Source organism: Oculina patagonica, chromosome 12, assembly GCF_052425735.1.
Source record: "Oculina patagonica isolate OP01 chromosome 12, crgOcupat, whole genome shotgun sequence".
In the NCBI taxonomy this organism is placed as follows: Eukaryota; Metazoa; Cnidaria; class Anthozoa; order Scleractinia; family Oculinidae; genus Oculina; species Oculina patagonica.
In genome coordinates, this window is record NC_135769.1 from 28,987,475 (window position 1) to 29,058,138 (window position 70,664).

At 38.9% G+C, this 70,664-nt stretch overlaps 6 protein-coding genes across 28 annotated transcripts in view; 2 read left to right on the forward strand and 4 right to left on the reverse strand.

Moving 5' to 3' along the window:
• Nucleotides 1-12,757: 12,757 nt before the first annotated feature.
• On the reverse strand, nt 12,758-17,652 carry LOC144632034 (cytosolic Fe-S cluster assembly factor NUBP2 homolog). Of its 23 annotated transcripts, none has more exons than XM_078490642.1 (10): nt 17,375-17,492; nt 17,006-17,096; nt 16,734-16,849; nt 15,929-16,000; nt 15,613-15,703; nt 15,300-15,413; nt 14,944-15,064; nt 14,302-14,389; nt 14,096-14,170; nt 12,758-13,916 (listed from the first exon to the last, which is right to left on the reverse strand). In XM_078490642.1, exons 1-3 carry the CDS (start codon nt 17,413-17,415, stop codon nt 16,814-16,816), a joined length of 168 nt encoding a protein of 55 aa, XP_078346768.1. In that variant the 5' UTR covers nt 17,416-17,492; the 3' UTR covers nt 12,758-13,916; nt 14,096-14,170; nt 14,302-14,389; nt 14,944-15,064; nt 15,300-15,413; nt 15,613-15,703; nt 15,929-16,000; nt 16,734-16,813. The 23 variants fall into 23 exon arrangements, with proteins under 23 accessions (XP_078346768.1, XP_078346746.1, XP_078346758.1 ...); XM_078490620.1 differs by having other exon boundaries at nt 17,375-17,473; XM_078490632.1 differs by having other exon boundaries at nt 14,944-15,004; nt 15,609-15,703; nt 17,227-17,468.
• A 10,433-nt stretch (nt 17,653-28,085) lies between these two features.
• LOC144633046 (splicing factor U2AF 50 kDa subunit-like) lies at nt 28,086-39,300 on the forward strand. Its single transcript, XM_078491818.1, has 14 exons — nt 28,086-28,276; nt 29,795-29,924; nt 30,151-30,183; nt 30,576-30,646; nt 30,991-31,124; nt 31,453-31,569; nt 31,669-31,725; nt 32,221-32,278; nt 32,647-32,750; nt 35,803-35,925; nt 36,468-36,557; nt 36,961-37,105; nt 37,474-37,577; nt 38,234-39,300. The coding sequence occupies exons 1-14, from the start codon at nt 28,168-28,170 to the stop codon at nt 38,366-38,368; spliced, it is 1,410 nt and encodes a 469-aa protein (XP_078347944.1). The 5' UTR covers nt 28,086-28,167; the 3' UTR covers nt 38,369-39,300.
• A 2,947-nt stretch (nt 39,301-42,247) lies between these two features.
• Nucleotides 42,248-45,694, reverse strand: LOC144634010 (neuropeptide FF receptor 2-like). Its single transcript, XM_078492940.1, has 4 exons — nt 45,582-45,694; nt 44,922-45,195; nt 43,361-43,618; nt 42,248-42,662 (listed from the first exon to the last, which is right to left on the reverse strand). Exons 1-4 carry the CDS (start codon nt 45,692-45,694, stop codon nt 42,312-42,314), a joined length of 996 nt encoding a protein of 331 aa, XP_078349066.1. The 3' UTR covers nt 42,248-42,311.
• Nucleotides 45,695-53,869: 8,175 nt separating this feature from the next.
• On the reverse strand, nt 53,870-58,306 carry LOC144633716 (neuropeptide FF receptor 2-like). Its single transcript, XM_078492570.1, has 6 exons — nt 58,194-58,306; nt 56,863-56,970; nt 56,288-56,429; nt 55,717-55,990; nt 55,008-55,265; nt 53,870-54,440 (listed from the first exon to the last, which is right to left on the reverse strand). The coding sequence occupies exons 3-6, from the start codon at nt 56,401-56,403 to the stop codon at nt 54,090-54,092; spliced, it is 999 nt and encodes a 332-aa protein (XP_078348696.1). The 5' UTR covers nt 56,404-56,429; nt 56,863-56,970; nt 58,194-58,306; the 3' UTR covers nt 53,870-54,089.
• Nucleotides 58,307-60,867: 2,561 nt separating this feature from the next.
• On the reverse strand, nt 60,868-63,846 carry LOC144633536 (uncharacterized). The gene has a single exon (XM_078492385.1). It carries the CDS (start codon nt 63,844-63,846, stop codon nt 60,868-60,870), a length of 2,979 nt encoding a protein of 992 aa, XP_078348511.1.
• A 5,368-nt stretch (nt 63,847-69,214) lies between these two features.
• LOC144632023 (splicing factor U2AF 65 kDa subunit-like) overlaps nt 69,215-70,664 on the forward strand; it is a 3,428-nt gene continuing 1,978 nt past the window's right edge. The window contains exons 1-3 of the mRNA XM_078490608.1: nt 69,215-69,305; nt 69,968-70,057; nt 70,461-70,605. Coding sequence (XP_078346734.1) covers nt 69,294-69,305; nt 69,968-70,057; nt 70,461-70,605 — 247 coding nt within the window. The 5' untranslated portion in view covers nt 69,215-69,293. The remainder of the gene's footprint in view (nt 69,306-69,967; nt 70,058-70,460; nt 70,606-70,664) is intronic.

Genomic DNA, 70,664 nt, shown 5'->3' on the forward strand with positions numbered 1-70,664 from the left:
GATATTTATTTGGGTATTTGTCCACTTTCCCTCCCCTCCCTCACTTCCCTCCGCAACACTTATCAACGGTCCACCCGTTACTAAGAGAAAGCCATTGATATACGGATTGTCAATGATGTTTTCACGGGTAATGCGAGATTAATTTAAATACTTGATTAAGTTCGTCCAGGTGATGCGATAAGGTTGGACTATAATTGAGTAGGGAAGAGCTTTATCGTTTTTGCGATGTAAACAAACAAAGCTGAAATCGACAGCCCGCTGTAAATAAGATAGATCAAGAATTTTTGGCTTTTTTTCGCTTTAGTGTTTTGTTTAGAAACTGACAAAGGCTTAGAAGAAAACATGCTTGTTATTCTGAAGAGGCATAAAATGAATCTGAGATGTTAAGAAATAAATCTATTCAGTCATACAGTTTGCGTTGGACATAACGTGTCACCGTCGAACGAGTATAAATATTGACCAAGAAGCTCCTAATTAACCACTTGTTCGCGTGCAAAGCAAAATGATACCTTCACCTTTGAGTTTGTAATGTCAGAATAAGGTAAAGGCCTCCAGTTGCCGAGTGTCTAAACTCAAGAAGGACAACGTTTGAGAAAAAGTAAGTTTTAATCTTTGAGATAATTTTGACTTTGCTGAAATCGACAACCTGTTGGAAATGAGCAAAATTTGCATATTGTGCGAGCGGACGAACGATTCCTATTTATGGCATTTCAGCCTTTTTTATTTATACAAACTAAAACGGCCATAAAAACCAAAAATACTCGTTTTTCGAGGATGTACAGCAAGACTCTGAGCTGCTGGATAAAATATTTCTATCTAATCACATGCGCTGGGCATAAACCGTCAAACGAGCAATCTAATGTAAATATTGCCAAAATTAGCTCTTAAAAACGTTTGTTCGCGTCCAAAGTAGAACGATACCCGGACCTTTTAATTTATTTTCTATTAGAATAGGGTTAGATCTTTGCTGTGAAGTGCATTTTACCTGTGATTTTTGTACCGCTTTGGAGATTTTAGCTTTTACTTTTGAGGAATCTGTCATGCGAGAAAACATACCGCAAACCGCGTTGTCTTTGATTTAATTAAGTTAATTTAATTTTTCATCAAATAATTCGATATTCCTTGATAAGACAAGGTAAATGCGGCTTAATGTAATGTACTATTTAAAATTTAGCGATATTTATACGTTTCGAAGAAACGCGGCTTTTAAAATCGCCTAATTTCCGCCATCGAATAACCCTGAAAAACGCTCTCAGATAGTAAAATACATTTTGTCCTGTAGCGAAGGACAGAAAAAGTTTCTGGAAAAAATTAGATCGATTTTAATCATTTCACATTAAGTCCTTTTCGGTCACAAAAAATAAAGGGAAGGTTTACTCGCGACCCGAAAGTCGCCAGACCGCTGTTAGCTGGACAGCCACTTAACAGTGGTTATTTGGCAAATGGTTTGGGTTCCAACCCTTCAACTACTATCATAGCACTACAATTGATAAAAAAGCTATGGCATCAAATAACCATAGTAGAACCTCTTGAATAATGATTTCGAACACTGACCAGCCTAGGTTCACTTAACACATTTATCACTGTAATTGTCAGGCTTTGTTAACATGGTCCTATTTAAAAACTGCCATGAATTCAAATAATTTGTACAAAAGTAGAACAAAACTGATGGAATAAATTTCCACCAGAAAACCACACGACATGTACATGTATGTACACCAACTGAACATTCAGCAAGATGCTTCATTGTGATGGTACAGACTTGATACTGACCCCGAGGTGAAACGATTTTACACCTTAACCACCTCTGGTTATTGCCACCTTTTTTAGTATTTGTATGAACAAGACTTCATCAGTGAAAGTGGTAGAGCCTTCTTTAACCTAACAACAAATTATAAAGAATCATTAGGAATGACATTCTGGTTAGATCAATGTTGTGGTTAAAAAATTTTCAAACCAATTTTTACTTTTCACTGTCTCATTTCTTAATATTATCTGAAACAAAAGAAAATAAAAATCAAAACCGGTTTGAAAAATTAAAGCCAACAAAGAGTTGAAACCACAACATCACCACTTCTGAACCTGCACATTAGGGACTTCAAGATAACTGGGAGAGCTGACCTTGAGAACAGCTGACTGGAAGTAATTTTTTACATGCAGACATTGCTCCATGTACATTGCCATCCAGTTGTTATCAAGGACGCGAGAAGTACAGTTTTGCAGTCCACTGGTTGCACTCATATATAAACTTTACACAAGAATAAAAGACCTTATGGTATCACAAAATTCATAAAAATATGCACATGTATGTACAATTGAACATGTATTTTTTAAGCACTCTACAATGCACATTTGGACATGTAGGAATTTGTACTAGACCAGCTGTAAATGTACATGTAGCAAATTTCCTACAAAGTTGATTGCATGGTAAGCTATACTCATGACCACTGGACCACAGTGGCCAGCTGCCAACTGTCAGAATGTTTAAAGTACACATTATGTTACCATTACCACTATTAATTATTTTAAGGCTAACCATAAACATGCTAACCAGAGTTTTAAAATTTAGGGCCACACAAAGTGCTGTTAAGGCCAACTGGAGTGCTATTTAGGCTACATTGTAAGTGCAATGCTATTAAGGCTAACAATAGTGCTACATGTACAGTGTAACCCCGATATAACGATATGCCAAGGGGGCAGTAAAATTATATCGCTATATCAAGGAATCGTTATATCAGGGTGCTGTCCTATACATTTTATTTTTGCCGGGACATAACATATTCATCATTATATCGGGAATATTGAAGATCGTTATATCGGAGTTCCACTGTATTGAGGTTAACCAGGTTGTTATTTCGGCTAACCTCAGTCCTATTTGGGCTTACTGCAGTGCTATTCGACTTACAGAAAAAAGCCTTTGACTGCAGGTCATTAAGTCTACATTGGATTTAAAACTTTGATTAGCTGCTAGTCATTGAGACATAAATTGAGGCTTGTACTTACATGCCACTCTTGCTATCAACCCTTTCATCTGAAAATAATAACACATCCAAACAATTTAATGTCATTTGCTGACTCAATTAGAAAGTCACTTCAGTACTGCCGACGTAACCAATTGAACATTCCATATTCAAACCCCATCGAACACCAATGGTTGATTGGGTACGGTAATTGCACATAACCGTACTAAAATTAAAATTTGGTCCATCCAACAAAATGGAATGTTTGATTACGAACTCTTGCTTGTTTGTATATTATGCAGACATTTTGTATGGTGCACTACTGCCTATGTTTTGTTGTTGTTGTTTTTTTATTTATTTATTATTTTGTTTTTACTACTGCCTATGTTGCGGTGAATGAAATGGTGCAAGTTCTGTTTAAGTAGAAAAAATGTTCTGTTTGAGTCTTATGGTGACTACAAGGCAGAAACCATTTTCTTCCCACCACTATAAAAAAGTAAACAAAAGTGCATATATCAGTATTTAACTGTTGTTTCGTTCTCTTATACAAAATATGTATAAACAAATATCAAGACACTCGGTTTAATTAGTCCTGCATGTTTTACTTATCAAGAGATGGATTCCGAACAAAGTCGAATCACATTGAGTTTGGTTGTGTTAGGTTGTGTATGATTGGTTCCCCGGGGTATCCAATCCAACAAAATCGAACCAAAAATCAATCGAACCCAATCGAACACCAATCGTTCGATTGGGTTTGGTAATCGAACAAAATCAAACATCTATTTTGCTGTGAGTCCGATTTTCGAACCAATCGAACATAATCAAACACAGTCAAACTCAATCGGGTTTGATCTAGTTCTGAATCTTTCTCTTGATAAGTAAATCACGCAGGACTAATCAAAATCAACTTTTATTGAATGGAATAAATATAAAAACGTCCAAATATCGAACTGAATGTCAATGTTTAGTAAAATATATTTGGTAGAAGAGAACAGAAGGACGGTAAAATAACTGAAATGCACTATTGTTTACATTTCTATATTAGAAGGAAGGATATGGTTTCTGCCCTGCAGTTTTTACCGTTACACTCAAACAGAAGTTGCACCATTTCATTCACTGCAACACAGGCAATCAGTGTGTTCAATATGTGAAGAATCATTATAGGGAGCTAAAACGCTGCCGCCATCAGTCTGTCTTAGCCCTCGAGGGCGGCCAAAAGGGACGTTGACAGGAGAAGAGCAGTTTCCAGCATAACAATTACATTGGAGGAAGTGCTTACTATCAACATGGATGACAAAAATAATAAGTGAACAAGTAAAATAATTTTTTTCTTAAGATCAAAATCATCGTAATAAGCAAAAAACTTGCATGCAAAATTGACTTCAGTTTCGGACGAGAACGTTGTTCAACTGCCCCAGCTGTGGCGCAGTATAAATCAATATATACGCAGTATAAACAAACAGGAGTTCGGTAATCGAACTTTTAATTGAGTTTGATTGACCAAATTTTATTGTGAGTTTGATTATGTACGATTACCGAACCCAATCGAACAATTGGTGTTTGATTGAGTTCGATTACCGAACATTCGATTGGATACCCTGGGAATAATCGAACTCACAACAAAATAGACGTTCGATTTTTTTCGACTAACAAAACCAATCGAATGAGTTTGATATGCCAGGAGTACTATATAGATAAGATTGATAAATACTGCTTAATACTTTTGGTGATAATTTTAAAGCTGTTTTAGTTTGCTTTATAATTTGCCAGTTGAAAACCTCACTGAGTTTAAACTGTTGCAAATCGGCAAAATAATAATTACTATACATACAATAACATGAATAAATAAGCCTTGCACTCTTAAATTATATAAGCTTATATTTTAAATAAAACATGTTGAACAGTCCTGTGTTGACATCTCTATATGCACACAATTTATTCTAACAATAACTTCATGTTTAAGAAGTGCTAAATTATGGCATATACTAAAACCCGAAACAACGAAACGAAACCACCGAAACGAAACCACCGAAACCACCGAAACGAGCGAAACGAAACCGCCGAAACAACCGAAACGGCCGAAACGAGCGAAACGAAACGAAATCACCGAAACAAGCAAAACTTCAAGATTTTCGCCACTTACCGTACTATACACCCCGTTTAGCCTACTATACACTCTGATTAGCCTACTATAAACCCCGGTTAGCCTACTATACACTCCTGTTAGCCTACTACACACTCCGGTTAGCCTACGTTTCACTTAGGTTAGCCTACTATGCACTCCGGTTAGCCTGTTTACGGTTAGCTCTCAATAATTGTAATGGGTTTTGCTTGTTTCGGTGATTTCGTCTCGTTTCGGTCGTTTCGGCCGTTTCGGTTGTTTCGGCGGTTTCGTTTCGGTCGTTTCGGTGGTTTCGCTCGTTTCGGTCGTTTCGTTTCGGTGGTTTCGTTTCGTTGTTTCGGGTTTTAGTACATGCCCTAAATTATACGTATGAAGTGCAAGAACAAACACGAAATTCTACATTTTGAACTTCTATTAAAATATTAAAACCAATCTCACCTAGAAGCTACATAGAGGAAATCAACCAAAACATGATTTGAACGGTCATATATAAGCTTACCTTGGAAAGAAACTTTTTTGAGCAAAAACTCTATTTTTAATAACTCCACATAGGGTTAATACAAAATTTGACAGAGGGATGATTGACGACACATTGCCATTTCCATGATGGTGACAAAACAAGTGTTCAGAAGTAATCAAGCCATTATGTCCATTGAAATAAACAAGTTGATCTTGACGCTTTCAATAAAGTTCCACATAGTTCATGTTGAAGTCAAACTTGGCTGGAACACAGTTAACTTTGCAGTTAGCTACAGTTATTGATGACTCTGCTAAGAGTAGTTCAAGACCAGTGTGTAATTATTCCATGGGGTAAAAAGCCATCATGTCTGACCACGTTTGTAAAGAGGAAACTGCTTGTACCAGCCACCATCCCTGCTATCACGTCTGCGTCTACTTGGATCTTGCTCGCATCTTTCTTCTTTTGCGCTTCAGTCTTCGCATACGCTTTTTCCTCCACTTGTCTCTCATGTTGTTGTCCTCTAGTTCACTTTGAACATGGAGGACGAAACAGGCGTATGGCTTTGAACATGGCTAAAACAGGCGTATTGATTGGAGATCCGGTGAAAGAAGGCTCCATGCAGCTAATTTGGAAGTTATAAGGTCTTAAAGAGAGGAAAATTGCCCTTTTTAGCGAGATAAAAGGCCTCTCAATGATCGATCTTCGAACCGTTGAACCGAGCGCCAAAAAGTTCCAGAGAGGACGCCGGGATTAATTTTCGTTCGCGCCGGTGCTTCTCGGCCTTACCTCTCGACCAGGTCAAACACGGCAAACGACCAATTTTACCGCCGTTCGCGTGCAAAATTTCCTTGTCTATAATATAAAGAAAACCAAAACGCATGTCTCGAAAAATATATAAGCCAAACTGTTGGACGCTAGCGTTTTCCCCCCACTGCTCCAGATTGTTTAAAATATTGTTAGACGAAGTCATAGTCGCCTTCGTTTTCTGCATCAAAAGGTTTTTATTTATAATCTGTTTACTTTTTGACATTAGTAAAAGATTTGTAACTAAGAGCTTTTGTAATGAGTTATGTTAAAACTGATATCAGTCGCTTAATTTCGTCTTGCGCTTCGTTCATCTAGATAATTAGTAAATAATAAAAACCCATTCAGGCGGTTGCATATTGGAGGATAATGCCCTTGGCTGAAAAAATAAACAGTTGACTAAGCTTCAAAGGCAACTGTGAAATTTTGAGGATAATCTTTCAGGCAAGGAGTATTATCCTCCAGCAAGCCGGAAGGGGAAATATTTATTTTATACTTTCTTAAATCCCTCCGATTTCTTCTTCGTCGTTTGATTTCGTACCACGTGATGCGTTCTGTCTAACTAATGAATGCACGCGAAAGTTATTTGGTGGGTTACAACATGCATGAATTAAAAGCTCATGTTCACATGTTTTCAAACAGCCCCCTTTGTCAATTTCCAGGGTATTTACATGTTTCCAAACAGGCCCCCTTTGTCGATTTCCAGGGTATTTACATGTTTCCAAACAGGCCCCCTTTGTCGATTTCCAGGGTATTTACATGTTTCCAAACAGGCCCCCTTTGTCAATTTCCATGTTTTTTACATGTTTCCAAACAGGCCCCCTTTGTCGATTTCCAGGGTATTTACATGTTTCCAAACAGGCCCCCTTTGTCGATTTCCATGGTATTTACATGTTTCCAAACAGGCCCCCTTTGTCAATTTCCATGTTTTTTACATGTTTCCAAACAGGCCCCCTTTGTCGATTTCCAGAGTATTTACATGTTTCCAAACAGGCCCCCTTTGTCAATTGCCATGTTTTTTACATGTTTCCAAACAGGCCCCCTTTGTCAATTTCCATGGTTTTTACATGTTTCCAAACAGGCCCCCTTTGTCAATTTCCATGGTTTTTACATGTTTCCAACCAGGCCCCCTTTGTCAATTTCCATGGTTTTTACATGTTTCCAAACAGGCCCCCTTTGTCAATTTCCATGGTTTTTACATGTTTCCGAACGGCGCCCCTTTGTCAATTTTCCATGTTCTTTACATGATTTAGTAAAGAAATTTACATGTTTTTTACAAAGAAAGAAACTGTAAAAGTGGTTAATACATTTGACATGTTTTTTACATGTTCTTACAATTAGCGTTGTAATAAAGGACCATGTAAATCACTTTTTACAATACATTTACATGATCCGTTGAAGACTGTAAATTTCATGTAAATTTTGTTTTACAAAACTCCAACATGTAAATTTTAATTTACAAAGAATGTAAATAAGATTTACATTTTGTAAATTGTAATTTACATGTGCATGTAAATTTTCAACTTTTCCAGTGCTCAGGTTCAGTGATTTGCTAAGAAATGGTCGTTCACTGGTGAAAACTGCACAAATCCACACCGATGACTTTCCTCGACAACTTCAGATCAAATTCAGTAAAAATACACTTGCCCCTCTTTCGTATTTCAAAAAGCCAATAAAACGAGGGATTACCTGGCCTATTTTATTTTGATAAAAATAAGATCATGAAGATACTTATTTTAACTATAGCAATTGTCGGCCTATTTGTTAAATCGATAAAAATATCAGTTTTGCCGTCTTATTTAAGTTTTACCAATTCACTTCTCAGGTGAGGATTATTGAGGAATGGTTAAATTAACCAAAGACAGTTATACAGAATATAAACATTTTTCGAATATGACTGTGCCCATCGATCAAAGGGTTACACTGCAAACATTTTGAAAGTGACTGCATTTCTGGACACATTCTCGTCCCCATAGCCCTTTCGTTTCTCTTAGCCGGATTGGCACGAGAAAACGGAGGGCTCTGGGGACATAGGATTTTTGAATTAATTCGAATTTTTTTGATTGGCTGTTTGGAACAAAGAATTCCTAAACGGAAGTCGAAAACGTAACGACTCTCTCATACATTCTTTTGAAACGTCATGACTGCATACATGAAGACCGGAAGTCCTAGAATCTAGGACTGGAAATCCTGTGTCCCCAGAGCCCTTTGTTTCCTCGTGCCAAGGCCCAGCCGGCTAAGAGAAACGAAAGGGCTATGGGGACGAGAATGTTCTGGACATTAAACAAGTAAGATCTAATGCTGGAATGGGTTATTCTTTACCAAGAATGGTTGACTCTTCCAAAGAAGAGATAACTAACAAAACACTCAACTGATTAAAAATGAGTTTTGTAAGAAATTCACCTTTAACAACTTGCCTAAGTTGAAAATATAACCATGATTGTGATAGTCTGGCAAGGAAATATCAGAGAGAACGATTCCTAACTACTGCAAAGCTAAGGAAGACAAAAAAAAAGCATTTTAGGCTCGATCACGAAATGGAGCTCCAAGCCGGCTAAAAAGCACGAAAAGGGAAATGCTATAATAAAGCATAGATATCTATCTACACAGTGATTTGGTTTTCGATTCTTTCAATCCGCAATTATTGAAATTGGCTGAAGTGAGAATAACACTTGTTAAAACCGAGAGAAAACTTACCTTCTGGAGATGTTAACACTAGAAGATCAAGCCAATAAAACTAATTGTTATGCTTGAGGAACATGTTTTCATATCATTGAAAGACTCATTCGACATGCTCCAAAGGCAAAAATAATTGCCTTCTTTTGTTTTTATTTACTCAGACCATCATGGTTTCTCTAGCGAGCAACAACAGTAGTATCTCAAAATATAATGGTAGCCGCCCGCTACGCAACAGACTGCAGGGCGCCAAGGGATAAATACCCTTTGATGTTCACTGATACTGACTAAAGGAATTTTAAACGAATTCGAGATTCTCTAAATTCACAAATAGAGGTAAACACACCAACATTCCCATTACCAGGGTTGTTTCCAAGAAACGTTGCTTTATTGGAGCCTGAGATATGAACATACAAAAACGTGACATCTTGGATGCGAATTTAGTTAAGTTCGGGTTCAGTGATTTCATTGCTTACAAATGTTCGCTACGGGCGACAACAGCCCAAATCCCCCAAAGCAGACTTTCTTTGAGAGCATTGTTCTCTTTGACGACACCAGACTAATTGAAAATATCTTTAATCTTTCTAAGAAAACTCAAAAAGCACATAAAACGATAGAGATGCAGGTAAACGTTAACCCTATTCAGACCGGGCTTTTTTGGATCTTTTTAGACGGGGGGGGGGGGGGGGCGGAATCCGCCCCCTCCGTAACTTCCAGAATATTTAAGCAATCACAATGAAACTTAAAGGATATATAGTATGTCCGAAAATCTATCTTTGGTATACGTCACGTGGGATGATGATGTCACATCACGTGACAATGACATCATGATGTCAAATCTTGGATCCGCCATCTTGGATTTTAAAATTTTTCCAAAACTTCAGAAAACCGCCCAAAATTACTGAAAATTACTCAAAACCAATCAAATTGCGCTTAAAAACCGTGAAAAGGTGAAAATAATGACATTAAAATTATTTTTCATTTATAGAAACACGAAAATTACAAATTTGGAAAAACATGCCTGTCAAAATGCCGTTGCCATGGTGACATCAAGTTTCTGACACAACAACCTATCCTACCAATTTATTCCCAGATAAATTTTAGATAAACTCGCAAAGTTTGGCAGCGTTTGGTTGAATCTTGAAAAGGTTATAAGCGTTCAAAGTCGGCGCGGGCACTCCCCCCCCTCCCCCGTCTGGATAGGGTTAACTGGGTTAAGTTAAAAGTACCATCTTTACAAAACCGACTGACGAGATTTGATAAAATAATACCAAAAAATACAAAGAATTAAAAGTTTGAGTGAAGAAGTGTGTAGTCTTAAAAATCTTATTTGCTAATTCGACATGCTCCATAGACAAGAGTAATTAAGAGGAAATCCGCCAGGACTTCGAGTAGTTATTGGACAAAATTATGTACCAAAACTATTTACACCTGATTGTAAGCTTTTGTGTTACTGCTTCAAATATCTTATCGAAAGAAATCTTTTCTAACAACACCAAACATCGAAAACAAATTTCGAAGTTCCACTGAATTTCCATGAATCGCTTAAAAGATGTGAGCTTTTGCCCATAGCTTGTGAACTTTGAATATCATTTTCTCAGACTCTGATAAGAAATTGTTGTACCAGAATTATTTCCACCTTATTGCAAACTTTTTTGTTACTGCTTCAAATATCTTATCAAAAGAAATCTTTTCTAACAACACCAAACATCGAAAACAAATTTCGAAGTTCCGCTGAATTCCACTGAATTGCTTAAGACGAATTTACAAAATGGCTACACGTGAGATTTTGCCTATACCTTGTGAACTTTGAAATTCATTTTCTCAGACTCTGATAAGAAATTGTTGTTGGTGTTATCACGGATAATTACTTAACTCTTTACCTTTTATTCTGGTACTTGATAAATATTACTCGACTTCCTAGTGGATTCCGTCTTAATTTCTTTTGTGTTTATCAACTCAGACCATCATGTTTTCTCCCGCACAGCGTAATAACTCAAACACTTCGCTGTTGGCGAGCAACAACAGTAGTATCTGGTGGAAAACACGGGGCCGGGGTCCCAGCGGTCCCGGGGTCCCGGGCTGTGGAAAACACGGGGTCCGGGGATGTGGAAAACGCGGGGTGTGGAAAACGCAAGAATAGCGTCTCTTTCTTTTCGCGCCTGGGTTGGGTTCATCCCCTATATAAGGCGCGGAAGGAAGGGTTAGGGCATGGACTATCGCTCTCTTGGCGAGGGGTGACCGCGAAAAAAACATGGTGGTGAACTCTACCGCTGCCTCTCTCAGTCAGATACAAGCGTTTGAGTTTCATATCACATAAAAAATTATTCCGTCGTGCTTAAACATAATCTATCTGAGGGTGTAGAGTGAAAATAACAAAGGATTTCATTAGAGTAACGGCTGGCGCACGTTGCTCACGCAAACCTCAGACTTTTATGTGACTGGCGTGACAGGCGTGATTCACGGTCAAGCGTCCAGGCCCAGTACTGGAACCCTTCACAATACGTTTTAGCAGAGCTCGCTACATGAACACAAAGTACTTTTTGTTGTCGGGTATCCCTTTTCCTTTTTTTATAAAACCGTAGAGCTGCAGGTAGAGGGTAGAGAATTTGACGCTCTGTAAAGCCCTTACGGGCCCCCGGGGGGGGGGGGTGGGGGTACCCAAAAAAGTTTTGTACGGCGAGGCTCCGCCCCGAGCTCTAACCCCATACCCTTTTATATACCACTTCGCCAGAAATTGTACCCCATTAATTCGTATACCGTTTAATGAAATAAGGTACCCCTTTTATATACCTGAAAGTCATGGTATAGACTTTAACATGACGTTTTCTTGTAGCGCTCCATAAATTGAAATAATACAGCCATAAATTGCATCTGTTAAAAATATTTTAATAAAGGCCCTTTCAAAAACCTAAATGACAGATTTCCATTCCTTTTCGTATACCTAAACTTGTGAAATCTTTACCCTTTTATATACCTGAAGCCTGAAAAAGGTACCCCTTTCGGGCGGAGCCTCCCCGTATAGGCCATTATAGGGAGTACCCCCCCCCCCCCCTACCAGGCTTACGGGTGACATGGGCCATTTGGACCTTTTTTTTTCAGAAAAGTAACTGAATGCCCAGGGTTTGCCCGAGGAGGATGGGCGCTTTTAAATTTGAATGATACATTAAGAGGAGAAATGAGAGAAATAGCCAGCTTATTCCAGTGTATTTAGGCTTGGAGGAATAAGAAGGCACAGCATTGCAGATTAGGAAACAAAAAACACACGAATAATGAGAAAGGGCTAACGCACAGTAATACCAAAAAAGCAAGTGAAAATTTCATCATCTCTTCACGTTTAATTGTAACTAAACATATATTGTAATTTTAATCTTAGATTTTATTACTGGACATCTTGTTAAGACCAGCATTTTTTATAAATGCTGATAGATTTCTTTCCAGTTTAAATAAAGCTTTTATTATTATTATTATTATTATTATTATTGAAGTGCAATCGTAATGCAAATCGCGTGGCAAATGTCACGTTTTTTAAACTTTATTTCCATTTCACAAAAAATTAATTTTAAAAGTTATCACGATTACCCGAGTTTATAGCCTAAAGGGAACTTTAATTGAATTTTATGAAAAAACCAGCAATGCAAAATGCGAAGTGACTGTTCTTAGCCTCTCCATCTTCTCCATCTTTTCACTCCATCTTCGCCCCCCCCTCCAAGATGATAAATCAATGACAACGAGTTCTAAAAAATGCTATTTATGCAATCCAACTCATAACAAAATACAATTCAGACAGCTTTAGATACAGCTTGCATTTGTTTCCATTTGATTCATGACCTTTAATCTGTTACAATTTTCGAATAAAGGATACTAGATACACTGAAGGTAAGAGGATACTAAATTTATTGGCCTGGTAAAAATCTAATCAACAAATACCTTGATCAGGAACGACCGAACTTACATTTAATTTCAACATGCATTCACGAGGAATATGCAACTAAAAAGCTAGTTTAGTCTGTGTCCTCTTCAGTTGGTTGCCATGCAAGATTTGAATCTGGAATGACTTCGTGTGACCACATATGAAAAATATACCTATATATCAAGTTCCAAAATGTTTTTAATTATTTTTAGTTTTAAATAATATTGTTTTATAGTTATTTTAGTTTTTATTTCTAACAACTAAAGATTTTGAATAAATACCTTAAGATTAAGAGGAGCGCTCAAACTACATAAGGTTTCGATGAACATCTAACCCTGCACATTTACATTTGTAAAATTTTCAAATGTAAATGTGAATGGCATGGTTATCAAAATGTTATGTAATTTTATGCTCATCTTTCTCTTCAAGTATTTATTAAAATTATATTATGTTCTATTATAGTTATCAATGTTTCTGTTGGTTATTTTTTAACATAGTTGTCATTTGGAAGCTGATAATGAGGTTTGCTTTCCATGCATGGATGCATGAAGTCATCCCAGATTCACATCTATTATGGCAACCAACTGAAGAGGTCATAGAGGAAACTGGTTTTGTAGTCACATCTGTTACATAAATGTGTGTTGAAAGTAAATGCAACTGAGATCTTTCCTTATCAAGATGCTGTTTAGTTACGCATTCTTTTCATTTCAGTTCTCCTTTCTTATTCCCATACATCTCTTTTAATGTTCATTATGAGAAAATGGTGGTCCATCAAGACAGTATCACATGCTGATGAATGTCTTTGTTCTCGCCACTTGACTGATGGACAATAGACTAACTATGAAAGGAGAAACCAGTTGTCGATTACTTGATCTCAGTCATGTTTGTCAGTAGAGACAGAATCTTGTCTGGACTCCATGTCAATAAAGGCTTGGCCTTCTATTAAGGATTGTGTTAGATTGAGATCCTTTGAAATAGAGCCTGCAAAGAAACAAGAAAAAACAACTTAAGATTTGCAAGCAAAAGATAGCTAGAACTGACGTTTAGATTTGTGTGCTTGGCTACTTGAATGGGGTCACAAGGAAAAAACAGTTATTGAGAACAAAGGACAGCACCTTTTTTCGTAAAATAATGAACCAATAACATTAAAATACAATTACCTAATACTGGCACATCACTGAGTTCCTTGCTGAGTCCTCACCTCCTTCTCTTGAAAACACATTATTTTGTAATTCCTAAAGGAAAGTTAAATGTTACTTTGAGTGCACAACTACTATAAAACTTGGTGTAACATTCAAACCCAAACCAAAACATGTTATTTAATTTTGATATTACATGAAAGAACCCATTCAGCACAAAAACTTACATTGCAACAGTTGATGACCAACAAATCCACTTAATATGTTCTCCTACACTCTCTGAAAGCTTCAGTTTTCTTCTAACATCAGACACACCTACACCAAACACATTAATGGGAACACAATATATGTTACTCAAGTATTTCAACCAAATGCTAAATATTACTGACAAACCTACAACCTTTTGGTCACTGTATAAATGGAGGAAATACTGACACAGAAATAACAATGATGTTCCACAGCTAGCAACAGAGCCCAATATTTATTCTAGGCAGTAAAATTTGAAGGCACACTTAAAGTCAGGGCTTGATACTAACTTTTTTGCTAGCTAGCCAATTGGCTAGTGACAGCTTTGACTTCACTAGCCAAAACTTATACTTATTAATAACAAGCTAACTAAGGTTTGGTGCCATCTTCACTGGCTCTGTTATCATTATCTTTAGGGTTAATTTACCGGTAGTTTACTTTTTGGTAATTTCAGCTTCTCCACAGTCTTTGATAATTTTATATGTGACAACAGTGTACTTGTGAGTCTTGTTCTCTTGGAGACGATTTCGATGTATGATTTTCTTCCAATCAAATTCTTTAGAATATGTAAAGAAAGGCAAAATGATAGAAATAACATAAAGCATACAGATTGTAATAAATACCATTTTTCTTAGGTCCTCTATCTTCACACCACAGCATTATCTCTGCTACTTAGCAAGAAACCTATTGACACAACAGCAAGACATTTGATCCTTGTCTGTGTTGACTGGTAGTGGTAGTCGGCTTAAAGACAAGGAAAATGGACCCAATTTATCATCAATTTTTCAACTGAAAACAAAATGCTTGGCTTATTGTTGCTTAGCAGAATGTATGTGTTAAGGATATATGTGTAGAGTTTTTTTGGCTCTTTACTTCTCCTACTTCAATATTGTAAAAATTTCCATAACAAGCTCCCTGGTTCTTTCTCTTTGAAAACAAGTTTCATAAATCTAGAAGTAACACAGATTGCAATAAATACCATTTTTTCTAGGTCCTCTATCTTCGCACCATGGCATCATCTCTGCTATTTAGCAAGGAACCTATTAACACAGCAGCAAGTCACTGCTCCTTGTCTGTGTACACTGGAATCCAACTAAGAGAGAACAGTCACATGATCAGTACAAATGTAATTTTCTGTATAATTATACCGGGAAATAGAAACTAAGACAATATAGGCAAGCTCTGATAATAACATTATAATAATGTTGTATACTTCTTGTAATAAATTGTTAAGTCAAAAACATCCAAAGGCCATAACTAGCTATACTACATTTCATTTTATTACGACTCACCCAGAAGAACACTGGTGTAATTGTCTTTTCCCTCCACATTTATCACTCTTGAAAAACTTGCCCTGCATAAGTCAACATCCAGCATCCTAGTCTGAAAGATCAAAGAAAACACAATTAAGATTGACCACTTGTAAATGGATGGATCCATTTTGTTTTGCTATAACAACACATTCTTGAAGATACTTAACCTCAATTTGATAATTTATGTACAGTGACAATTTAATGCTCTATGTTGTTTTGCTGTAATGTTCAACACACTCTCAAAGGCACAAATTAACCTCTGACATGTAAAGGGAAAATGTACAATTTTGTTTGCCTTTTTGTGGTTACACTTGTAAGAGACAGGCTCCAGGTCATAGACTCCCCTGGATCCAGTACAAGTTAAGATCTACAAGGAAGGAAACCCTCAGATATGACCCAGGTTTTGTTCAGATCACACACACACATCACTGATGTGATCACTTCCCTACTACAGTACAGAAGAAGTTCTGATAATAAGCTTCATGGTCCTTCTAATTGAAAACAAGTCCCATAAATTTGAAAGTAACACAAAATGAAATGTAACACAGCATTTTCTTAGGTCCCATGGACACTGCAGCATGAAAGACATGCATGCTACCTTATTGTTACTTATTTTCGCGGGTACTTAATTTCGCGAAAATGGAACAGGAATATTTCGCGAGACTTAATTTTCGCGATTTGGCCAAAAATACGTAATTAGCATAAAAAATACAATAGAAATCGTTTAGAATTAATTTTCGCGAGTCTTTAATTTCGCGATTTTTTTGAAAATCGCGAAAATCGCGAAAATTAAGTCCCGCAAAAATAAGTAACAATAAGGTAGTACTTTGGAAAGATAAATTTACTGTATGGTTATCATCTAAACTGTATTCTAGATAATAATTTAATACAGCAATATATTCAATATCACATATGCCTTGTAGTAGTTATCTGTGCTGATCGCTAGTGCCCCTCTCAAATTAAGAACCTATTCAAGAACCTACAAGTGGCCTAAAAACCCACTAAATACCATTTCTATAAGAACCTATTAAGGCTAAGTTGGAAAAATCTAGGTTCCAATATACGTGGGTTTTTACTGTAGCACAGATTTTGGTAAATACCATTTTTCTCAGGTCCTCTATCTTCACACCACAGCATCTCTGCTATTGAACAAGGCGGAACCTTTTGATACAGCTCCAAGTTATTTGATCCTTTGTCCATGTAGACTTGAACCCAACTACAAAAAAAAGGTTATTATAAATCATCAGTAAAAAAATAGCATTATAAAAATTAAAAGCCACTGATAATAATATCATTATGTATACCACTTGTAATAAATTGCTAAGTCGAAAACATCCAAAGGCCATCACTAACTATATATATTATGACTCACCCAGAAGAACGCTGCTGTAATATTTCCTTTCCCTCCAAATTCATCATTCTTGGAATACTTGCCCTGCATAGTCAACATCCAGTATCCCAATCTGGAAGATTAAAGGAAACACAAAGCAGATTATCCCTTTATAGCATTAGCATTTGCTGTAACAACACATAAAATACCTGGAAATATACTCCAACACAGTATTCTCAAAGACACAATTTAACCTCAATTACCAGCCAGATTTCCGAAGGGAAAACTAACATTTTTTTCTGAAAAACTAGCAAGAAAGGATAGCTAATTTAAACTGGTGTTATTTTCAAAACAGAGTCATTCTCCTCTACTAACTCTGTTCAAAATAAGCGTGTAAAAAAGTTAGCGTACCGTCCGCCATCTTTGAATATGAACGTGAAACTGCTGGACATCTACTATTTGTACTGTTGTCTCAAGAGACTCACTTCCGCCCCAGGCTCTTCTCTTCTTTTGAGGTTGCAAGCTGTAAGCTATCGTATTCCAACATAGCCCTTCGAAGCCATACTTTACACATACCAGTGTAATTTGACCAGGAATAGCGCTACAGATGGATATAAATTGTCATCCAGGTGATCCATGCGCAAGCCTGAAAAATTAAAAGAATAAAATGCAAACTAATCTGCACAGCAAAGAGAAGAGTTCGATTAGTTGAATACGGGACAAATATGTTCGATTCAATATCGTTTTCTCACAATCTTTTTTTCGCTATTATAATTATCAGTTTTTACAAAAGAAAGGAGGTCGACCGTACGGTTGAGATGATAAACCGTAATTTCCAATATTTCGTCAGACATGGCCTGACTTCTTCAGGGATGAACTGTGCAGTTCATTCTCTGAAGGAAGTCAGAACACAGCCTGAAAAGTCCTGAATTCTTCGGGGAGTGAACTCTACAGTTCATTCCCCGAAGAAGTCAGGCCTTGTAAGGGCAAGTCAGGCGGTGCCGTGACTTCTTCAGGGAATGAAATTCACACTTCATTCCCTGAGAAAGTCACGGCACGGTCTGACCCGCTTGACTTCTTCAGGGAATGATTTGTTCATTCCATGAAGAAGTCAGGCCATGCCTGATGAAATATTCAAATATAAAGTTTATCATCCAACTTATACCGCTTTTGCTGAGTAAGTTTTTTCTTTTCTTTCGGACCGTGAGATGTTCTGTGTACGATGTACAGACAATGCCGAAGATGTACGATTTTCGAAGTCATAGTAACCGGAGTTTTTGAAGATGTCTCCGACGTTTTTCGATTATATTCTGAGTTCAACGATTGTTTGATCATTTATCCGGTTCGTGTCCAGTCCCACAATGTGTCTGGACTTGGTTTGGAGGATTCGATCTTTTATAGATTTTTTTTTCTCAAAATTCAATCGAATTAGTGATGCTCGGTTTAGCAGTTACTTGTTCGAATTTGTGAGACAGGCGTTGGATGTTGGCTTGTGCGAGTGTGATAGACGTTTTTAATCAGCAGAAGTGCATGGAAATGTGAGACTTGAAATGACTGAACGATTTTTCAGATAACATTAAATTATTATTTATCATTTATCATTGAGCTAAGCCAAAATACCATGCATACCATAAATAGACCTACATAAGCATACACCATGAGTGATACATGACTTTACAGAGTCTTTCATGAGTATATTTATACACGAGTTACAAAGCCATACATTGTTAATGCCCTTACATAACCCAACAGAGTGATACATGTTTATGACAGTTTTAAATATATTCTAAGATGTTCGGTATAGGATATTCAGACGATGCCAAAGAGTCAGTCATAGTTTCTGAAATTTCGACGATGTTTCTAGCCTTTTTTTCGAATGTATTCTGAGATGTTCGGTATACGATGTACGGACGCTGCCGGAGATGTCCGAAGCTTTCCGAAGATTGCTTTGGCAACGATTGTTTGATCATTTTTCTGGTTTTTGCCCAGTCCCTCAATGAGTCTAGACTCGGTTTGGAAGATTCCATCATTTAAAGAATTTTTTCTCGAAATTAAGTCGAATAAACAAACATGCTGATGGTTTAGGAGTTAATAGTTCGGATTTGTGAGACAGGCGTTGGATGTTGGCTTATGCGAGCGAACGATTTTTTGCAGATAAGATTATTTATCATAGCAAGTGAACTAAGCCAAAATGGGCTGTATCCTGAAAAGAAAAAGTCTTATTTATCTTCCCTAATGAATGTAATAATTGTACACCATGCCTAATACTCCCTTTGCAGCGCCGATGTGATAAGCGGCAGTAACCATATGATGAATAAAAATACAACATTAAAAGTAAGATAAACAAAATGGTAAAATAAAATAAAGGATACCAGTTCAGTTCCTCAACCGGATCTGAAAAAAAAAAAGATAAAAAAAGAACAAGAAAGAAACAAAGAAGAACACAAAAGCATGTACCCGCGGTTTTGATACCAAATTGGCACACTGATTTGGAAGGCACGAATCATAACCACTATACCATAAATAGACCTACATAATCAAACATACATAAACTTACAGAGTCTTACATGAACATTATTTATACACTAGTTACATAGCCCTACATAACCTTACAGAGTAATACATGACCATACATACGGTAATACATATTGCCCTATATCCCTACATACTATTATGATAGCCATACTTTGTTATCCATGGGCCTACATAATATTACAGAGTAATACATGACCATACGTACGGTAATACATATTGCCCTATATCCCTACATACTATATTACATAGCCATTCTTTGTCACTCATGGGCCTACATAATCTAGCTTACAGAGTGATACATGACCAGTTCTAGACTTATATTTTCCTCTTATATCTTCCCTACATGGCCATACTTTGTCAGTCATACACAGCCCCACGCAGCCATTCATAGTCATACTTTACTCCCATAACGATCTGGCTGGCAGCCACGGTCTTCTTCCTGTCTAATGTAATAAATAACTAACAAGTTAGTATACTTAACAATTATTCCACAAAAGCGCGCATTGGATATGAGATCGCCGGCTATTATCATCTCATATCCAACAGGAGCAAGTGGAATAATTGTTTTACTAAACCGATCAAACGCCTTCGAATCCTACCTATGCTGCTTTGTTTTCAGTGATCAGGGTATTTTTGTTTAGAAACATCCTCAGGCACATAAATGAGTGAATCAAATGGGAATCACTCATGCGCTGTTCCCATCGTGACTCTGTAGCTCAGATGGTAGAGCAGTGGACCTGTAACTTGAAGCTTGTGAGTTTGAATCCCACCGTAGCCACTGATTTTCTTTCAGTGGTCAGTACAGAGTATTTTAGTTTAGAAACTCGGGTCGTGGGTTCGAATCCCAACCGTTCCGATATCATCTACCTTTGCTATTTAGCCATATCTAGTATTTTGTATTTTAATTATACTTCAGTCAAACTGACATAAATGACAGTTCGTTCTCTGACCAAATGGACACAAGCACACGCTCAGGTTCTTGCACTAGCACTGGCATGGAAGCATCACACAATGGCAGTCATTCTGGCACCGGCTCTGTGCCATGAGGTCAGACGGAAGAAATAAAATACCGCAATATTTAGAAAGGAAGCCACATCAGCCGTAGCTGGTTTTCATGCGGGTCCTCTATCCAGATCGAATTGGAATTTGAAAATGTTGTTTTGTTTGATTTTTTTCTCAGAATCGAACTAACAGCAAAATCAACCAACTACTTAGCCATTTACATTCATACTTTACCTCACATAACAGTCTTGTAAGCAGCCACGCCTTCTTCCTGTCTAATGTGATTCATAGCTAACAAGTTAGTATACTTAACAATTATTCCACAAACGCGCAAATTGTTGAATATGAGATGACCGGCTATGGTCGTTTCATAGCCAACAACAAGCGTGAGTGGAATAATTGCTGTACTTACTATAAACAATCATTTCATAGTTATTAGTAATGTTTGAGTTGTAATGTTTAGTTTAGAATCATCCACTGGCCTATTAATGAGTAAATCAACCGAGAATCACTCACGCGCTGTTCCCATCATGGCTCGGAAGCTCAGGTGGTAGAGCAGTAGACCTGTTACCCGAAGTTGTGGGTTTGAAGCCCACCTAAGCCTCTGTTTTGTTTAAGTGGACATGATTTACAGTTTTCCTTAGTTTAGAATAATCCTCAGGCACATAAATGAGTGAATCAAAAGGGATTCACTCATGCACTGTTCCCATCATGGCACTGTAGCTCAGATGGTAGAGCAGTGGACCTATAACCCGAAGGTTGTGGGTTTGAATCCCACATAAGCCCCTATTCTGTTATAGTTTTTAGGATATACAGTTTATTTTAGTTTAGAAAAAAACTTCAGGCACATAAATAAGTGAATCAACTGGGATTCACTCATTCGCTGTTCCCATCATGGCTCTGTAGCTCAGATGGTAGAGCAGTGGACCTGTATAACCGGAATGTTGTGGGTTTAAATCCAATTGAAGCCCCTGTTTTGTTTATTTGTTAAAAAAGTGTATCGTAGTATAGAACAGTCCTCAGGCACATAAATGAGTGACTCAACTGGGATTCACTCATGCGCTGTTCCCATCATGGCTCTGTAGCTCAGATGGTAGGGCAGTGAACCTGTAACCCGAAGGTTGTGGGTTTGAATCCCACACGTTCCTTAACACTAAGAAGTACAACACGCTCTCGTAAACCCTAGATCATTTTTTAAAAAAAAAAATGGTCGTAGAAGATGTAATCCCCGCTTGCATACAGGCAGTCCTCTGGGGGCTAGAGCCGGTCGATTCTGCGGTAAGTACTACCTGCTGGGTGACCCACCCTACTCAACATTCAGAACTCATGAGGGTCTCATGATCAGTCCTGATTTGACTCGTATGGTACTCATGATACCTACGTGCAATATATGAAAAATAGGGAGTGGCTCCAGACAAGTACATAATCCCGAGTCCGTGCCGACTGTACCGTTCCTCGGGAGCGATGCAAGTAGACAAGCACCAAGTGGAACGCGCGAAACCCTCCACCCAGCTTGGGATTACGTAAAGTTTTGGAATGATCTAGGAGTTTTACGAAAAACGAGTTGTTACCTGAGTAACAGAAATTATCCACGTAGTCAACAACCAGTATCCCAACCTGGAAGATCAAAGAAAATTAAACACCATGAGGATTAAAAAAAATAATAATAAAAATGTTGTGCATTTTCAGTGGTCATGCACTTAGCTCCATATCTCTTAAACTAGTGGTAACCACAGGTTAGAAAGTGCGGGCCTCGACAAACTTTTGTTTTCGGATTCTAATCGTTCTTTGTGGAGGAAAACAATTCTCAACTTCCCAGTGTTTGAACGATACATTTTCGGATCCTTTTGCATTAACTGTTCATGGTGGAAGATTACGGATTGATAATTGACAAATCACTGGACAAAAGTAACGCGTCACGCGAGGAATGCATGATTTAATCGAGCACGCGGTGCAATAAAGATGTGATTTTCCTCTGTCGGTGAACTCGCTATGTTGTCAGTGTTGTAAGGAATTTTTCGAGATTAAATAACTGTTGTTGGAATCATTCGTTTTGCTCTGGTTTATCTGTGATACAATCACAGCAAATCTTCTCAAAACCAACGCCTGAACAACGTCTGCAAAACGTAATGTTTCTTCCATGTGACAGAAGCCTCGATCTTATGTGACAAACTGTTGACATTGACACATTTTTTGCATTCTTATCGTCTTGATGAACAGATTTTCAACTTCCGGTGTTTCGACAAACTGTTGTGATTGACACATTTTTCGCATTCTGATCGTTCTTAGTGGAAGAACAAAATTTTCAACTTCCGCTTTGCAACTAGTCTTTTATAAACGTGGCGCGCACGCGTCATACGCAATCCGCTGGTCACTGTCAAGATTAGGGTTGCGGGCCCTCTTGGGCCCGCAATTAAGATAGCTAGTTTACAGGCATGCCACTGTAACAGAGGAAACAAATATTTTAAATAACTAGTGGTAACCACAGGTTAGAAATAGCGGGCCTAGATACACTTAAAGATCCTTCACCGTCACCTTCACCTTCCATGTGACAGAAGCCTCGATCTCAGTTGACAAACTTTTGCGATTGACATTTTCTTCGCATTCTAATCGTTTATTGTGGAGGGAAAAAATCTCAACTTCCTCTCAGGAATGACACATTTTCGGGTCCTTTTGCATTGTAACCGTTCATGGTGGAAGAACAAATAACTTAAGTCACCTCATTTTCACGGCAATTAATCCAACAGGGCGCGAAAATTTCTCAGACGGTGTCGATAAATCACTGAACAAAAGACAATTATTCCGAGTAACGAGTCACGCAAGGAATGCATGATTTAATCGAACACGCCTTGTAATTGAGATGTGATTTTCCTCGGTGCGGTCGGTGAACTTGCTATGTTGTCAGTGTTGTAAGGGATTTTTCGAGATCAACCGTTTTTGGAATCATTCGTTTTGCCGTGGTTTATCTGTGATACAATCACAGTAAATCGTCTCAAAACCAACGCCTATTAAAACAACGTCTAAAATGTTATGTTTCGAATCTTCCATAATACAGAAGCCGCGATCTTATGTGACAAACTGTTGAGACTGACACCTTTTTCGCATTCTAATCGTTTTTGAAGAACAGATTTTCAACTTCCGGTGTTTCGACAAACTGTTGTGATTGACACATTTTTCGCATTCTGATCGTTCTTAGTGGAAGAACAAAATTTTCAACTTCCGGTTTGCAGATAGCCTTTATAAACGTGGCGCGCAGGCGTAATACGCAATCCGCTGGTCACTGTCAAGATTAGGGTTGCGGGCTTCTCTTGGGCCCGCAATAAACATAACAAGGTTAAAAATCCCAACTGGCAGGAGGCAGACCAGTTGGCTATATACAAAGCGTGATCGAGGATTTGAACTCGGGACTACCGAGAAACAAATCCAGCTAGTGGCAAGGGCAGGTCTTGAACCGGGGACCTCCGGATTACAATACCAGCGCCCTAAACCACTCGATCGGCCACGCTTGCCTCCTTATAATTAGGATTGACTGTTTAGTTGTTTTGCGGTAATAACAAATTCTTAAGGACACTTAACGTCAATTTGCAACTTTTACTGAAAGCAAATCCCAGGCTATTTGGTAATTATATGAGAGAAAAGTTTTAAACTATAAATTTACCTCTATAAGGCGTGCATTTTCCACAGATCCTGTCTTATCTGTAACCACGCTTGAACTTTGTGACTGTGTCCAGAAACCTTCTGAAAAATAAGAAAGATGTCAATTGTACACCAAAAATTGCCGTCTTCCAATAATGGTGCAGTACAGTAGCTGAAATGATGACCATTCTGATTCTTAAAATTCTAATAAGTGAACATTTTGAAATACAATTGACTATAAAAATGAGCGAAATTCTAGAAAGAGTAAAAAGTTTCGAGTAAAAATACAAACGAAGGTGACAGAGTAATTTGCGGTCATAAGCGTTCAAAGTGTCCGCCAGTAAAAGTCCTATGAAATATAATCTATCTGGTGATAATATAAGACAAGAGTTTTTAATTCAACTCTTAAGTTACCTTTATAATGCGCGCATTCCGTTTTTCATTGCCGTTCCTGTCTTCTTGAACTTGGTGCCTGTTTCCAAAGATCTTCAGAAAAAAATAAAAGAAATGTTTGTTGTCCTTTGAAGTTCCGCTAACACAAATAGAAAAGTTCCGAATAGCTGAAATGCTTACGATCAGTTCTGAAAACTGCACGAGTAGATAACGCCCTGGCCTAAAAGAATAGAAAGAGCGCCGGGTCTTTACCGGCGAGCTTTCAATTACTTTGTAGAGCCCTGTAGTTACTATTTTTAGATTAGTTTTTACCGAGTTTTTGTTTAGTCGCGTCAAAATTTTCAGAAGTAGTCTTGTTCTATGGCCTCAAATAAGGTTTAATTAAGTTACCTCTTAATCCGGCTTTCAGTTTTTCATTGCCTTGCTTGTGTTGTCGATCTGTAGCCATATACTTGAACTCGGTGGCTGTATCCAAAGAGTCTTCAAAAGTTCTTCTAAAAATAATACAAAATTAGAAATGTACATTATCCATCAAAGTTTGACGGCTACCACTAAGGAATGGTGCAGTTCAGTAACTGAAATGTTGACGACTCTGAGAACCGCACGAGTAAATGACGCCCTGAAGGGTAGAAAGATTGGGTTTTCGCGGGGGCTTTAAATTGCTGTAGAGACCTAATTACAATTCTGAGATTAGCTTTACCGAATAATTGTGTTGAATTTTAATATGAGAACAATTCAAAATACAATTGACTATGTAGGAAAAAGCGAAATAACACTTCGACGTTTTGGAATTACCTTGACTCCTGTTCACAGGCTATTATCAAGTAGAAAGACAACACATGCATGTTCGGTTGCAGTTTAAATACAAAGAACAGAGAGACAGAGTATATTAAAATGATAAGTGTTTCGCGGTCAGTAGCTTTTTAAGTGATAGTAAAAATGTTCAGAAATAGTCTTGCTCCTAAGTTACCTCTATATGGCGGGCATTCAGTTTTTCATTGCCTTTCCTGTCTTGTCTGTGGCCACGTGTACTTGAACTTGGTGACTTTATCCAAAGATCCTTTGAAAAACAAGAGAAATATATCTATTGTCAATTAAAATTGTTGACTACTTTTTAGGAATGGTGAAGTTCAGTAGCCGAAAAGCTGAAGATTCTGAGAATCACACGAGGAAATTACGCCCTAGAGGGTACTATCTAACTCTTATTAAAATTCTGAGATTAGCTTTACCGAGTTGTGTTAAATTCTAGCTAAGTAGAGAATAACGGTAAACTATAAGGCGTTTCAAAGTTATCTTGACTCCATTAATTACTGAAGCGAAAGACAACGGTTTCTACTGAAATGCAAAGAAAAGTGATAGAGTATGTTATGTTTCGCGCGGTCATTAGCTTTTAAAGTGTCAGTAAAAATGTTCAGAAATAGTCTTGTTTTTAAGTCTCAAATAAAACTTCAATAGTTCTAAATTCAGCTCTTAAGTTACCTCTATAAGGCAGGCATTCAGTGTTTCATTGCCTTTCGAATTCCTGTCTTGTCTGTGGCCACATACTTGAACTTGGTGGCTGTATCCAAAGAGTCTGAAAAAAAAAAAAACGTTTTGTCCACCAAAGTTTGTCGGCTAACGGCTAACACTTAGGAATTATTCAGTTCAGAAGCTGAAATGCTGGCGATTCTTAGAGCCACATGTGCAAATTACGCCGTCAAAGGAACGTTCGCTTACCTGCCCAGCAAAGTTTTGGTGTCATGGAAGTGAACAACTTTTAAGAAGCTTGTTTCTGAAAGCGGAGTTTTTGCTCAAAGTCAGCAAAACTCGCTGTATCCTTTAAAAGCGGACTCGTTAACTTGAAGTTGGCGGAACATCGGTAAACGTAACGCGAAGTAGATCTAACTTTGTCCAACGGTTTTAGTTGAAGCAAACTGAAAGACGGTTGCGAAATTTAAAATCGCAAGTGGGCTGAGGTGCGCATAAATCAGATAAATGAATAGAATGGCCTAACTATAAATTTTGAATAATTTATAAACGTGCAAATTTCTCACGTGCAGCAAAGCATTTATTTAATAATACGTTATTGCAAAATTCCCACATTGGCGTATGATTCCATACTACTTATTTACATAACAGGTAGTGTTTTTCAAGTGCAGTTACACGGAACGAATTTTTATTCCCCAGCCGGTTGGTTTCTCTGTATACTGGTATGCATTTTCATCTTTTTGCAATAGAAATGCAGAGGCATCTGATAGGTAAATGAATTTTACAGTAAATGCATAAGAGAAACTATTTTTCTAGTTTCACAATTTTTTGACTGTGTATACTAGTGGGATAAAAATTTAAGGGCTGATATTTTTAACAAAAAACTAAATTTGGAAATACTCACAGACTGACATGCTCGCGGGTATCGTTCCCATTAAAAAAGATGTAATTTGATGAAGATCATCTGATCATGGAACGTACTTTGCTTCCCCGAATAACTAAAGAACCTACGCTTGCGGCTTGAGGTTTTCCCTCGGCATCACGAGACTTGGGGGGCGGGGGGGGGGGGGGGTAGGGGGCCAAATCCACCCACTTCCTGTACCTCTTATGCTGGATTTCCACTGACGCGTATTTCTTTGTGTGCGTGAAAAAATTTAGAGACAAAGAAATGAACGACTTGCGTAAACCTGTACGTACGTCGTTCATACTTTCTTAACGCACGTTAAAAAATTACGCGTCAGTGGAAATCCACCTTAACTCGTGCTTCCGTACGTTTTGCTCCCGCACACCGACCCTTTCTGTAGCGGTTTTTCTCTTAAAAAATAAAACGAAATGTTACGAAATTTTTCAATTTCTCCCGGATCCTGCCACCTCTCTTCTCTCCCCGCCTACCACCCCTTCTATTCTATCCCGTGCTCTCACCCTCCGCCACCCCCCCCCCCTTCCCACGGGAGAGAAATGACTTGATGATTTTATCACAGTTAGAGACATTGAAATGCGAAACCCTGTTCTCATGGTCTTAGAAAGATCGTGAAGATATCGATGACGTCATGTTTGCCGACGAGTTTTGTAATGTTTATATGCAGAATGAGCCGAAAGTTAAAACGTCGTCAGATGTTTTCGAAAATCTTCGGCAAACTTCGTAAATCTTCGGAAACGTTCGCATGGCGTTTGAACAACACTCGGATAATCTTCGGTGATCTTCGGTCTGGAAATTGCTCAATATGCAACAAGTTGCTCAAGAGGAAAAAGTTTCTCGAAATAAGAAAAGTTGCCAAAGAAAAGTTGGAAAGCCCATCCTCGTACCCAGGGTCTTCGTTCCCTTTGACCAGCCTGCGCAGAAGGGACGAAGACTCGAGGTACGAGAATGTGGAAAGCCCTACCACTGTGTCAGATTGCTTCCCTCTTATAAACTTCAATTTGATTGGTTCTGATAGTACCTGAAATCTGATTGGTGTGACAAAGATACTTCGCTGTTGTTCCTGCAGGCTACAGTGAAATCCCGGAAACCCGCAAGTTGCGGGACAAAAGCCGACTTGTTTGTCAACCTCGTTTCCATGTTCATTTCCATCCCATGAGGCCTTGAGGCGCTAATCTAAGAGTTCCGTCGTCCATGTTGAAAAATCCATGTGTTTTGAGAAATAGCGAAGCTTCGAAGCTTTTAGACTAACATGGCAGCAGTTGATGGAGGAGGATTTAATTTGGAAGAAGACATTGGTGCTAAAATAAGTGGATATCGTAAAGAATATGATAACGACCGTGACGGTAGAGACGAATACGGTAGGTGGAACCGTTTTCGTGTAGTACAGTTGTATCTTCACTTCAATTGAGAATTCTTGACTTCAAACCATTTTCATTAACCGAAGCAGAGCATAATTTGCAAAAGCTTACTAGTGAAACCAACCAAATTATATACATGTAACATTTGTTTACAAGTTATTTATCGGATTTTTGTAAGACGATAATTTTGATGCGTTAACTATGCATGTTGATTCTATTGCCGTTAATTTTAAGTCAGACTTTAATTTGATTTTACATGTATTTGTACGTAACCTTACATGATTTAACACTAATATATGCCTGTAGCTCAGCCCTTTGTCCTTCATTTTCAAATTAAGTTGAGGTTATTACGTTTTCAAATACTTTTATGTATTGGAACAAGAAGGTCTGTGTAAAAACTGTCAGACTTGATTGATTATTCAACTTCGACTTGAGCACCACTGTTGCTCACTATCCAGCCTTCTCAAAACCAGTTGATTGTAGGCTCAATCAGCCACCTCCTATAAAACAGTGACTGTCTGCTTTCCAGCCCGAAAATGTACTGTGCTGTGTACTATGACACGCGTAGCCTACTCCTACAGTCAACTAACCTATTCTCTGAAAATATTTTGAGATGGTTGATATCAGTGTTGTGCAAGAGTCATGTAGCACGACATGCACTGTCTTGCTAACTGACTTATCTGTAGTGAGGGGGTTAAATTATATTCTATGCTGAACATGCATGAACACCACATGTGTGTGGACTGCTCATTGTAATTCTTCAACAATCATTAATCTGACAGCAGTGTTTTTGACAGTGAATTCTAGTGAGGTGCAAGTAGGACTGGATAAAGTTGAATGGAATAATCAAGTCGTTAATAAGTCAAACTGATATGTACTGTAACCATTATAAATGAGTTTGACATGCAAAGCTGTGCTCATAGAATAATTGCAGGGTGCTCAACGGCTCTTCTGTAAGAAATCTGGTGTGGCAAGCTTTCATCACAGCAAAGCTACAGTTATACAAGTGGCCCAAAAATAAAAGAAAGTCACCTGTTGTATCTGGGGCCTTCTTGAGCACAGCTCTGACATGACTATAGTGTTTAGCGTGACAAGTTGCACTTAAGTTTAACTTTATTCAAACTTAGTGGTAGTCAAACTTAATTAAATTGAATAATCCACTATTCAAGTCATACATCTTCATTGTTAGAACACCCTTATTAGCACTAAGGAAAGTTGAGCGAATGTCCATATACAGTATATGATAAAGTAAACACAGAAATGAAAATTATAACAAGTTCATTATAATGGATGTACCTCATGTTGTGTGTGTCTTCTCTGCTGCTTTATTTTTCATTTTTTTTTTAATAATCTTTATTGACACAACATTACATACATTCTAAACATTTATATTTCTTTAGCTAATTACAGAAAAAACTTATATTTTGAAAAGGAAATAACACAAGATAATATATCAGAAAAAAAGGAAATCACAATGAAAAAAGAATTAAATTAAGGTAAAATTTATTTTTCATGTAGGTGGTGGAAATGACAGACCAAGAGATAGAGGTGGTCGCGATAGAAGGCGGCGGTCAAGGTCAAGATCAAGGAGCCCTAACAGGGATCGCAGAAACTTTGGTGGTGGGCGAGACCGATTCAGAGGAAACAGGTGATGAAATAGTTTGTCTTTTCATACAGCAACTGATTTTTAGTCATGTTTATAGTCAAAAACACCCTTACTGCACCCATTTTACAGTATACTTTTAGTATACACAGGCACTAGTGTTAAAAGTTATCTGACAGAACATTTCCAACAGTATTGCAGACGTTGAGTTGGTCCTGAAGAAAAAGATTCTTAACATAATTATATTATTTTATCTTATTTATGCATACAGGTCCCCTTCTCCTATAAAAAAAAGGAAAAAGAGGTAGGTACACATGTACAATGTATTCAAGACTATGAATTGTGACATGAATTTGTTTCTGCATGTGCATTTGCTATATAATTTCTTTAATTTTTAACTCAATTTAAAGATTAAATTTATGTTATGTATCTATACGGCACTACTAAGCAAGCAAAGAAGTGCTTGTCTGCTAGTGGGCTAGTGAATTTTGCAGTAACGTTAGTGGATTTTATCTTTTACTTACTTGGTGGGCAATTGAAAGTTTTCTGGGAAAATGTTCTAGGAAAGTAATCATGCTCTCGCCCTCAGGCTAGAAATCCTAGCTACAGCCTGCCCTTAAAGCAAGCTGGAAAACTGAATTGTTTTGCACCCTGCTACTGTATTTACTGATTTTAATATATCTTGATTTTTTACAGGGAAAGTTTGTGGGATAGACCTCCTATTGGTTATGAGACTTTGACACCAATGCAGTACAAAGCTATGAGAGGTACTTATCATGATCAACTCCTTTTTACCAATTTGCCATTGTGTTTTATTACTTCCTTACTGTCTTCTGGTGCTGTGTACACTACAAGCATGCATGTATAGTAGAATCCCAGTTTCTTGAACCTCCATGGAAAACGAAAATTGTTTTGAGGAATCAGGAGGTTTGAGAAATTGGGGGTAAAATTACAGAGTTAAGTAAAATTCATGGGGAATGAAAACTGGTTAGAGAAATTAATTTTGAGAGTTTCGTGAAATCAAGGGTTTGAGAAATTGGAATTCTACCGTACGGTTCAATCTCACTTCCTTACTGTATCCTTCTTGTCTGTTTGTCGTTTATCATAACAGCCGCAGGCCAGATACCAGTCAATGCAGGAGGCCCAGTCCCTGGAGGAACGGTTAGCAGTTTACCACAAGGAAGTCAGATGACTAGGCAGGCTCGCCGATTGTATGTTGGAAATATTCCATTTGGCATAACAGAGGTGGGTTAGACAACATGGGCAGGCTTTTAGCCTGGATTTGTAAAAGTGAGCTTATATTTTATAGAATACCCCCCTTAAAATATACAGGCGTGTATAGTTCATCAAAAAATTATGTGTCCATACACAGGTACCTGTACTGTACCTTTCAAGGTCTTTTTGACTTAATGTATCTAGTAATAGAGTAAGGAATAATTACTTCTCTTAACAAGCATCTTAAGGTTTTTCTTTTTCCTGAGGCTCCCATGTGTTAAATTCAAAAAGTTCATTTAGAACAGATAGTAATTCTGTATGAGTACATGTAAACTGATTTCATTTTCTCCAATTGCAGAACTTGATGATAGAGTTCTTCAATGCCAAAATGCAAGAAGCAAAGTTGAACACAGCCCCTGGCAATCCTGTCATTGCTGCACAGATCAACTTGGAACAGAATTTTGCCTTTATTGAGGTACAAACTGTAAAATAATGTCTTTTCAGTGTCTTTGTTTAAAAACTAATGTATTGCGCTTTGTGTGATTTGTTTTATCCACTGTTTATTCCAATTCAGCTTCGTTCAGTTGAAGAGACTACTCAAGCTATGGCTTTTGATGGAATCATCTTAGAGGTACTGCTTTGTGGTAACAACCATGTCTTAACAAAGTTATCCTGTTGTTTTATTTATTCCGCGACACCAATAGTTTCCTACATGTACCGATCAGTACAAATGTTAAGTTATGCTTAGATCAAGGTTATCACAGAGACACTACGAGATAAACAAATAATGAAGCTTGAAGCCAGTAGCAAATGGAAAAATTATTGTTGACTTTGCTACTGATGGATTTGAAAGAAAAATCTTAAACCTCATTAGCTGCAACTCTCATTACTGTAATAATGATTGCTTAAAACTGCTTGAAGATGCAAACAGTAATATAGTAGATACATGTACGTAAAAATTATATCAACCTGTCCTGTAAGGGTCATGAGAACAACTACATGTATGCGTTGTACCAGTTTACTTCAAAATTGCTTATTCAACTAACATGTGTAATGTGCATGAATTTGTGTACAGTGTACAGTAGTTCTTTGTGACAATGTTTTTTCTTTCTGTGATACATTTTAGGGCCAATCACTAAAAATTAGAAGACCCAAGGACTACCAACCCATTCCAGGAATGTCAGGTACATGTACACCATAATCTTTATATGTTGAACAATTTACATGTAAATATGTTCCTTTCAGCAGAAATACCTCCTCAGTTAAAGCTTTAATTCTTTTTTTAATTCTTCCACATTTTGATGTCTTTGTGCAGTTTTAGCTCACATGGCTCTATATACACAGTACAAATAAACAGAAGTACAGTGAATGTTTGGAAAGTTTGATGCATAGTGTGCAAGTTATGTTGCACTTTGAGCATAAGGATGTTTATGCTCAGGGTCTGTGTTAGAATGCCTGTTTGAACTCTCTGTGCCGGAATGCCTGTTTATTTCCCTGTTTTTTTTGCTTCTTGTTCTTTCTCTCTTTCTAATACTGAAAGTTCTTTTTGCAGAAACAGCCACAATCCATGTGCCAGGTGTTGTATCAACAGTCGTCCCAGATTCTCCTCACAAGATTTTTATTGGAGGATTGCCGAACTACCTAAGTGAAGATCAGGTAAGAGGAGAAGTAGTAAAATGTAAAATGGGTATCCTGGATGCAGTGTGTCGACAATGGTACTTTTATTAATAATTGTCAATCTCGTTCCATGATGTTGCTTCATCAATAATCATGATGTCCTCACAAACCATGGAGAGAATGAAAAAGAAAAAGTAAACAAATTTTAATTCACCAACAAATGTTAGCTTTCAATCACAACCAGTAAATTTCATTTTTTTGTTGTTGTATACCATGCATCATTACAAGGTTCATTCATTAATTGGCTTTTTCATGACTGCATTGCTCAGATTCCAAAAATAAAAGGTGCATATCTATCAGCATGTTTAAACATTGTCAGAGCAAGCAATGAACTTACAATTGGAAATCCAGGTGTACGTTCTGTAAGCACCACACATCTATGTGAATACTGTGTTAAAATAATATTAAACAGGCCTAAAATTGTGCAAAGAATGTAGAGATTTGTCCACAGCTTAAAGATTGATGGCTGGAATCAACAAGAAGATTAGAACACTTTATTTTGCAGGAAACGTTAATTGCACCAAACTAATACCAAAATTTTTTTGTTCTTTCAGCGATTGCTTTTCAGCCTATCTTTTTTTTGTAGATCAGCACACCATCTTTGGCTCATGAAAGGCATCGCTCTCGGCATCTTTCTTTTTCAGCATTATTTTCTTTTTTAGGAGGCCAACATGCAGTGCCTATTAGACTAGAGTTTCAGTGTGGAATATAAAATATTTTAAATGCAATCTTTTTCCCAGAAGAGTTGTCCAAATTTGTGCAAATCATTAATTGTAATTAATTGTACTCACTCAATGTAAAGTTCTTAGTCAGCAACTATAATTATACAGCATAGCTGTACACTCCACTGCAGCATCATTTCTGATAAAGTTGAAAAAATGTTTGTAACACATGTACATGTAGCCTCCCAGAGGCTAGCACAAAGAAGGTTTGGCAGTTTCTTTCTGTACAGTGATCTGTTCCAGATTCTTGTATTTAAGGCAACAGCATAAAAACAGTTATAAATGAAGGTTTAAAATAAGTTTTAAAGCCTTTTGAAAATGAAGATTTTTTTTCCTTTTTTAAAAAGACATTAATTCTGTCTCCTCTTCTTGGCTTTTAGCAAGAGTCTGGAACAGTTACAAAGAAAGTGTAAAACAAACATGAAAATTTTTTTCATGAGACTAGTAATGTAGTGGGAAAGGACACTCAACTCACCCCAAATTGACCCTTGAACATCGTGTTCCAAAGTGCTTACACTGAGCAAAAGTTTTTTCTGTTGTGCCAAGTGAAGCGTGCGCCCCTAGAGTACATTAATGAATAGATAATTTGAAATTTGAATCTGTTAGTCAATTTCAAGAAAAGGTAGCGCTGATCAATGTTCGAATAAAATTTACTTTCTAAAATAGAGACCATATGTTTTTATGCTTAAAAACGTGTACATGTAGATGCTTAGACCTTATGCAAAAATTGTTGTTTGGTCCATTTTCGTAAAACGCTGATGGTGGCACTTAAATGCTTTTTATGCTTTTTCTGAAAAGTTTCAGTATTTTGGGTTAAATGGCTGCAAAGTTATGACTTATTCAAATTTAAGAGATTTGTATGGAAAAAGTAACCCTGGCCTGCCTAGCCTCGCTTTCATGTTTTTGGCAATATAAATGTCCCTGTAACTTCCCATTAGATGAAAGTATAGCCTTTAAACTTTATACACTAATTTAATTTGACTTTATCTTTAAGTGAGAGTAATTTAATTTTGTTGACAAATGATACTTCTGGGAGCCGAAAATTAACAGCCGCCATAATTTTTATTTGCATTGGGTCTTAATTCAGAATCTCACCTTCTGTTTGTTTCAAATTGGACAACTGTGATCTGAAGCTAAATTTTGATTCAAACATCGATCGGCAGTTATGAATTCTTGAAATTGACTAATGGATTAAAATTTCAAATAAACAATTCATTAATGTACTCAAGGGGTGGCATGCTTCGCTTGGCATGACTGTAAGAACCCGATAATAATCAGTAGTGATTGAAGCAACACTGACATTTTTCAATTTTATTTCCCCCTCATTTGATCCCTAGCTTAGGGGGGCCTAAAATGGTCATCAATTCTGGCTAAAGGCAAGTTCTTCTACATCATGTGTGTGGAAAAAGGGCTTGGTGAAGAGTGATGTATGCACGCTGAGTTGACTTTAAAAACTTACACAAAATTCAAATGGCATGCATGAGTCACCTACACTGTAGAGTGTTTTGCGTCATGGCAGCTGATTGCCTCTTATAGACTGAAACTTTTAAATGAGAAATGCTAACAGTGGTGCCTCATGTTTACCTTTGAATGGCTTTGGTTTTAAGGCTTGGTTGGCTAAAGTAAATGAGGTGAAATTCTATACTTAACTCGTTGATAAAAACAAACAAAAACAGACTGTTTTACATTGACATGGTGTATGTGAATTTGATAAAAAAGTATTGCTTTGTGCAAGCTCCAACTCTAAAACTTCCCAGCTACTGATTAGTGTTCTTTGGCACAAATGTGGATGTATTTTTTTTTTAATCTAACATCCAAGAAAAAATAACTAAACTCATGAATTTACAGTATTTTAGTCCACCAGCCTGATAATTTCAAAGCCATTTTTGAGTCACTGTCTCTTTAGCCTCTTTAGTCACTGTCACTTTGCACACCTCAATTTTATCAGCCTTCCTCTCGATCAATGTGTGCCTGAAAAGGTGTTCTGTTCCCAAAATGCGAAGACTGATAATAGTCATGTTGGGGTGTGTATGCAAATAAATTAAAGCTGTCTTGTAGCCTGGGTAATTTGCGTACTGAGAACTTCATCACTTTAATGAAACTGAATGAGGTACATACATGTTATGACCATTAATACATTGTAAGAAATGCTTTCGGTGAACATGTATGTTGCAGTTCGCGTACATGTACATGCGTACATGCTAGTCAGAATACAGTACCTTGGCTACAAGCTGCTGTGTTAATAAAACTCTGTGTTGTGTTATGCAACTACATGTAACTGTTGTCTGGGTGTTATTTTTTGTCTGCAGGTCAAGGAGCTTTTGGCATCATTTGGTGAGCTCAAAGCTTTTAATTTAGTGAAAGACAGTGCCACTGGTCTCTCAAAGGGTTATGCCTTCTGTGAATATGTGGACCTAACAATGACAGATGTGGTAAGTTTACCCTTTAAGCTTCAATATCCAAATACAAATTCTCCGGACTGGTCTCCATACATTTTCTTAAAGCACTGTTGGGAGAATCTGTTTAAACTTCAAAGCAATTTTTCTTTGGTTCAATCATTTTATAAATTCTCATTTAACCTTTTCTCTTGATCAAGTATTGATACTGGGAGGAGAATTTGATGTTGATCACTCTTGGTTCTAAAAGGGTTAAGGCAAAGCTTGCATTGAGAATTATTACAGGGTGCCCGAATATTCTACTGTTAGAAATCTAGGGTGCCCAGCTCTTAACAGCTTTCATGATAGAAAAGCTATACAGGTCACCCAAAGACAAAAGTAAGTTACCGAGGATTCGGGCTCTCTTGGCGTGTGGTTTTTGTTTTTTTAAAAACAAAGACAAGGGGTTACCGTATTTTTAGGAATTTTTTGGTATACACCATATCTTGTGAGTTGTCTGTAAACTCTGTAAGTTTTTGCTTGGAGTAGTACTTTTTCTTATTTTCTTAGACATTGAATTAGTTTAATTTTCGATCCAGGCAATCACAGGACTGAATGGCATGCAGCTTGGCGAAAAGAAGTTGATAGTTCAGAGAGCAAGTGTTGGAGCTAAGACCAACATGAATAATGTAAGTATAGTACTGTTAGAATTTCTCGTTGACACCTTGTGTTAAAAGCTTACATGTACACTCTGTACATGTATGTGGCCCTACTGTATTGATGTAAGAGTGTAAAGTGGTTTAAAATGGTTCCCACAAGCTACATAATTATACTACATGTGTGAAAGGTTTCCAAGCTTGATCAGGAGCAACTTGCATTGTAAACGCTCAAAGGCCACTAAAGTAAGTTTGTCAGGGTGCAGGCCGACCAAGAGTTGAACCGGTGACCAATAATTTACTCTACCCCTGAGCTATGGGAGACCCATAGCAGCAGAAAACACCCACATACACATGAGTAGAAAGGAAGAATGTTGACAATGTAATCCCATTTGTACAAGTGAAAATAATAATGCATGTGTTGTTCTTCTTTTAGCCGGATGCAATGAACATGATACCGGCCCAAATGCAGATTCCTGGTCTGGACATGTCTGCTAACCTACACAGCAGCGCCACTGAGGTGCTGTGTCTCATGAACATGGTGGATATAGAAGAACTTATGGATGATGAGGAATACGAAGGTGTGATCATTAACTGATTTCTCCTTAAAACGCCATTACATTGTAAACATGAGAGCACAGAAAAATAGTCTAACTAGAGAAATATTGTTATAAAGTATGAAAATAACTCCGAAGAACATCCTGCAGTACTCGATTTTCAAGAAAGGTCAAACTGTCACAAGAATGGCAATTTAGATTTCTTGACTTTCTGTCAATCCTTGAAATCAAATTTCAAAAAATGTTATCCATTTCAATCCTTGTAATCTTGCATTTTATCGCGAAACTAATGCTTCGGGTTTGCTCTACAGAAACCTTTTATCCAACTCTAAACTGTATATTTGGTGGCAAATGATATAATAATTCTTTTTCTTTTTCATTTTTATCCTCAGAAATTTACGAGGATGTACGAACGGAATGTTCGAAGTATGGTACAGTTGTCAGCTTAGAAATACCAAGACCTGTTGAAGATTTTGAACCACCTGGCTGTGGAAAGGTAATGGCTGGAATTCTGTTGTTGTAAATAGTAAAGATGGAAATTTTTTCATTGCTGATCTCACGATCCTAGCAGTATGCAGGACGTGTGTCACATATTAACCTAGTAAATGGCCGAGTCTCTCGAAGCTCAGTTGGTTAAAGCGCCCAACCGGTATGGGAGACCATGGGTTCGATTCCCGTTGGGGACTCAGACTTTTTCTTTGTCCCATGCTCCTGTCATTGTTGAACAATTTATCTTCATCAATAATGTTGTTATTTGATCAAAAGTACTAACAAGTAGGCTGGGTTGTAGCGCTGGCCAAGATTACTTTTTGTGTTATTTAGCAAAACATTTTCTTGACAAAATGTCATCCAAGCGGGGAAAAGTGGATGAAAAGTGGTCGTGAAAGAGGTTCTAATGTGTTAATGCCTCTCCGTAATCAAGGGTTTTTGACCACTGTCACAGGGTTGCCTCAGGTCAGAAATGGTCAGGGAAAAATAAAATTGTTGAAGGTCAGGAAAGAGTCAGGGAATTTTATTTTTGAGCCAGAAAATTGACCTTTTGAAGAACAGTCAGGGGAAATTGAAATTGTAGCTGCTAGAAGAAACATTTTTAGTTCCCCAACTAACTGGACTGCATTCTTTTCATGCTGACTGGATTTCATCCGTTTTCAGATATACGTGGAGTTTGGATCACCCGACGACTCGAAGAATGCTGCCCAGTCCCTCGCGGGCCGAAAGTTTGCCAATCGTGTGGTGGTGACGTCATTTTACTCGCCAGAGATGTACCGCAAGAAAGAGTTTCTTTAGCTGAGGATGCCATGCTTGCATCGCCTTAACAATCGTTACTGTCGATTGTACTAAGAATGTGGGGCAGATAGCTCGTTGCCCCGTTGTATAGTCTGCTTTCATTTTATTATCCTTGTATACTTGTTATGTTGTTACTAAGTTGTATGAGTTATCTGCGCCGTTTTAGAATAAAGTGCTCTTAATCAGAAGAGAACACGAATCCACAAAGGGAACTCAATCAAGTAACAAAAGCGATGCGATGGGAAACGTGATAACAATACATTGTTGCCTTAGAATTTTGTTCTGGTCGCTTTAAAGGGCTAGTCTTTACTATTTTAGGGGATTCTGATATTTACTTTCTTGTCTTATGGTTTGAAACAACAACAGCAACAACAGCAACAACGACAACAACAACAAATTACTATTTTAAAGCCGTAAAGGAGAACGAATGGTCCAAGATTGTAACGTACAGTGCATGAAAGCATTAACATGTTAGCTGAGATTTCACTGTCTGAATATAATCGTGGATATTTAAGTTTGTCGTTTTCCTTTAAAGCCTGGTTCTCATATGATCGTCCCGATCGTCTCTGTCGCTTCTGTCGCTTCAAAAAGTTTGCTTGCTCCAATCACCTCAGACTTTGCAAACGACAGAAGCGACAGAGACGATCGGGACGATCATATGAGAACCAGCCTTAACACAACTCTATTTCCGTCCGCATGCGTGATTCCTGGAGCCTTTTTAACTCGTCAGTATGTAGGCTATCTGAAGTGCATTAACATTCTACTTAAACCTTAAAGTGTGGTCGTTTGGGCACAGAGGAAGGCAAAGCTCACGTCACAGTTTTTTTGTTCATTTAGGATCAGTTGTGGCTTAGCCTCATTTTGAGTCAAAAACCTTTACACAACTTTATGTCTATGATATGCATGACAATAAAATTTAGCTCTTTGTTCCATTTGTGTCCGACTGTTGTCTTAATTGCAGTCCAAAACTTTTAATTATATGCGCTTAATTATATGCGCTGAAAAACACAATAATTGTCTACGCGTGCGCGATCGTGTTCTATTTTAACAATAGAGTGTTTCTGTCGAGGAACTATCGGCTGATAGTTGCCCCGCGGAAATTTGATGTTCTTAAAACAAATATTAGCCCGAGAAGCGTAGCTTCGAGGGCAAATATGTAGTTTTAAGAACATCAAATTTCCAAGGGAATATCAGACCGATAGTTCCGAGACAGAAACACTCTATTGTCTTTATTGTTCACCACTAAATTTTCTTCCGCGCGCACAAACAAAAACGAGCACCGTGAATTATTTTTACTTTTCAGGATAAAGAACTCAATTGAAAGCCGAAATTTAACAAACGAAACAAAACCAAACAAGAAACCCACTAAATGCAGTGAATTTGGTTGGGTTTTTTTGTCTACAGGCACGCTGGTTTACAAAAAAAGTCACGGGCGGGCACTATCGATCCGGGCATTTTTCTTCGGCGGGCACTATGGGCTGATAGTGCCCTCCGGCGGACGGGCACTATCGCGTCACGTGTTCAATTTAAACCAATCAGAATCGGAGAAAATTTAGTGGTGAACTATAACAGCGGATAGAAAACAGTGGAAGAATCAACCAGATTCGCGGATTTCAGGTAGAACACTGAGTTTCTATTAGTATCGGGTTAGCATTGCTTGTGCTTCAAAGCGTCGTAGCCCTTTGGTGCGTTACGCCTGCCCCCTTAACGACAGGAAAAATGAAAACAACGAGGGACTGACTACATTCAGCATAAACAATGAAAGCTAATTACACGCGAATAAGTTTCCTCAAAAATTTTCCTTGACAATTTTGTTTGTGTGTATTCAGACAAACGTCAGTTTCGCAACATACGAACAGCAGAATGTCTCGAAAGAGAACTTCATGTACAAGTAGATACAACTTTTCCCGAAAAGATCGCTGCTTGAACAAAGGATTGTCTGGGAAAAAGAAATTCATTTTTGGCACACGAGCAAATATATCTGGGCTTGTCAAACTGATACCTTGGCGCGAAAAATGCACGTGCAGTATCGGCGCATGTTGCTATTTTATTGCTTGACAGGTTGTTCATCAGAAATTGGCAAAAAGCGTGGCAGAAAACGTCGCTTTATTTAAATACAAACAACGTATTAGAACGGAATCCTAGGATAATAGAGCCCGCGCGAGCGGAGCATCCATAACTAAGCGAAACTGGTAAATAAATCAAACCGATCTAGACATTTTTGGGGGTCACGTACGCCCGTGGCCCTAATTATAAGGGTTCCACCTTTTCCTCCACAGAGGCTTGAAAGGGTTTCGGTGTGGGGAGAATCTGCTGAGCAAGTGCGTGCAGGCGCAAGAAGGTGCACTCATTACGTTTAGCGGATATTTCCCAGAAAGCCTCTACAGAGGATAGAGAGGTTGGACTGTATTGTCTGCTCCAAAAATTAAGTGAACAGTTCTCATAAATTTCCTAAACGAGCCTCAGAATATTAGCGCTGAAAGCCATGCCAGTGGTTTCTATAGTTACCTAATGCATGTTGTTCAGCCCCGCATGTAAAAAGAGAATCGGAAACGGAAGGAGAGAGCTCGAAGTCAGCTGACCTGTCCTTATTTTATTTCATAATGGCTGCCGAATGGTTTTCAGACCTAGAAAGTCTTTGTTAGCTTTAATTTCATGCCACAGAAGTGACAACGCGAAAGAATCGATTGTTTAATGATAAAAAAGTTGAGCTGAAGTTGATTCTACAGACTACACTACTAAAATACGGAAATGACTGTGTTCACAAAAAAAAAGGGTTGAGGGTTAAGACCAAAATGTGAAATGACGGGATCTATTTGGTCCATAATATATGAGCTCAGATATCATCACGACCTGTAAAACAATCGAAACCCAGGAATTTAAAAAAGCTAAAAGGTATAGTTTAATTTTTGCCTTTAAATTAAATGTGAGTCTACTAAAAGTTGCAAAAGAGACACTGTTCTGAAATAAGACTTTGGCTATCGTCATGATACTATATTGTTCTCGGCGCGCGATCGTGAATCTCCAAATTTTCTCGGTCTTTTAATTCCAGACCTTCTATCAGCAAACTGCTAGTTTAAAATTTAAAACGCCGCTGCAAATGTAAAAGATACTTAATAGCAGTTAAGATTATTGTTTATTCGTCCTCTAATCTATTATAAATATTAGAGCCTCCGTGAGAACAGCGTCCTTATCTGATTACATGCAGTGCTCATATGGTGACTTAAAGGGTTTTTTTAAAAAAAAACAGCACAAATTACATGCACTTTGCTCGAGTTCGACTTACTTAATATTTTGAATGTAAGCCAAAGAAAATGGAGAGAGATTGTTGACCACACGAAGTGATAGGTGTGGACAGATAGTCCGTACTGTAAATCACATTTCTGATGGAATCATGCACCAAAAAAGACAATTAATACAAGAGAACTAGAAATACAGTTGTTCACGACTTCTGAGGAGTGTTACTCTTTGTAGGGCTTCCAAAAGAAAATGCTCGTTGAAAATATTTAATCGTGCGTATAAACAGCGGTTATTCATTCAGCTTAATGACAAAGCAATACATCAATCCCCTAAAGTTATGCTCGTTGGAGAATCAGACTTACTGATAATCGATAAAATGTGCTATGTAGGCATTGATAATTATATTTTTATATATAAAGAAATTTATATGACAAACATGCAAACTATCAAACAGCAACCATCATAACAGACTTCATGATGTGTGAACTACAAAGTTATATTCGTTTGATTATAAATATTGGCATGCAGAAAGAAATTATTAAATAATTAAGCGGATTACCTAGCGCTACTGTTCCTTTTTGTAATATTTAGAAAGTTAAATTTTTTTTGATTTCTATATAAAGCTCTAGGTACCGTGTTTCTCATTAAAATTCTAACAAATGATCATTTTCCTTTAAAATGCGTTTGGAACACTACGAACACATCACTCTGAGGCACATGCTGCTGTGTGGGTCGGGTGGGTGGTGTTGGCTGCAAGCTCCATATCCAGGGGTTCAGGCGCAGGGTGAACCCCGTGTGCTGCGGACCCAGTGCAGCATATCATTCCTTTCATCTTTTCTCTGAATTGGTGGTTAAACAGAGCGTATACAAACGGGTTGACGGCTGAATTGAACAGGACCATCGTGTTAGTAATGGCGATTGGGACTGGACCAAAGCTGATGGATGCAGCCAGCATTAAGACGTAGATAGTTGAAGTCGTTCCCCAACAGATTCCAAATATGACTGTGACTGCAAAGACCATCATGGTAACACGCTTCCGCACCCTCATGACACCCTGTGTATAAAGAGATGCAAACGTCTGATTAAATTTTACAAATGGACGTCAGTTTGTTGCACGCCCGTCCTCTTATTGATGATAAATTTCGTCATAACATTGTCAAAGTGTTGCAAGGGGACCGTTCCGATTTTTCCTCGCTTCCATCATTTTCGTTTTTCTATGCTTCTTATTCTCGTTACCTTCTACTCTGTACATCTTTTCTTCTGACCTGAAAGGTTTTGATATTTATCATTTGAAAACCCTAGAAAGGAGATCTTGATCAAGTACTGCTATATTGGCCTATTTCACCACTAATTTTGCACCAAAAACTGACCACGTCTTTTCGTTTAGCTCTGTTAGAATATATGCAGTCGATATTCAAAATGGACAGTCGTATGGAAAGATCTATCCAACCTAATGTATCACAAGAACCTACTGACGTGCAAATTGATGACGTCACAAGTGGTTAAATGACCATTCCTCCAAACCCTGGAAAAATCTTGGTTTAGCGTAATAAGGGTTATATCATATTTTTAACTAAAAAGTGGACTTGCCACAATTCGACTCTTTTGAGCGACGAAGTAACTACCGAGGGCTTTGAGAAAGTCCAACTTAGAAGCTGCGATAAAATTGTCGTTAAAAACATATTAAGGAAACTTTGTTAAAAACAGGACGACAAACTCTTGGTTGATTATATATCACCATGGAACACTTACTTTTTGTTGGTGGGTCTGCTGATTGTCGTTATTACGTTTAAACCACAAAGTGTACACGACTCTGGAATACAACACAGCCATCAGGGCCAAGGAAAGAAATGCCACAACCTGCCAAGTCACACTGGTAAGTTTACCCATCCAAGAGTTCGGATAGATATACTTGCAGACGTTCCCGCTCTTTGTCTTCTCAATGTCCGTGTAAAGTAAAGCAGGGATATTGAGTATCAAGGCCAAGACCCAAATGCAAGGAATAATCACCTGAAATTTCAAAGTTTAAACTTCAGAACACTAGTTTATGGCAAATTTACACTTTCGGTCGTTCCAAGATGAACCTTTCGTCGACATTTATGCAAGGGTATATCCAGTCAAATTGACGTCATTAACGTCTACGTCACCGGATAATTTTGACGGAGAGCTGAAATCTAATGAAAAGAATTGATTTTTCTTCACGTGGTTCGACCAAATTCCGCTAAACCATACGAAACAACAAAGGTTCGTTGTAGCATCGTTCGCGCTGGTTTTCATTTTTCCTCGCTTTGGTTCGATTCAAGTCAGTTCTGATTGAAAATCCCAGTTTAAGCGTAAAGGACAAAGGTAGCAATAATTAGTAGTGAACACTTCGCTTTGAAAGAATCGTTCTGTGTGTTTTGCAATAATAATTAAAAAGGAAAAAAAAAAAAACAAATCCGAAAACGTCTATGATGCGTCACGTTGGATTTTTTTGTAACCACAAACAGGAAATTGCATTACGAACACAAAATATCATCGCCTGATACCCGAAGTGCCCGTAATAAGGAGGTTAAGTTTATATAAATTTGTTCCCTGGGGCAGAGATTATTTTAGTGCCCCGTTGTCCGCATTAGAGAGTCCGTATTACATAGAAGTTTTTTCCCAAGAAAATATATGAGAATTTTGTTGGGACATCAGAGATGTCCGCAACAAAGCAGTGGCCGTATTAGAGAGTTGTCCGTACGGAGAGGTTCTACTGTATATATAAGTCAACAAGCACCCATGGACAATAGCATTTGCAGAACATTCAATGAATTAATTAGAGTGCGAGGTTTAATAAGGTTTCTTCATTAGTGAAATTCCAATAATTTCATTTTTCCAATCAGTGAAACCTCGATTTAACGAACCACTATATAACGAAGCACACGGTATAACGAGCTGTTTCCCGACTAATAGAAAATAATGAAAAAAAACCCTGATAAAGTCGGGGGAACAAGTGCCAGTTGATGGCGACATAACTTCTTCGAGAAGCGACTGAGCCCGCGGTTTTCGTCCCAAAAGTTGCTAAGTAACATGACATATTTGTACGCGCGATTGCTTTCGGAGTACAAGTGAGCGCTCGCGCTAGTTTTTGATTGGATGAAATAATTCGGAAATTCTTCGAGTGCTTCAACGACGATTTGCCAAAACCGGCAGTTATTTCCTCGACTGGATACAACGAAACCTCGTTTAAGCAAACATATTTCGCCAGCTATTAACTTGACACTTCGTTACATTGAGGTTCCACTGCAAGCAGTAGCCTAGCTGAAAGTTAAAATTGTCAGTTTCGCACCTTCAGATTAGCCTTGGTAAGTTTCCATTTGTTACCGTGAGGATACATCACTGCATAATATCGTTCGATGGCGACTACAACCAAAGTGACAATTGAACAAGCTCCTCCAATCCACGCGATGGCTCCGTCTGTCAAAAGTTTGCACAATACCGTACCAGTCATCCCGTCTGGATGGTGGGCGAAAGAGAGCTTGAAAAACAGTTTTGGGGCAATAAACGTGGCATAAATGATGTCCGCTATTGCCAGGTTGAAAAGTAGATAATTCATGGGAATCCTGTGGTATTGAAAAGCAAATGATAAATACAGAAAAATGGCAGGAATAGTTAACTGATTTTATCAAGTCATGGAGACATTGTAGTATAATCTTGCAATGAAAAAATTAAGCACATAGTAATCATAGTCTTGCGCACATACAAGGATCTTCCTCATTAATAATATCCCTAGCCAGTTATTTCAACATTTTTACGATATACATATACTTGCAAAATCAAATCAATTTTTTTTATACACGCGACACTTAAAAGTACATACAGTTCTCGTTAGAATGTGTATGTGTGTAAAAGTAAACAATCTATAGATAACTATATTTAAAAATCTCTAAAGAAACGTTGCATTAAGAAACGTTATTAGTGATTAGAAATACAATTACTCTTAGCATACCTCATGTCTCGATTTCTCTTGATGATCAAACAAACGAGAGTATTCCCAAAGATATTCACAACGACCAGTATGGAAAGTACCGTAGTTAGGGGGACATCAGCTACATCGGACATGATCGAAAAGTGCCAGACTTCTCTGTGACCTGGATAAAAACATCAGGATGTGTGAAGCTGTAATCAGTTATAAGTGTTGACAAGGCCACTTAATTCACATTCTTATTCCATATTCAGTAACGACGCCACGATGAACGATATTACAGATTAAGGGTACCTTATTGTTACTTATTTTCGCGTGCACTTAATTTTGCAAAAATAGAACGGTCATATTTCGCGGGACTTAAATTTCGCGATTTGGCCAAAAAAATAAGATTACGGGAACTTAATTTCGCGAGAAATGTCAAAATACTGATCTACATTAACAATCAGTAAGTCTCAAAATTGGTCCAACTGATTTAATTTTCCACTGCAACAGTTTCCAATGACATTGAACAAAACCATATAACAAAACAAAACTTAAAAAACAGTTTAACATGTTCCTTTGCAACAAAGTAGAGCTAGTTTGACGACTGTACCAAGGTAATTAAGTAGTAAACTGAAGGCAACGTTGAATATTCATAACGAATTATATAGAAGGGTATTAAATTTCGCGTTTTTGTTTTTCGCGAGAACCTTTTTTCGCGGGTCTTAAATTTCGCGATTTTTGAATTTTCCCGCCCACCACGAGGGAACTAGAGAAAAAACGAAAACGCAGAGACAAACATCTGAGAAGGAACACAATAAACAGGTACGCTTTCACTGGACTGGAAAAATATTAAAAACATGGACATGGTTCCATTCAACATAAACTCGGAAACTTTATATGAAAGGAATTAAAACTGATCAAATTGATCGCGATGAACATGAATTATTTTGATGGCAGAACCTCACGCTGAGTTCTTGTACGCGCTTGAATTATATTTTCAGTTTTACGTGCTTTCACTGCTTTCTCCCAAGTCTGTTTTTCGGCGAAAACGAAAGAATATGTAATAAATAAATTCATAACAAATTTCTAAAGCACTGTTTGTGGAACTAACCTTTATTTTCAATACCTTAGTCAGTCTGTGAATTCGAAGTTTGTAAACTTCCAAAGTTTTCGTGTTTCTTTTACCCGCTTTTACTTTCGCGATGAATGACTCCGGCCATAATTTGCTAGATTTCCACGTCAAAGAACTTTTAAATCGTTGAATACGTTTTATACCGTGACAGTTTGTCTTTTTCCTTTCCTTTCTTGACTTTCATAGCTTTGAGAGAACTCTCTTTGAAGAACGTTCGAAAAAACACTCGAAAAGCTTGTAAATCCCTCGCCTCCGGCTCGAGATTTACAAGCTTTTCTAGTGTTCTCCCAACATCCCGCGTGGTTTTATTACGCCAGTAAAGCCCTAGAAAGTGTGGTCTATTGCTTAACTAAAACCCAATTCCCTTGGATTTGCCTTCAGTAATTTACTATCGGCTATTTCGAACTCCCACTATTTAGAACTAGCTTTAATTTGTTTCCCCCTGACGGTTCGAAATAACGGAGTTCAACTGTTTACTTGAAAGATGATAATTGTCCGTCTCTATTAGCAGTTGATCGAGTTTTCCAACATCTGCAACACTGAATTAATGCGCAGAAAGGTTGATAGCCCCTGATGCAGCTGTCGTGTTAGTTAAAGGAAGTAAGAAAAGTAAAGGAGGTTAGAAGAGGAACATGACATCTGTAAATATATTCCTCTCACGTATTCGGCATGAAGTGTTTATAAACTTAGCAGCTAGTGTTATGTTCAGAATCCATGAACTGAATTTCTAATAAAGATTTCAATTTTCTTGTTTTTAAGGAATAGACCGCGCTTTCTATGGCTTTACTGGCGTAATAAAACCACGCGGGATGTTGGGAGAACGCTCGAAAAGCTTGTAAATCACGAGCCGTCTGAACGACGTTCGAAGCGCGGATCTTAAGTAGGCCATGGTCGGTATGTCAACGTTTTGCCCATTTTTTTTATCAACCAATCTTCGACCTTTTTACTTTTGAATTTTTGTATTTGGCCTAAAAACAGACATTTACAGCTAACTGCAGTAAAACTACACCACGTTTTCAAATAGTTCGGATCCAGATTTTATCAAAAATGGTTCCAGATGGACGGATTGGGCGAAAAAATAGCACGGGTTTGCGGATTTCTGTCACCGCACCGTTCTTTAAAAAAAAAAAATGCGATAACTTATATCTGTGTTTAAATTAAACAGAACAAAAAACGATGCTCACCTATTGAACCTGACTTGAAAACTTCATCATTAAGGTGATTCTGATGAAAACGGAACTTTACCAAACGGAATTGGCAGAAGACATCTATAACAGTTTGTTTTTATATAAATTCATCGACTTTATATTAAAATACAAAGGAGCCTCTTAAACCCAGCAGATGTTTCATCAGTTATTGGCAAGCAAATTATGTGCTCCATATATTATGAAGAATTTTGACATGTTTTGAAAACTGATCAAAAAATGCTGCAACCGTAGTGAAAGTCCGACTTTATCTTTATAGAGATATACAATAGTTTTTTGGTCTTTCAAAAACTTTATATTTTTTATGTTCACATTCTAATCACAATACATGTAGTTGTAGATAAAAATGAGAAAAGTGAAATATGCCGAATATAAATTAATCAACATATTGACTGTTCTATTTTTTTGTTCCTGAAACATTAAACAGTCATTTTAATCATTTAACACCACCTTGTTGTTTTATTATTGGTCGTTTTGTTTTGTTCGCTTGTTTGTTCGTTTTGAGATCCTATTGTTTGCTTTCAAGCTGTCGTCCCTTTTTTAGTCAGCTTTAGTTATTGCCCTATTTTTAGTCTTGTTTATTAAAAACAATCCAGCTTAGTTTGCTTTAGGGATGCAATTTATTTTAAGTACCGTTCAAATAATAATATTCTCTTCGTCCCTGAATCTCTATCCTGGGATAATGAACAGGGAGAGACAATGAGGTGACTCACCGACATTTCAGGTGAAAATTTTGTGATGACATCTAAATGGGAAATGGGTAAAATGGGAACTTAGATTAATTTTGGGCAAATTTTAATTTGGAAAATGAAACTTGGGTCATTGGGACTGGGATTTGGCCACTAAGAATGGGAATCATAGACAGAAAAACAAAAGAACTGGGACTGGGATTTTGAAAATGTGGGAAAACAACAGGCTGGGAAATGGGATTTGGGCAAAATATGACTGGGAAAAAGAGGATTTACTCCTCCCCCTTCAGGACCCTCTATCAAAATGGGGATCATAGCTAATGTTTGATGAAAAAATATAGTGCTGTTCTGTATTTGAACAAAAATACTAGCAGATGGACGGATTGGGCCAAAGTGTAGCATGGATCGGTGGATTTGCTTACCGCGCCAATCTTTGTTGTGCGATACGTAATGTCTGTGGACAAATATAGCAGAAGAAAAAATAACACCCCCAAATAAACAAAAAATGAATTAAAAAAACGAAAAAATGCTTATCTTTTGAATCTGACTTGAAAACGACATCATAAAGGTGATTTAAATACGAATGCAACTTTACCAAACAGAATTGACAGAACGGCTTATTAATAACAATATGTTTTGATATAAATTCATCGTATTCATCCAAACCTCACAAACCCAGCAGATGTTTCATTAGTAGCAAGCAAATTATGCGGCTCATATAATATGGAGAATTTTGACATGTTTTGAAAACTAAAAACTTTAATGTGCAATTTAAACAACTGATCATAAAATGCCGCAACCATATTAAAAATCCGACTTCAACTTTATAGAAAGAATCAAGAGTATTTTGGTCTTTCAAAAACTTTAAATATTTTAAGTTCACATTCTAATTACAGTGGATGTAGTTGTAGATGAAAATGAGAAAAGTGGAATATGCCGAATATAATCAACATATTAACTGTTCCATTTTTTTTCTAAAACATGAGGCAGTCATTTTAATCAGTTAACACCACCATATTGTTTGAGTGGTAGTCCTTGATATTTTGTATATTGGTCGTTTTGTTTTGTTTGCTTGTTTGTTCGTTTTGAGATTCTGTTGTTTGCTTTCAAGCTGTCGTCTCTCTTTGAGTCAGCTTCTTGCCTTGTTTTTCTTTTTTAGTTTTGTTCATTAAAAATAATCCAGCTTAGTTTGCTTTAGGGCCGGCTGCAATTTTAATTACCAATCAAATGTCAATCTTCTCTTCGTCCGTCAATCTAAACTCTCAGGTATAATGGACAGGCAGAGACAAATGAATGAGGCGACTCACTGACATTTCAGGCGTAATTTTTGTAATGACATCTCCCACTCACTCTCACTAAACTTAGCTATCAAAATAGTGATCCAAGAAAATTTTCGGGTATTTTAACGTTTTAAAACATTTTCTTGACAAAATGTCATCCAAGCGGGGAAAAGTGGATGAAAAGTGGTCGTGAAAGAGGTTCTAATGTGTTAATGCCTCTCCGTAATCAAGGGTTTTTGACCACTGTCACAGGGTTGCCTCAGGTCGGAAATGGTCAGGGAAAAATAAAATTGTTGAAGGTCAGGAAAGAGTCAGGAAATTTTATTTTTGAGCCAGAAAATTGACCTTTTGAAGAAAAGTCAGGGGAAATTGAAATTGTAGCTGCTAGAAGAAACATTTTTACTTCCCCAACTAACTGGACTGCATTGTTTTCATTCTAACTGGATTTCATCCGTTTTCAGATATACGTGGAGTTTGGATCACCCGACGACTCGAAGAATGCTGCCCAGTCCCTCGCGGGTCGAAAGTTTGCCAATCGTGTGGTGGTGACGTCATTTTACTCGCCAGAGATGTACCGCAAGAAAGAGTTTCTTTAGCTGAGGATGCCATGCTTGCATCGCCTTAACAATCGTTACTGTCGATTGTACTAAGAAAGTGGGGCAGATAGCTCGTTGCCCCTTTGTATAGTCTGCTTTCATTTTATTATCCTTGTATACTTGTCACATGTATGTTGTTACTAAGTTGCATGAGTTATCTGCGCCGTTTTAGAATAAAGTGCTCTTAATCAGAAGAGAACACGAATCCACAAAGGGAACTCAAATCAAGTAACAAAAGCGATGCGATGGGAAACGTGATTACAATACATTGTTGCCTTAGAATTTTGTTCTGGTCGCTTTAAAGGGCTAGTCTTAACTATTTTAGGGGATTCTGATATTTACTGTCTTGTCTTATGGTTTGAAACAACAACAACAACAACAACAACAACAACAACAACAACGACAACAACAACAGCAACAACGACAACAACAACCAATTACTATTTTAAAGCCGTAAAGGAGAACGAATGGTCCAAGATTGTAACGTACAGTGCATGAAAGCATTAACATGTAAGCTGAGATTTCACTGTCTGAATATAATCGTGGATATTTAAGTTTGTCGTTTTCCTTTAACACAACTCTATTTCCGTCCGCATGCGTGATTCCTGGAGCCTTTTTAACTCGTCAGTATGTAGGCTGTCTGAAGTGCATTTACATTCTACTTAAACCTTAAAGTGTGGTCGTTTGGGCACAGATGAAGGCAAAGCTCACGTCACAGTTTAGTTTTTTTGTTCATTTAGGATCAGTTGTGGCTTAGCCTCATTTTGAGTCAAAAACCTTTACACAACTTTATGTCTATGATATGCATGACAATAAAATTTAGCTCTTTGTTCCATTTGTGTCCGACTGTTGTCTTAATTGCAGTCCAAAACTTTTAATTATATGCGCTTTTAAGCTGAAAAACACAATAATTGTCTGCGCGTGCGCGATCGTGTTCTATCAGAGGATAGAAAACAGTGGGAGAATCAACCAGATTCGCGGATTTCAGGTAGAACACTGAGTTTCTACTAGTATCGGGTTAGCATTGCTTGTGCTTCAAAGCGTCGTAGCCCTTTGGTGCGTTACGCCTGCCCCCCCCCCCCCCCCCCCCCCCAAAAAAAAAAAAACTGCAAACAGGAAAAATGGAAACAATGAGGGACTGACTACATTCATCATGAACATTGAAAGCTAATTACACGCGAATAAGTTTCCTCAAAAATTTTCCTCGACAGTTTTGTTTGTGTGTATTCAGAAAAACGTCAGTTTCGCAACATACGAACAGCAGAATGTCTCGAAAGAGAACTTCATGTACAAGTAGATACAACTTTTCACGGAAAGATTGCTGCTTGAACAAAGGATTGTCTGGGAAAAAGAAATTCATTTTTGACACACGAGCAAATATATCCGAGCTTGTCAAACTGAAACCTTGGCGCGAAAAATGCACGTGCAGTATAGGCGCATCCCTGTTATACGGCAACCCTCGGGCATGTTGCTATTTTATTGCTTGACAGGTTGTTCATCAGAAATTAGCAAAAAGCGTGGCAGAAAACGTCGCTTTATTTGAATACAAACAACGTCGTATTAGAACGGAATCCTACGATAATAGGGCCCGCGCGAGCGAAGCATCCATAACTAAGCGAAACTGGTAAATCAATCAAACCGATCTAGAAATTTTTGGGGGTCGCGTACGCCCGTGTCCCTAATGATAAGGGTTCCACCTTTTCCTCCACAGAGGCTTGAAAGGGTTTCGGTGTGAGGAGAATCTGCTGAGCAAGTGCGTGCAGGCGCAAGAAGGTGCACTCATTACGTTTAGCGGATATTTCCCAGAAAGCCTCTGCAGAGGATAGAGAGGTTGGACTGTATTGTCTGCTCCAAAAATTAAGTGAACAGTTCTCATAAATTTCCTCAACGAGCCTCAGAATATTAGCGCTGAAAGCCATGCCAGTGGTTTCTATAGTTACCTAATGCATGTTGTTCAGCCTCGCATGTAAAAAGAGAATCGGAAACGGAAGGAGAGAGCTCGAAGTCAGCTGACCTATCCTTATTTTATTTCATAATGGCTGCCGAATGGTATTCAGACCTAGAAAGTCTTTGTTAGCTTTAATTTCATGTCACAGAAGTGACAACGCGAAAGAATCGATTGTTTAATGATAAAAAAGTTGAGCTCAAGTTGATTCTACAAACTACACTACTAAAATACGGAAATGACTCATTGTCTGTGTTCACAAAAAAAACTTTGAGGGTTAAGACCAAAATGTGAAATGACGGGATCTATTTGGTCCATAATATATGAGCTCAGATATCATCACGACCTGTAAAACAATCAAAACCCAGGAATTTAAAAAAGCTAAAAGGTATAGTTTAATTTTTGTCTTTAAACTAAATGTGAGTCTACTAAAAGTTGCAAAAGAGACACCGTTCTGTAATAAGAGTTTGATCTATCGTCATGATACTATATTATTCTCGGCGCGCGATCGTGAATCTCCAAATTTTCTTGGTCTTTTAATTCCAGACTTTCTATCAGCAAACTGCTAGTTTAAAATTTAAAACGCCGCTGCAAATGTAAAAGACACTTAATAGCAGTTATGATTATTGTTTATTCGTCCTCTAATCTATTATAAATATTAGGGCCTCCGTGAGAACAGCGTCCTTATCTGATTACATGCAGTGCTCATATGGTGACTTCAAGGTTTTTTTAAAAAAAAAACAGCACAAATTACATGCACTTTGCTCGAGTTCGACTTATTTAATATTTCGAATGTAAGCCAAAGACAATGGAGAGAGATTGTTGACCACACGAAGTGATAGGTGTGGACAGATAGTCCGTACTGTAAATCACATTTCTGATGGAATCATGCACCAAAAAAGACAATTAATACAAGAGAACTAGAAATACAGTTGTTCACGTCTTCTGAGGAGTGTTACTCTTTGTAGGGCTTCTAAAAGAAAATGCTCGTTGAAATTATTTAATCGTGCGTATAAACAGCGTATAAACATCAATCCCCTAAAGTTATGCTCGTCGGAGAATCAGACTTACTGATAATCGATAAAATGTGCTATGTAGGCATTGATAATTATATTTTTATATATAACTGGATTTATGAAAACGTGGTCAAAGAAAAGCCGGTGACCTGAGTGTTTTTGACCAAGTACATTACACTGCGATGTGGCCTAACAACATGCCGAGAAAGGGGAAAAAAAAGAACTACAGTGCTGAAAGGTAGAAAAGAGAGAGGAGGAGAGAAAAAAAGACTGACATTCACTTTAGTTTTTATATCGTCTACTTTGGAGAAAAAAGCGCGTTAAAGTCGATTTGCGCTAACAACGGTGAAAATTTAAATTTCACTAACCTGGTTTTCATAAATCCAGTCATATATATAAAGAAATTTATATGACAAACTTGCAAACTATCAAACAGCGACCATCATAACAAACTTCATGATGTGCGAACTACAAAGTTATATTCGTTTGATTATAAATATTGGCATGCAGAAAGAAATTAATAAATAATTAAGCGGATTACCTGGCGCTACTGTTCCTTTTTGTAATATTTAGAAAGTTAAAGTTTTCTGATTTCTGTATAAAGCTCTAGGTACCGTGTTTCTGATTAAAATTCTAACAAATGATCATTTTCCTTCAAAATACGTTTGGAACACTACGAACACATCACTCTGAGGCACATGCTGCTGTGTGGGTCGGGTGGGTGGTGTTGGCTGCAAGCTCCATATCCAGGGGTTCAGGCGCAGGGTGAACCCCGTGTGCTGCGGACCCAGTGCAGCACATCATTCCTTTCATCTTTTCTCTGAATTGGTGGTTAAACAGAGCGTATACAAACGGGTTGACGGCTGAATTGAACAGGACCATCGTGTTAGTAATGGCGATAGGGACTGGACCAAAGCTGATGGATGCAGCCAGCATTAAGACGTAGATAGTTGAAGTCGTTCCCCAACAGATTCCAAATATGACTGTGACTGCAAAGACCATCATGGTAACACGCTTCCGCACCCTCATGACACCCTGTGTATAAAGAGATGCAAACGTCTGATTAAATTTTACAAATCGACGTCAGTTTGTTGCGCACCCATCCTCTTATTGATGATTAATTTCGTCATAACATTGTGAAAGTGTTGCGAATGGACCGTTCCGATTTTACCTAGCTCCCTTCCTTTTCGTTTTTCTCTCCCTTTTTATTCACGCTGCCTTCTACTCTGTACATCTTTCTTCTGGCCTGAAAATTTTTGACATTATCAGGGGTAAACCCTGAAAAGGATATTTTGATCAAGTACTGCTATATTGGCCTATTTTACCACCAATTTTGCACCAAAAACTGACCACGTTTTTTTCGATTTGCTTCGTCAGAAAATATGCAGTCGATATTCAAAATGGACAGTCGTATGGAAAGATCTGTCCAACCTGTATAAGATGCATATCACAGGAATTTCCTGACGTGCAAATTGATGACGTCCAAGTGGTTTAGCATAATAAGGGTTATATCATATTTTTAGTAACTTATATTAATAAAAATTTGTTAAAAACGAGGACGACAAACCCTTGGTTCATTATATATCACCATGGAACACTTACTTTTTGTTGGTGGGTCTGTTGATTGTCGTTATTACGTTTAAACCACAAAGTGTACACGACTCTGGAGTACAAAACAGCCATCAGGGCCAAGGAAAGAAATGCCACGACCTGCCAAGTCACACTGGTAAGTTTACCCATCCAAGAGTTCGGATAGATATACTTGCAGACGTTCCCGCTCTTTGTCTTCTCAATGTCCGTGTAAAGTAGTGCAGGAATATTTAGTATCAAAGCCAAGACCCAAATGCAAGGAATAATCACCTGAAATTTTAAAGTGTAAACTTCAGAACACTAATTAATGATAAACTTACACTTTCGGTCGTGCCAAGATGGACCTTTAGTCGACATTTATGCAAGGGTATCTCCAGCAAAAAGCTAATGAAAAGAATTGATCTTTCTTCACGTGCTTCGACCAAACTTCGGCTAAACTGTGCGAAACAACAAAGGATTGTACTCATCGTTCGCGTTGTTTATCATTATTCTTCGCTTTAATTCATGGTTCTATTCGATCCAGTTCTAACCACTCGATAACGAAGTCCTCGATATAACGATCTGTTTTCCGACTCATAGTAAATTTATGGAAAAAACCCTGATATAACGAAACCTCGTTTAAGCAAACATACTTGGCCAGCTAGTAACTTTACCTTTCGTTACATTGAGGTTCCATAGCAAGCAAGAGCCCAGCTGCAAGATAAATTTGTCAGTTACGCACCTTCAGATTAGCCTGGGTAAGTTTCCATTTGTTACCATGAGGATATATCACTGCATAATATCGTTCAATGGCGACTACAACCAAGGTGACAATTGAGCAAGCTCCCCCAATCCACGCGATGGCTCCATCTGTCAAAAGTTTGCACAAGACTGTACCAGTCATCCCGTCTGGATGATGGGCGAAAGAGAGCTTGAAAAATAGTTTTGGGGCAATGAACGTGGCATAAATGATGTCCGCTATTGCCAGGTTAAAAAGTAGATAATTCATGGGAATCCTGTGGTATTGAAAAGCATATGATAAATACAGATAAAAATCAGTGGCAGGAACAGTTGAATAATTTTATTAAGTCATTGTCTAAGTATTTAGCTTCAAAAACGAATATGGAGACAAGTAGTATAATCTTGTAATTAAAAATTTATTCGCATAGTTATTCATAGTCTAGCGCACATACAAGGATCTTCCTCATTAGTACTAACCCAAGCCAGTTATTTAAACATTTTTATGATACATAAACTTGTATTGAGAAACGTAATAAGTGACTAGAAATACAACATTATTACTCTTAGTATACCTCATGTCTCGATTTCTCTTTATGATCAAACAAACAAGAGTATTCCCAATGATATTCACAACGACCAGTATGGAAAGTACCGTAGTTATGGGAACACCAGCTGAGTCAGACATCATCGAAGATTGTCGGGCTTCTCTGTGACCTGGATAAAAAACATCAGGACTTGTGAAGCTGTAATAAGTTATAAGTGTTGAAAAGGCCACTAAATTCATATTCTTATTCCATATTCAGTAATCATGCCCGATTTTACAGTTTTAGGTAGTCTTTTGGACATCATATCTTCGCAACAAATTCGGTGAGCCCAATTCATTAATTTAATTTAATCCATTTTCACTGCACAATATAAAAGAGATAAACAAACAATAAAAAGGAAAGAAAATACAGCAGTATAAGAAAAAAAGACGCAGTGAGGAAAGACTAGAAGGGAACGTGCTAGTCCACCCATTAATGACATGAGTACCTCATAATCTTACAGTGGTGAAAGTTTAAGAAATAAGTCGAAGTCCGGGAAGATTTTCGCTCGATCGTCCTTAATACGTGTAGTTAAAGTTAAAAGAAAGCAGAACAAACTATACCTGTAAGATGATACCTTTCCGTCTCTGTTAGCAGTTGATCGAGTTTTCCAACTTCCGCAACACTGCTTTAATGCGCAGAAAGGTTGACTAAGTAAGCTCCTAATGCAGCTGTCGTGTTAGTAAAGGAAGTAATAAAAGGAACATGAAATTTGTAGATATATTCCTCTCACGTATGCAACATGAAGTGTTAATAAACTTAGCAGTAGCGTTACGTATATTCCAATTCTTAGATCAGTAGAGTTTTTCATTAAAGATCTGACGTAACCGGCTTGTTTACCGAAATTGGACCAATAAAAGGGAATCAGTTTTTCTTCCTTCGAATTTTTAAAAAGAAGCAGCTGTAAACTGGCTATACGCTAAGTCTTAACTTGCCTTCTTATTTTGCCTTTTAAAAGAAAAAATGTCATATTTTTTCCTTTGGACTTTAAGTTGTCTTGCCTTAAAACACATGTACATGGAAAATTGTGCCCTTTTTTAGGCCCAAGTTTAAATTTATTTAAAAAATATCCCAAGGATTGGCACACATCTTCCAGAATTGACCATTTTGTAGTGTTTTTTTTTTCTGGAATTGTCTTAACGTTTTGCAAATATTTCAAAGGTTCTTACTATGATATCTGATAGCACCATTTACAAAACGTTTTCTTGTTGGGAGGAAGGCAGCTGCTAGATGCTTGCATATATTATTTTTATCTTCTTTAAACTCAGTGGTTTTACCGTCTATTCTCCCATTTTTATTTCAGTTTTAAATTCAGAAAGGAATCTCTTTTGACAGACTTAATGTCTCCGGTCAATTACAACTTCTTTTTGTCACTCTGAAGAGAACTGTTGTTACGTTGGTGACTGTGTTTACGACAATCTGAGCGGAAGTCATCTTTAGAGTGAAGAGTTAACCTTGACTCTAAAGATGACTTCCGCTCAGGTTGTCAAAACGTCAGTCACCAACTACAGTTCTTTTCAGAACTACTCTTACTCGGATGATCACACTATACAAACTATTATTGTAAGGTAAACGTAAAGTCTGTGTCCGAGCCTAAGTGGCCCATACAGCCGGAGCTTATCCCGGTTTCTGTAGCATTAAGCGACTAGGAGTATTGCTGCTCCCCCTGGATGGGATGCTAGCCCATCGCAGGGTTACCCCCCGGCAGTAAATTCGCCGGTACCCATTTATACCTGGGTGGAGAGAGGCACTGTGAGAGTTAAGTGTCTAACCCAAGAACACAACGCAGCGCCAAAGCATAGTGAGGATCGGCGGATTTGCGTACCGCACCACTCTCAATTGTGCGGTGCGTAATGACTGTGAACAAATTAAATGAACAAAAAACGATGCTCACCTACTGAAGCTGACTTAAAAACTACATCATTGAGGTGACTCTGATACGAAGGAAACTTTACCAAACAGAAATGGCAGAACGGCTTTTTAGTAATAGTGTCTTTTTACATAAATTTATCGACTTTATATTATTAATACAAAAGCTAGCGCCTATCAAACCCAGCAGATGTTTCATTAATTAGAAGCAAGCAAATTATGTGCTCCAAATAATATGAAGAACTTTGACATGTTTTGAAAACTTGAAAATTTTAATTTATCATTTGAACAACTGATTATAAAATTCTGCAACCATACTGAAAACTGACTTCAACCTTATAGAGAGATACAATAGTTTTTTGGTCTGTAAAAAAGTATAAATGTTTTATGTTCACATTCTAATTACAGTGCATGTAGTTGTAGATGAAAATGAGAAAAGTAGAAAAAGCCGAATATAATCAACATATTAATTTTGTCCTTAAACATAAGGAGAAATTTTAAAGTGGAAGTCCTTTATATTTTTGTATAGAACTCCGTTTTGTTTTCAGTTGTTTTGTTTCCTTGTTTGTTCTTTTCTTCGTTTAATACCTGTTTCCTAAAATATCAGAAACACAGCTTTTGTTCCCAGGTTCCTAGCTTTATTTTCCTTTTGTTCCCCTGTTCCAATTATTTTATTTTAGTCAGCTTATTGCCCTTGATCCTTTTTTTCGTGCATTAAAAATAAGCTAGCTTAGTTTGCGTTAGGACTGCAATCTTAATTAGCGTTCAAATGTCAATCTTCTCTTCGTCCCTGAATTAAAATCCTGAGATAATGGACAGGCAGAGACTGTCGAGGAAGCGACTCACTGACATTTTAGGCGAACGTTTTGTGCCAAAACTTACTCACCGTAATCTTAGCTATCAAAATAGTGATCCAAGAAAATGATTGGTAAAGAAAACAATTACCTCCTTGCGTTTTTAAGCTGCATTTGAATGATAATAGTGGCAGATCGATGGATTGGGCAAAGAAATAGCACGGATAGGCAGATTTGTATACTGCTCTACTCATTGTGCTGTGCGTAATGTCTGTCAACAAATGACTTTAAACCGCGCAAAGAACGATGCTTACCTAGCGAAGCAAACTTGAGGTGATTTCAATAAGAACGAAACTTTGCCAAACAGGATTGATAAAATGGCTTATTTATAACAATATGTTTTTATACATATTTATCGGCTTTAACCCCTCAAACCCAGCAGATGTTTCATTAGTAACAAGCAAATCATGTGCTTCATATAATATGAAGAATTTTGACATGTTTTGAAAACTTAAAATTATAATTGTGCAATTTAAACAACTGATCATAAAATGCTGCAATCACTTATACTCAAAATTAGCCCCCGCGCAGCTGTTTTTATGGGCGATCGTGTTTTTGTTGTGGGGCGGAGTGTAACACGATTTCAAGAGACACGATAGTTTTTTGTCTTTGTTCGCATTCCTTTTCAGTGCCTGTAGTTGTAGATTAAAATAAATAAAAAAGGGAAAATTTCAAATATAGTGAATATATGCAATGTTCATTTTTTGTCCTAAAACATGAGGCGATCAGTCAATCAGTTAACACCGCCCTGTTGTCCATTACATCCATATGAATGTCTTTTTTGTTTTGTTCATTTGTTTTCGAATTCTGTTGTTTGATTTCAAGCTGTCCTCTGATCTCTCTTTTTATCAGCTTATCGCCCTATTTTTCTGTTTTAGTCGTGTATATTAATAACAAACCCGCAGCTCAGTTTGCGTTAATTAGGAAAGATTTATTGCTTGAAGTTTCGGTGTCATCAAGAATTAAAAAACTTTAACAAAACGAATATATAAATATTCGGTTTGTTATACTTTATTGACTCTTGATAATGGCGTCATGGCGACACTAAAGCGTCGAGCAATGAATTTTTCCTTAATTTTTGCATGTCTTTGAATTTTAACTACCGTTCAAACTGCGGGCTGGGCCAAACGCCGCTTCAACCAAGAACCACGATTCTTGCTTTAACTTTAACACTGCCTTTATTCTCTTAATTTCGTGGCACGCGGTGAAAAACTACAATTACAACATAGAAATGAAATCAGGATAAGGTACAACAATAGAGGAAATCAAAGGGAAAATCACAGGAAATCAAACTTACACAGTCCTACTCCAAACTCCAAGTGAAATACTCCGATAAACACTCCAAAACACACGAAAATTACGACGGAACGAAGGATAAATCACTTTACGACATTGATCGAGGGCGTACCTAAGTTGAATTACAAAGATGATCCGATAACATAGTAACTGATTAATAACATTAACTGGTGAAAGTCAAGTCCGGAAATTAGCGTGAGTAACGCCACAAGTCAAGTCCGGAAATGAGCGTGAGTAACGCCACACTCCTCGCCCAAGGATCCTCGTGGATCCTTGTCTTTACTTAAGTCGTTGAACCTTGGCTTATTCGTTTAAGCGCACGTATCGTCAGAGGGCACTAACAGCACGAGATTACTGATTGGTCGCTCGTACACCTTCTTCTGTCCGTCTCTGTAGACCATCACTGTTGCCTTCCTCACTCTCCCGTCTTTGTCTTTGACTGCACCCACCACCTTGCCGAGAGGCCAGTTATTCCGATGGGCTTGATCGTCCTTCATCATGACGATGTCTCCGTCCGTTAAATTCCGACGCTCCTGGTTCCACTTTGTCCTAGCTTGCAGGTTGTGGACATACTCCCGCCTCCATCTGGTCCAAAACTGATCTGCAAGGTATTGGATCCTTCTCCACCGTCGTCTGGCGTAGAGGTCCTGTGCCGTGAAGCTTCCAGGAAGAGGCCCGAGTGGGCGTGATTTTTGCGTGAGCAACATTGCTGGTGACAATGGTTGAGGTTCGTCGACGTCCGACGGTATGGCTGTGATTGGTCGGGCGTTCACTATCGCTGCAACCTCCGACATTAAGGTACTCAGTAGCTCGTGGGTCAGTTGCCGTGTCCCTAGCTCCAACAGCATGGCATCTAAAACGCGCCGGATCGTACCTATCTGACGCTCCCAAGCGCCACCAAAGTGGGATGCATGGGGGGGGATTGAACAACCACTCGCAACCTTGGTCTGAAAGGTACTTAGCAATAGACTCCTTTTCCATGTTCCCTAAGGCTTCATCAACCTCCGTCTTTGCGCCGACAAAGTTGGTCCCCCTGTCGCATCTCAGGCGTAATGCAGGTCCCCGTATGGCAAGGAAACGCCTTAGGGCACAGAGAAATGAACTGGCGTCCATTGTCTCCAACAGCTCGATGTGGATCGCTCTACTGGCCAAGCATGTAAAGACAAGACCCCAGCGCTTTGCGTTTGCGACTCCTCCTCGTGTTCTCCTGGTCTGCACCGTCCATGGCCCAAACACATCGAACCCTACATTTGTGAAGGGTGGTCCAGGCTCTGCTCTATCCGGTGGCAGGTCTGCCATGCGCTGCTCTAGCATAGAACCTCGGAGTTTCCTACATGTCACACAGGAACCAATTAGACTTGCAACGGCTCCATGGCCGCCCACCAGCCAGTATCCAGCGTTCCTAAGGGCTCCATGGGTGATTTGCCGGCCTTGATGATGGACTTCTTCATGGTAGTAGTGTAACAGTAGCTTTGAAACATGGTGTCCTTTTGGTAGAATTACTGGATGCTTCTCCTTTGAACTGAGATTGGTCTGGCGGAGGCGACCGCCAACTCTCAGTACTCCGGCGTCGTCGACGTAAGGGTCCAGTCGATAGAAATGGGATTTCTTCAGTGACTTTTTTCTTTCTTTAACTCCGTTACGGTCGTCGCCACTCTGTGCTGCAGTTTCTGTAAGGGTGCAAAGATCATCCTTGAAGGCTTCGTGCTGGACTGCCTTAATGATGGTATTGGTGGCCTGGGTTACTACTTCTGGCGACAATCGCTGGTCGGGCTCACGTTGAGATGCTATGTCCGCTTTGTTCCTCCGCTTGAATCGCCTAACCTTGGCAATAAGGACTGCAATGGCACGCCTGAGTGATTGCCAGGACGAAAACTTCTCGAAAACTCCTTTGTGAAGTGTACCGAATTCCTGTTGTTTAGTGTTAGTTACACAGGACTTCACCTCCTTGCATACCTCTGGATCGTCTGCGCTAATGGTAACGTGATCGGCGTCGGGTACTGGGGCAGTGCCTTTCGCGTTTCTTAAAAAGACGGGTCCGGTAAGCCAATCTGATTCTGTCAGGTCTTTCGCCTGTAGGCCGCGTGTCGCCAGGTCAGCGGGGTTGTTGCTGCTTTCCACGTACCTCCACTGGTCTGGGGTAGATATCTTGCGTATGATCTCTACGCGGTTTGCAACGTAGACATAGAACCTTCTGCTTTCGTTGCGAATATAACCGAGGACAACCTGCGAGTCGGTGTAGAACACCACTTCCGATACTGCCATATCTAACTCCTTTGCAACCTTGTCTACGGCTTGAGCTGCCAGTACGGCACCACAGAGTTCGAGACGTGGGATGCTCACCGGGTTGATAGGCGCGACTTTCGCCTGGCCGAATACGAGAGATACGGCCACTTCCTGTCTGGCGTTGAACAGGCGGAGGTAAACGGCTACTCCAATTGCTCGCTGACTTGCATCTGAGAATGCATGGATTTCGGCTCTGGTGATTGGTCCGAATTCTCTCGGGTGATAACATCGTCGCACATGGACTTTCTCCAAGTCTGGGAGAGCATCTCTCCAGCTCCTCCATCTGTTCGCAGGGCCCTCTGGAAGTGGGTCATCCCAGCCTAGAGGTGCAGTGGCAGTCGTATTCTTGCCCATGGCTACTAGCTCTTGAAGAAGTAATCTGCCCTCCAACAAGACCGGCGCAGCTAGACCCAAAGGGTCGTAGATTGAGTTCACCAGTGATAAGACTCCTCGACGGGTGAAGGGTCTGTCAGGCGTCGATACCTTGTACGTAAATACGTCTCTCTCCAAATCCCAAAAGACTCCTAGAGAACGTTGTGCTGGTAGTTCATCATGGCGTAAATCTAAGCTGCGTATGTCTTTCGCTAGATCATCGGCGGGGAAGGCTTCCATCACTGTCACAGAGTTCGATACTACTTTGTGAAGCTTGAGGTTTGCGGTGCCCAGAGCGGCTTGCGTGGCTCTGACTAGCTCGATAGTTTCTGCTGCAGTAGGTCTTGAGACCAAACCATCGTCCACGTAGAAGTTTCTGTCTACGAATTCCTTTACTCCTGGTGCGAACTCCTCGCCGTCTGCGACTGTTCTTCTCAGGCCGTAAGTAGCAATCGCGGGGCTTGGACCATTACCGAATAGGTGAACGGTCATTCTGTACTCTACAATAGGCTGTGTCGGGTCGTTATCTTTAAACCATAGGAAGCTTAGAAAGTCCCTGTGCTTAGGATCTACGTGAAAGGAATGGAACATCTGTTCCACGTCACACATTGCTGCAATGTCCTCGCGACGAAAACGTGTTAATACTCCGACGAGACTATTCATGAAGTCCGGACCTGTCAACAGCTCTTTATTTAGGGACACTCCTCGGTACTCTGCAGAGGAATCGAATACCACCCGAATTTGGTCTGGTTTTTTCGGGTGGTATACTCCAAAATGTGGAAGGTACCATGTTTTTCCTAGGCCATCGTTGGGCAAGGTTTTATCTGGGGGCACTTGGACTGCGTGGCCTTTTTCGAGGACCTTTGCCATAAAGTTAACATAGTCCTTCTCCATCTGGGGTTTGCGTTTCAACGTTTGGAGAAGAGCCTTTAAACGTTTGGATGCGTAACTCTTGTTATTCGGCATGGACACGTTGTGTGAACGGAATGGGAGAGGCATTTCCCAGTTTCCCTGCTCATTCTTATGGATGCCGTTGTCCATTATGTTCATGAATCTTCGATCTTCGATTGATAAGCCGACGTCATTGTCACCGCTGGTCACGCGGTAAACATTTTCCTTGGCTGGGGTGGTCCCGCTACACTCGCCATAGCTTTCTCTGAGTTCGAGTTTATTGGGGCATCGGATAATCTCAAACTCCTTCTCTGAGTTCGTTTCGATCGGTGCTTCTTGGACGACGCATGTTCTTCTTGCGCGCACATGAATGGGTCCGTCTGTAAGATCTAGACAGGCTTGACCTGAGATAGTCCATCCCAAGACCAACTTCTGTGCCCACGGCGCTCCCTTTGGGCCATTTTTGAACGCTCTCACTTTCAAGAGTTCGGGTGCATCTCTGCCAATTAGAAGCTGGACCTTGGCTTGGCTGTCGATGGGTGGGATCTCGTCAGCAATACTACTTAGATGGGGATACTTCATAGCGATCTCCGGAGTTGGAATCTCCTCCTTATCTTGTGGGATGCCATCGCACTCTGTCAGGGTGGGTAGTTTTGATGACCTTCCGGCGTGAACTGACTTCACGATCAGACCTGTGACCCTCCGTCCATATCTGACCTCCCGTTCTCCTCCACACGTTGAGAGGTGGTACTTTAACTCTGGACCTTTGGCGTTTAGTTTGTCTGATAAATCGGTCGTGATCAATGACGCATTGCTCTGGTCGTCTACGATGGCGTACACTCGGTGAACTTCGTTAGGGTTGTCTTCGCTATAAACATCTACTAACACTATCTTACTGCATGATAGTCCACCTGGGCTGCCTTTACATATGGAGGTGCATTTAGGGGTTACATTCTCCACGTTCTCCTTTGGTGGTTCGCTTTCCTTGGTTGCTCTCTCCTTCCTTTCTTCTCGACTCCAGTGAAGTAGGTCCGCGTGTCGTTCGCTTCCACAGATACTGCATTTAACTCTCATATTACATGCACTGGCCACATGCTCTGGTGAAAAGCAGCGGAAGCACAGTCTTTCTTCAAAGATCCAACTCTCTTTCTCTCCCACTGTCAAGTTTGCAAAGGCTTTGCATTCAGCTATTTCGTGACCAGCTCTATCGTGGTAGATACAGTACTTAACTCGAGGAGGCTTTGTGGCTTCCTTCCCAGGGAGTGTGCCGCTGTCTAGGGACATTTCAGTTTTGAATATCCGTCCCGCTTCGAGTCCAGCTTCAGGCGGAAGTCGTCTTTTAGTCTCCTCGCGTTGACGGTTGACTGTGGTGCTGATTGGTGCCGTGACCCCTGCGAAGACGTTGGGGTGGTTCCTCTTTCTGGATTGGCTCTGGATCATCGCAGAGAACCTTTTAAACGTAGGGTAAGCGTCGTTGTGCTCCGCCGCGTAGCTCACGATTTCCTTTTCCCATTTACTCCGTAGGTACGTCGGGAGCCTTTCAACTATCGGGCGGATTGCTATCGGATAATTGAGGCAAGCCAATCCCGGCAGATGGTTTATTTGGCAATCGACGTCAGCACACAAGTCGGCTAACTTTTGTAGCTTGGCGTTGTCTTTGTCGCCGAAGCTAGCTGCGGTGCAGAGCCGTTCGATGAGTGCCTGTGTTAGAGCTGCCGCGTTGCCAAAGCGTCTTTCCAACTCCGTCCATAGGTCGTAAAGGGTGATAGCAGGGTCGTTGCCCTGTCTGTTTCTGTAATTATCGACTAGTTCTTGTGGATCACCACTAGTAAAACTTCTGAGATAGTTCAGTTCTTGATCGGGCGCTATGTCCGCGTCTTTTACCATCGCCTTAAAAGATCGTTTCCAAGAGTGGAACATGGTCGCGTCTCCCTTAAATACTTCGGGCTGACATTTAGGGAGGCTCTGTCTCGCTAAGTTTGCTACAAGCTGTTGGTTAGACGCAGCAAATGTCTCTAGAGCTAGAGGGGTACTTGAAAAGACTGTTTGGGGTGGCACGAATCCAGGTGGACGAAGGTCGTTATTGGGCGTGAACTGTGCGAGGGAAGGCTTTTCCCTATCCCTGGTACGTTGGTTTGGGGCCAACTCCCACTGTGTGTTAGCGCTGTCGATTCTCGTTGTAGGGATCTCGGTGGGAGTGTATCCCTTCTCGGGCGTTCGTTCATCCCCAAAAGAATATAGAGGCTTGCGACTGTGTTCGTCCTCAGGGGTACTAATGTCCAACTGCTTTTTGGTGTCTGCGTTTTTAGGGGTGTATACTCCGTTCTCCGCGTGTCCTTCCTCAGGGGTGTACGGAGGCTTTGGGGAGTGTCCGTACTCCGAAGCGTAAGGAGGCTTTAAGGGGCGTGTATCCTCGGGGGGGTTTACTCCCTCGTCAGTGTGACCTTCCCTTGGGGTGTATTTGTCCCTAGGTGCGCGGGGGGGCAACGTGTTTTCCTGTGTTTGGGGACTGGTATTAACCCATGTTTTGGTCCTTTCTTGACATTCCGTGATGTCCATGTCAGGGAGCTCCAAGAGGTCGCGTGGCTCCTCTTCGTCTAGCATATCCTCGATAGCTTTAAGTTTAGCGTTCGCTACAGCAACCCGTTTGTTTGCTGACATAATGGCAATGTCTCGCTCGTGTTCTGCACGCACTTGTTGCCGGCGCCTCTCTTCCTCCGCTTCGCGTTGTTTCATTTCATTCTCCCTCTCTGCTATCATACGCTCGTAATTGGCTTGCTCTTTAGCTGCCGCTGCTTCCGCTGCCGCCCTCGCTCTCATTACGCTGGAGGACGTGGACGCGCGAGACGAGACGGTATTGCGTGAGTTACGAGACTTCACAGAGGATTTGTCCGACGATTTGTCGGTTTCCTTACTGTTCTTTATTAGTTTCATAAGATCGTACGAATACTTTAAGCTAGTTTTCTCCGATACCAGGATGGCTTCACCCTTGGAAGTTCTGTATTTGTCCTGGCTGTAAAGCTCGACTAATTCTTTTACAACGACTTCGAATTCCTGCGTTGCGCTCTCGAGTTCGCGTAGCGTGTTGTGAGTGACACGTTCAAGCTTCGATGCTTCAACAGCTCGAATTACTAGCCATAATTTCTGTTCCAACTTCTCCGCTTTCCTACGCCTAATTTCTATCGCGTACTCTAAACCCTTCTCGGTCATTTTACGGTCTCTGGTCTCCTGCTTCTCCGGTGGATCGGCATCGAGAATATCAAACTGTTTATCTCCGATTCCTCCTCGCCATGACATGCTTGCTTTGTCTTCTCGCGGCGGCGATTAAACATTTACATTCGGCTTACCTCGCTACTTCTGACTGTTTTTTCACTGTCGCGTTCCCCAACCCCGATGACTGCGGGCTGGGCCAAACGCCGCTTCAACCAAGAACCACGATTCTTGCTTTAACTTTAACACTGCCTTTATTCTCTTAATTTCGTGGCACGCGGTGAAAAACTACAATTACAACATAGAAATGAAATCAGGATAAGGTACAACAATAGAGGAAATCAAAGGGAAAATCACAGGAAATCAAACTTACACAGTCCTACTCCAAACTCCAAGTGAAATACTCCGATAAACACTCCAAAACACACGAAAATTACGACGGAACGAAGGATAAATCACTTTACGACATTGATCGAGGGCGTACCTAAGTTGAATTACAAAGATGATCCGATAACATAGTAACTGATTAATAACATTAACTGGTGAAAGTCAAGTCCGGAAATTAGCGTGAGTAACGCCACAAGTCAAGTCCGGAAATGAGCGTGAGTAACGCCACACCTGGGATATTAGACAGACAGAGACAATGAGGTGACTTACCCACAATTCAGGCGAAATTTTTATAATGAATTCAACAATCTCCGTAATCTTGGCTATCAAAATTGTGATCCAAAATAAAATTCTATACACTGAACCATTTGATTGTTGAATAAGCGACCAGCTCAGCGATCCGTGGTCTAGAACCGAGAAATGTTTAGAAAATGCTTAAAGCTTCCAGAAAATAGAACTTGTCACTATTTGATATTCGGTCCGCGGTCGGATCTCCCGAGAATTTCCGAATTTTCTCGAGATCCCATAAATTTCGATTCCAGGCCTCGCATCATCTGACCGCGTATTGCAAATTCAAAATGGCTGCTACAAAACAAAAGACGCGTCACGATCGATACAAGGTACGATTATCTTTTATTCATCCTCTAAATCTGATGTAACTGGCCCCCTAGTGACAACATAACTAAAGTTCACATTGAGAACGATCTTATTGGATTACATCCATTACTCATATTGTTACTACAGCACAGAATACAAGCACTTTGCTCGACTTCGAATTAAACGAACCATTTTTTTAGTAATTTTTCGTTTGTTTTTTAATTTAGTAATTTTTTCTTGTAACTGTAAAAAAGAGGACTATAATATTCGGCATAAACAATCGTGTCATTTTTTAAAACGCTTTGTTCTCACCATAAAAGCGTGGAATATAATTATCATAATTACATCTCTCCTTTGGAAACTGATCGTGTTTTGGTCGGGACACCATCGGAAATCTTAAAGTTTGGACTTTTCCGACAATTTTGTGGCAGTGAATACAGCGCGGATACATAACTGCATGACTTGCCACTGCAGATAGGTAAACTATGAATACTGTAGTGTGTCATAACAGAAGCGGAATTTTAAAAGAGCGCTTTAGAAAGAGGTAGAAGGCATTCAATTAAAATTTGCGCGTTTAAACCGCCATTACTTGCTGGCAAATCTTAAATTAAAAAATCCGCTTCTGTTGTGACACTCTAGAGATATTGACTGATTAGTTTTGACAAGATCAGAGTGTGCTGTCTCCTACTCGTTCCGCAAACTCTGCCACACAATCATGTTCTTCCCAATTTGGCACTAACAAGGCTATAACATCGCCGTTAAGTCCAATTTACCAAATAAAAGATGACATACATAATCATTCATCATTTCTTTATGTCTCTGTAAAATTTGAGCTTAATCGCACCCATAACAGCGGAGAAATAAGGGTTTTAAAACATGCAGGTCTAGCGAAATTTCGCTTCATGAATTTATTCATGCTGTAGGTATCCCCCGTGACCTTAATGTAATATTTTTAAAGTTTAAGTTCACTATTTTCTGCATAAAGTGCCAGGCATCATTTTTCACATTTAAAGTCTAACAAATAACTATTTTCCTTCAAAGTGTGTTAGTCGACTTAGAACACTGAGAACACATCACTCTGAGGCACATGGTGCTGCTGTGTGGGTCGGGTGGGTGGTGTTGGCTGTAAGCTCCATATCCAGCGGTTCAGGTTGAAAGCCTTTAATTTAGTGAAAGACAGTGCCACTGGTCTCTCAAAGGGTTATGCCTTCTGTGAATATGTGGACCTCACAATGACAGATGTGGTAAGTTAACCCTTTAAGCCCCAATATCCATATACAAATTCTCCAGACTGGTCTCCATACATTTTCCTAAAGCACTGTTGGGAGAATCTGTTAAAACTTCAAAGCAATTTTCCTTTGGTTCAATCATTTTATAAATTCTCATAACCTTTTCTCTTGATCAAGTATTGATATTGGGAGGAGAATTTGATGTTGATCACTCTTGGTTCTAAAAGGGTTAAGGCAAAGCTATGCATTGAGAATAATTACAGGGTGCCCGAATATTCTACTGTTAGAAATCTAGGGTGCCCAGCTCTTAACAGCTTTCATGATAGAAAAGCTATACAGGTCACCCAAAGACAAAAGTAAGTTACCAGAGGCATTTGGGCTCTGCTAGAGCACAGCCCTGGTTAAGGGGGCTAATGACAGAATTGTTTCAGCTTCATATTATTATGTTAAGAGAGTTTTACATAACTGTGTGGTATTCTTGTATTCTCCCTGAAAATAAGCCCACTTGAAAATGAGGTCAAGCAACTACACTGTATAATCTAGGGGTTACCGTATTTTCTGAATTTTTTGGTATACACCATATCTTGTGAGTTGTCTGTAAACTCTGTAAGTTTTTGCTTGAAGTAGTACTTTTTCTTATTTTCTTAGACATTGAATTAGTTTAATTTTCGATCCAGGCAATCACAGGACTGAATGGCATGCAGCTTGGCGAAAAGAAGTTGATAGTTCAGAGAGCAAGTGTTGGAGCTAAGACCAACATGAATAATGTAAGTATAGTACTGTTAGAATTTCTCGTTGACACCTTGTGTTAAAAGCTTACATGTACACTCTGTACATGTATGTGGCCCAACTGTATTGATGTAAGAGTGTAAAGTGGTTTAAAATGGTCCCCACAAGCTACATAATTATACTACGTGTGTGAAAGGTTTCCAAGCTTGATCAGGAGCAACTTGCATTGTAAACGCTCAAAGGCCACTAAAGTAAGTTTGTCAGGGTGCAGGCTGACCAAGAGTTGAACCGCTGACCAATAATTTACTCTACCCCTGAGCTATGGGAGACCCATAGCAGCAGAAAACACCCACATACACATGAGTAGAAAGGAAGAATGTTAACAATGTAATCCCATTTGTACAAGTGAAAATAATAATGCATGTGTTGTTCTTCTTTTAGCCGGATGCAATGAACATGATACCGGCCCAGATGCAGATTCCTGGTCTGGACATGTCTGCTAACCTACACAGCAGTGCCACTGAGGTGCTGTGTCTCATGAACATGGTGGATATAGAAGAACTTATGGATGATGAGGAGTACGAAGGTGTGATCATTAACTGATTTCTCCTTAAAACGCCATTACATTGTAAACATGAGAGCACA

Excerpts from the sequence above, each read along its gene's own strand:
- LOC144632034 (XM_078490620.1), bottom strand. Across the intron at positions 15,704-15,928 it reads ACAAGTGTAACCACAAAAAG|ACTAGGATGCTGGATGTTGA; the intron begins GCAAACAAAATT and ends TTGATCTTTCAG. Across the intron at positions 15,414-15,612 it reads TTACACCAGTGTTCTTCTGG|TTGGATTCCAGTGTACACAG; the intron begins GTGAGTCGTAAT and ends GTTCTCTCTTAG.
- LOC144633046 (XM_078491818.1), top strand. The coding sequence starts at position 28,168 with ATGGCAGCAGTTGATGGAGGAGGATTTAATTTGGAAGAAGACATTGGT. Across the intron at positions 32,751-35,802 it reads ACTACCTAAGTGAAGATCAG|GTCAAGGAGCTTTTGGCATC; the intron begins GTAAGAGGAGAA and ends TTTTGTCTGCAG. Across the intron at positions 37,106-37,473 it reads GGATGATGAGGAATACGAAG|AAATTTACGAGGATGTACGA; the intron begins GTGTGATCATTA and ends TTTTATCCTCAG.
- LOC144634010 (XM_078492940.1), bottom strand. The coding sequence starts at position 45,694 with ATGTCCGATGTAGCTGATGTCCCCCTAACTACGGTACTTTCCATACTG. Across the intron at positions 45,196-45,581 it reads AAGAGAAATCGAGACATGAG|GATTCCCATGAATTATCTAC; the intron begins GTATGCTAAGAG and ends TCAATACCACAG. Across the intron at positions 42,663-43,360 it reads AGCAGACCCACCAACAAAAA|GGTGTCATGAGGGTGCGGAA; the intron begins GTAAGTGTTCCA and ends CTTTATACACAG.
- LOC144633716 (XM_078492570.1), bottom strand. The coding sequence starts at position 56,403 with ATGATGTCTGACTCAGCTGGTGTTCCCATAACTACGGTACTTTCCATA. Across the intron at positions 55,991-56,287 it reads AAGAGAAATCGAGACATGAG|GATTCCCATGAATTATCTAC; the intron begins GTATACTAAGAG and ends TCAATACCACAG. Across the intron at positions 55,266-55,716 it reads TTACCCAGGCTAATCTGAAG|GTGATTATTCCTTGCATTTG; the intron begins GTGCGTAACTGA and ends TTAAAATTTCAG.
- LOC144633536 (XM_078492385.1), bottom strand. The coding sequence starts at position 63,846 with ATGGCAAAGGTCCTCGAAAAAGGCCACGCAGTCCAAGTGCCCCCAGAT.